We start from the raw sequence: 72,089 nt of genomic DNA, 5'->3' as shown, positions 1-72,089 counted from the left end.
CAAGTCTCACACATATGATGACACATGGTACCGAAATGAATGTCACACCTTTAATATATAATGGAGTTTCGTACAAAATATTTAAATAATTACATCATACCAAGAAAACGATCCAGCAACCAAAGTTGACTGGGAGACGACGACTTAGACCTCTCACGAACTCATCACGACATCCTTCATGCTCCTCATCTTGTATTACCTCTCATTGACCTGGGGGATGTGAGTACAACATGGGTGAGCTCACATACGTTCATCGCTCAACAAGTTGTGGGGAATAATGTGCATGGCCTCACTTATAGTGGGTCTCATGTGAAGTGTAAGGCTTACCAAGGAGGATGGTTAAAGCAGAGCATTGCTTTTAAAGTTGGTCAAAATTTTATTAGCAGTTACTAAGTGAAAGGGAAATGTCCCCTTGGGCCATTTCTAAAGTATTTTGGTGATTAAGTGCCCAACACAAATGCTTTAAGTGTTAATTTGTGCCAAAGACTCAAGAAGTGCAAATCAAGGTACAAGGTATGTTTCTAGACTTAGTACATTGATTTGAAGACTAATGTATTGTGTCTAAGTGCTAGAAACATGAGAAAATGTTTTGGAAAAGAGTTGGCTGTGTACAGCCAAATGCAGCTCGGTCTGGGTGCACCGGACTGTCTGGTGGTGCACCGGACAGTGTCCGGTGTGCCAGGACCAGTCTTGGTGAACAGTCCGCTCTCGGGACTTGACGGCGGCGTATGACTATAAATCACCAGACTATCCGGTGAGTCGTCCGCGGCGAAGTCGTCACTCTCGGGAAACGTTCAATGGCGTACGGCTAAAAATCACCGGACTGTCCGGTGAGCCAACGGTCGACTGCGCCAACGGTCGGCCGCGCAATCCGCGCGCGACGCGTGGGCGCGCCAACGGTCGGCAGGGGGCACCAGACTGTCTGGTGTGCACCGGACAGTATCCGGTGTGCCAACTACCGCAATTCTGCAATGGTCGGCTGTGCCATTTTAGGAAGGAGATCTGCACCGGACCATGAACAATGGATGTTCGATGGTGCACCGGACTGTCCGGTGCGCCACCCGACAGAAGGCAAGATTTGCCTTCCAAGAATGCCTCCAACGGCTCCTAGCTGCCTTGGGGCTATAAAAGGGACCCCTAGGCGCATGGAGGAGATACCCAAGCATACTTTGAGCATTCTAAATCTTTCACACTTCGTCTCTGCACACTTGATTGACGTTCTTAGTGATTTGAGCTCCATTCTAGTGGTGAACTTGTTGCGATTCATTCGAGCTCAAGTCTTGGCTGTGTGTGTGTATTGCTGCGGATTTGTGTGTGTTGCTTCCCTCCCTTACTCTAGTGCTTTCACTTTGATCTTTGTTGTAAGGGCGAGAGACTCCAAGTTGTCGAGATTCCTCGCAAACGACAAAGAGTATAAGAAACAAAACAACCGTGGTATTCAAGTTGATCATTGGATCACTTGAGAGGGGTTGAGTGCGACCCTTGTCCATTGGGACGCCACAACGTGGAGTAGGCAAGTGTTATACTTGGCCGAACCACGGGATAACTCGTGTGTCTCTTGTGATTGCTTCTCTGTGTGATTATTGTGATTCGCAAGAGCTTGCTCTATAGCCACTTGGTTTATCATTCTAACACTTAACCAAGCTTTGTGGCTATAAGTTTTAAGTTTTTACAGGATCACCTATTCACCCCCCCTCTAGGTACTCTCAATTGGTATCGGAGCCGTTCTCTTCATGAAAGGGACTAATCGCCCGAAGGGATGGATCCTAAGGGAAAGGGGATGGTGGTCAACGACAAGGAGAAGGAGTCCTTCCTCAATGAGCCAAGGGACATCAAGCCCACTGACTCTGGCTCAAGTCATAAGAAGAAGGACGGGAAGAAGAAGAGGCGCATCAAGAAGATAGTCTACTACGACAGCGACGAGTCTTCTTCTTCCCAAAGAGACGACGACGAGAAAAAGAAATCGGTTAACTCAAACTTTTATTTTGATTATTCTCGTATTCCGTTTAACTCTAATGCTCATTTACTTTCAATTGCACTTGGGAAACCTCCGCACTTTGATGGAGAAGACTACTCATTTTGGAGTCACAAAATGCGTAGTCAGCTATTCTCTCTCCATCCAAGTATTTGGGAGATCGTTGAAAACGGAATGCTTTTTGATAGTACTGACAACCCCGTTTTCATAAATGAGCAAATCCATAAAAATACACAAGCTACCACTGTTTTGCTAGCATCCTTGTGCAGGGACGAGTACCACAAGGTGAGCGACCTGGATAACGCCAAGCAAATTTGGGACACCCTCAAGATTTCTCATGAGGGGAATGACGTCACCATGATCACCAAGATGGAGTTGGTGGAAGGCGAACTGGGAAGGTTCGCAATGATCAGGGGGGAGGAGCCAACCCAAACGTACAATAGGCTCAAGACCCTGGTCAACAAGATCAGGAGCTATAGAAGCATGAGATGGACAGACCACGATGTCGTCCGACTTATGCTCAGGTCCTTCACTGTACTTGATCCTCATCTTGTGAACTCTATCCGTGAAAATCCTAGGTACACCAAGATGACGCCCGAGGAAATACTCGAAAAGTTTGTAAGCGGGCGTATGATGGTCAAGGAAGAAAGATACGTTGATGAGGCATTGAATGGCCCAATGCCCATCTATGAGCCTCAAACGGTTGCTCTCGAAGCAACAAGTAGCAGGGAGGCGCTACCTAGCAAGGTGGCGCAAGTTGAGGCGACCGGGCTAAACGAGGATGAAATGGCCCTCATTATAAAGCGCTTCAAGACCACATTGAAGGGACGCAAGGAGTACTCAAACAAGAACAAGGCAAAGGGAAAGCGCTCCTGCTTCAAGTGCGGTAAGACATGTCATTTTATTGCTCAATGTCCCGATAATGAAAATGACCAGGGAGAAGAAAGACATGGGAAGAGGGAGAAAAAGAAGGCCTACAAGAAGGCAAAGGGCGAGGCGCACCTTGGCAAAGAATGGGACTCAGATTGTTCTTCGTCCAACTTCGACGACGAAGGACTCGCCGCCTCGGCCTTCAACAAATCGTCGCTCTTCCCCAACGAGCACCATACTTGCCTAATGGCAAAGGAGAAGAAGGTAAACGCTCGAGAAACTCCTAAGTACTCTACTTCTAGTGATGATGACTCTAGTGATGATGAAGTAGATTACACTAGCTTGTTCAAAGGATTAGATAGAGCTAAAGTAGAAAAGATTAATGAGTTGATTGATGCATTGAATGAAAAAGATAGACTGCTAGAGAGGCAAGAGGAAATTTTGTATGAAGAACATGACAAATTTGTTAGTGTTCAAAAGTCGCTTGCCTTAGAGATTAAAAGGAATGAATTACTTTCTTCTGAGTTATCAAATTGCAATGAATCTATCTCTAGCTTGAAGACTTAGAATAATGATTTAAATGCTAAGCTAGAAGTAGTTAATAAATCTAGTCCTTGTGTAGAGCACGTTGTGATTTGTAATAGGTGTAAGGATTTCAATATTGATGCATGTGTTGAGCACCTTACTTCTATTGCAAAATTAAATGATGAAGTGGCAAGTCTTAATGATCAACTTAAGACTTGCAAAGATGACTTTGACAAATTAAAATTTGCTAGGGATGCCTACATCATTGGTAGACATCCCTCAATTAAGGATGGGCTTGGCTTTCGAAGGGAAGCCAAGAACTTAACAAGTCAAAGGACTCCCATTCTCAATAAGGAGAAAGGGAAGGCTCCTATGGCTAGTAATAGTCAAAAGAATCATGCATTTATTTATGATAGAAAATTTTCTAGGAATGCTCATTATAATAGGAGTTATAATGCTTATGATTCACATGCCATGATTGCTTCAAGTTCTTCCTTTGTGCATGGTAGAAATATGCCTAGGAAAAATGTTGTTCATCATGTGCCTAGGAAAATGCATAATGAATCTGCTACTGTTTTTCATGCCTGCAACACTGACTTTGTACTTTCATGTAAAAATAAGAAAGTGGTTGCTAGGAAATTAGGGGCCAAATGCAAGTGAGACAAGACTTGCATTTGGGTCCCTAAGGCTATTGTTACTAACCTTGTAGGACCCAACAAGAGTTGGGTACCTAAAACCCAAGCCTAATTTGCCTTGCAGGTTTATGCATCTGGGGGCTCAAGCTGGATTATCGACAGCGGATGCACAAACCACATGACGAGGGAGAAGAAGATGTTCACCTCCTACGTCAAGACCAAAGATTCCCAAGATTCGATCATCTTTGGAGACGGGAATCAAGGCAAGGTTAAAGGACTAGGAAAGATAGCTATTTCATCCGAGCATTCCATATCTAATGTGTTCTTAGTTGAATCGCTCGGGTATAACTTGTTGTCCGTTAGTCAACTATGTAATATGGGTTACAATTGCCTATTTACCAATGTAGATGTGTCTGTCTTTAGAAGGAGTGATGGTTCATTAGCTTTTAAGGGTGTACTAGACGACAAACTCTATTTAGTTGATTTTTCGAAGGAGGAGGCCGTTCTAGATGCATGCTTAATCGCTAAGACTAGCATGGGCTGGCTGTGGCATCACCGTCTAGCACATGTTGGGATGAAGAACCTTCATAAACTTCTAAAGGGAGAACATGTGTTAGGTCTAACCAATGTAACTTTCGAAAAAGATAGACCTTGTGCAGCTTGTCAAGCAGGTAAACAGGTGGGAAGTACTCATCATAGCAAAAATGTGATGACCACATCAAGACCTCTGGAGCTACTTCACATGGACCTCTTCGGACCCGTCGCCTACCTCAGCATCGGGGGAAGTAAGTATGGTCTTGTTATTGTTGTTGATTTTTCCCGCTTCACTTGGGTATTCTTTTTGCAGGATAAAATAGAAACCCAAGGGACCCTAAAGCGCTTCTTAAGGAGAGCTCAAAATGAATTTGAGCTCAAGGTGAAAAAGATAAGGAGCGACAACGGGTCCTAGTTCAAGAATCTTCAAGTAGAGGAGTACCTTAAGGAGGAAGGAATCAAGCACGAGTTCTCCGCTCCCTACACACCATAGCAAAATGGTGTGGTAGAGAGGAAGATCAGGACGCTTATAGACATGGCAAGGACGATGCTAGGAGAATTCAAGACACCCGAGCGGTTTCGGTCGAAAGCTGTGAACACAGCCTGCCACGCCATAAACCGGGTCTACCTTCATCGCCTCCTCAAGAAGACATCGTATGAACTTCGAACCGGTAACAAACCCAATGTTTCATATTTTCGTGTATTTGGGAGTAAATGTTATATTCTAGTGAAGAAAGGTAGGAATTCCAAATTTGCTCCCAAAGCTGTAGAAGGGTTTTTGTTAGGTTATGACTCAAATACAAAGGCGTATAGAGTCTTCAACAAATCATCGGGTTTGGTTGAAGTCTCTAGCGACGTTGTATTTGATGAGACTAATGGCTCTCCAAGAGAGCAAGTTGATCTTGATGATGTAGATAAAGATGATGTTTTAACGGCCGCAATACGCACCATGGCGATTGGAGATGTGCGACCACAGGAACAAAAAGAGCAAGATCAACCTTCTTCCTCAACAATGGTGCACCCCCAACTCAAAATGATGAACATATTCATCAAGAAGAGGCGTGTGATCAAGGGGGAGACAAGATGGTCATGTTATGGAGGAAGAAGCACCACAGGCCTCTCCAACTCAAGTCCGAGCGACGATTCAAAGGAATCATCCCATCGACCAGATTTTGGGTGATATAAGCAAGGGAGTAACTACTCGCTCTAGATTAGCTAATTTTTGTGAGCATTACTCGTTTATCTCTTCTATTGAGCCTTTTAGGGTAGAAGAGGCCTTGCTAGATCCGGACTAGGTGTTGGCCATGCAGGAAGAGCTCAATAACTTCAAGCGAAATGAAGTTTGGACCCTGGTGCCACGTCCAAAGCAAAACATTGTGGGAACCAAGTGGGTGTTCCGCAACAAGCAAGACGAGCACGAAGTGGTGACAAGGAACAAGGCTTGACTTGTGGCAAAAGGTTATGCCCAAGTTGCAGGTTTGGATTTTGAGGAGACTTTTGCTCCTGTGGCTAGGCTAGAGTCTATTCGCATTCTGTTAGCCTATGCCGCTCACCATTCTTTCAGGTTGTTTCAAATGGACGTGAAGAGTGCTTTCCTCAATGGGCCAATCAAGGAGGAGGTGTATGTGGAACAACCCCCTGACTTTGAGGATGACAGGTACCCCGACCACGTGTGTAAGCTCTCTAAGGCGCTCTATAGACTTAAGCAATCCCCAAGAGCATGGTATGAATGCCTTAGAGATTTTCTAATTGCTAATGCTTTCAAGGTTGGGAAAGTCGATCCAACTTTGTTCACTAAGATTTGTGATGGTGACTTATTTGTGTGCCAAATTTATGTCGATGACATAATATTTGGTTCTACTAACCAAAAGTCTTGTGAAGAGTTTAGCAGGGTGATGACTCAGAAATTTGAGACGTCTATGATGGGCAAGTTAAACTACTTCCTTGGGTTCCAATTGAAGCAACTCAAGGACGGCATCTTCATCTCTCAAACGAAGTACACACAAGACTTGCTCAAGCGGTTCGGGATGAAGGACACCAAGCCCGCAAAGACTCCAATGGGAACCGACAGACATGTCGACCTCAACAAAGGAGGTAAGTCCGTTGATCAAAAGGCATACCGGTCTATGATAGGTTCCTTGCTTTACTTATGTGCTAGTAGACCGGATATCATGCTTAGCGTATGCATGTGTGCTAGATTTCAATCCGATCCAAGGGAGTGCCACCTAGTGGCCGTTAAGCAAATTTTTTGATATTTAGTTGCTACGCCTTGCTTCAGGATCTGGTATCCAAAGGGGTCTACCTTTGACTTGATTCGATATTCAGACTCCGATTATGCTGGATGCAAGGTTGATAGGAAGAGTACATCAGGGACGTGCCAATTCCTAGGAAGGTCCCTGGTGTCTTGGAGTTCAAAGAAACAAACTTCCGTTGCCCTATCCACCGCTGAGGCCGAGTATGTTGCCGCAGAACAGTGTTGCGCGCAACTACTTTGGATGAGGCAAACCCTCCGGGACTTTGGCTACAATCTGAGCAAAGTCCCACTCCTATGTGATAATGAGAGTGCAATCCGCATGGCAGATAATCCTGTTGAACACAGCCGCAGTAAGCACATAGACATCCGGCATCACTTATTGAGAGACCACCAGCAAAAGGGAGATATCGAAGTGTTTTATGTTAGCACCGAGAACCAGCTAGCCGATATCTTTACCAAGCCTTTAGATGAGTCGACCTTTTGCAGGTTGCGTAGTGAGCTAAATGTCTTAGATTCGCGTAACTTGGATTGATCTATAGCATACATGTGTTTTATGCTTTTGATCATGTAATTTATGCATTTCAATCTATTTTGTTCATTTGTGGTGCTCAAGTTGTACACATGATCCCTTGACCTCACAAGTCCATTTGCAAGTGATGCACTTATTTAGGGGGAGGCATGCTACAACTTGACACTTTGAGACTAACCTTGTGCTTGAGTTTACTTGTTTGAGTCTCAAAAGTGGATTGAAAGGGAAAGGTGGACTTGGACCATGAAAGACTTCCACTGCACTCCGATGAGAGGGTAATTAACCCCATGTTCATCTCTATGCTCTTATTGCCTTTTTGCTCTTAATTGACAATTTTGGTGAGGCAATGAGGTTAAAGGGCCAAAAATGATCCCGTTTTGGTCTTGATGCCAAAGGGGGAGAAATTAAGGCCAAAGCAAGCAAATGGATCAGCTACCACTTGAGAATATTGAAAATAGTAGAGTTAGAACTTTTGATTTGTCAAAATACTCTTATTGTCTCTTATTGTCAAATTTTGATCTCTTGTGGGGAGAATGTTTGATTATGGGAAAAAGGGGGAGTTTTTGGATCTTTGATCAATTTATCTTGGAATACCTCTCTTTATGCCTCAACAAGTGTGTTTGACTTAGAGATAGGAAATTGAATTTGATTTGCAAAAACAAACCAAGTGGTGGCAAAGAATGATCCAAACATGCCAAATTTGAATCAAAAACAATTCTTGTTCTCATTTGCATTGATGTTGCACTTCTAGTTGTTGCTTTTTGATGTGTTGGCATAAATCACCAAAAAGGGGGAGATTGAAAGGGAAATGTCCCCTTGGGCCATTTCTAAAGTATTTTGGTGATTAAGTGCCCAACACAAATGCTTTAAGTGTTAATTTGTGCCAAAGACTCAAGAAGTGCAAATCAAGGTACAAGGTATGTTTCTAGACTTAGTACATTGATTTGGAGACTAATGTATTGTGTCTAAGTGCTAGAAACAGTAGAAAATGTTTTGGAAAAGAGTTGGCTGTGTACAGCCAAATGCAGCTCGGTCTAGGTGCACCGGACAGTGTCTGGTGCGCAAGGACCAGTCTCGGTGAACAGTCCGCTCTCGGGACTTGACGGCGGCATACGGCTATAAATCACCGGACTGTCCGGTGGTGCACCGGACTGTCCGGTGAGTCATCCGCGGCAAAGTGGTCGCTCTCGGGAAACGTTCAACGGCGTACGGCTAAAAATCACCGGACTGTCCGGTGGTGCACCGGACTGTCCAGTGAGCCAACGGTCGACTGGGCCAACGGTCGGCCACGCAATCCGCGCGCGATGCGTGGGCGCACCAACGGTCGGCAGGGGGCACCGGACTGTCCGGTGTGCACCGAACAGTGTCTGGTGTGCCAACTGCCGCAATTATGCAATGGTCGGCTGTGCCATTTTAGGAAGGAGATCCGCACCGGACCATGAACAGTGGATGTCTGGTGGTGCACCAGACTGTCCGGTGCGCCACCCGACAGAAGGCAAGAATTGCCTTCCAAGAATGCCTCCAACGGCTCCTAGCTGCCTTGGGGCTATAAAAGGGACCCCTAGGCACATGGAGGATATACCCAAGCATACTTTGAGCATTCTAAATCTTTCACACTTCATCTCTGCACACGTGATTGACTTTCTTAGTGATTTGAGCTCCGTTCTAGTAGTGAACTTGTTGCGATTCATTTGAGCTTAAGTCTTGGCTGTGTGTCTGCGTATTGCTGCGGATTTGTGTGTGTTGCTTCCCTCCCTTACTCTAGTGCTTTCACTTTGATCTTTGTTGTAAGGGCGAGAGACTCCAAGTTGTCGAGATTCCTCACAAACGGGAAAGAGTATAAGAAAGAAAACAACCGTGGTATTCAAGTTGATCACTGGATCACTTGAGAGGGGTTGATTGCGACCCTCGTCCATTGGGACGCCACAACGTGGAGTAGGCAAGTGTTATACTTGGCCGAACCACGGGATAACTCATGTGTCTCTTGTGATTGCTTCTCTGTGTGATTATTGTGATTCGCAAGAGCTCGCTCTATAGCCACTTGGTTTATCATTCCAACACTTAACCAAGCTTTGTGGCTATAAGTTTTAAGTTTTTACAGGATCACCTATTCACCCCCCTCTAGGTACTCTCAATAAGTATAAGTAGATAACAACTAAGAGCACCTAGGGGGGGTGAATAGGTGATCTTGTAAAAATCAACTTGAAATGCCACAGACTTGGTTTATGAAATGTTAATGACATCAAACCAAGGTGTTATGACAAGAGAGAAAGGTGACTTCTTCACTTAATTGCTCTTCACAAAGTGAGTATTAAACTTAGAGCAATTATCAAGTGAGTAGAAGATCGCACAAGAATAGCAACAAGTGACACATCGATTTTTATCCCATGGTTCGGCTAAGTAGAACACTTGCCTACTTCCACGTTGTGGCGTCCCAATGGACGAGGGTTGCACTCAACCCCTTTCAAGCGATCCAATGATCCACTTGAATACCACGACTTTCTTCCTTAGAAGACGTTTTTCCTTTGCGAGGAATCTCCACAAGTTGGAGTCTCTCACCCTTACAATATTGATCTCAATGAAAACCACAAGAGTAAGGGAGGGAAAGAAACACACGCAAAAGTTAGAGTCGCAGTAAAATCACGCACACAAGTCAAGACACGAGCACACAAAACACAGCGCAACAAGTTCACAACTCGACAAGTGCTCAAATCTCAATCGCAATGATCCGGATGCGTGCTTGCGGAGTCTAGGCATCTTAGGATGTTCAACGGAGGCTTGGTGTAGTTCTCCATGTGCCTAGGGGTCGCTTTTATAGCCCAAAGGCAGGTAGGAGTCGTTGGATCTCCATTTGGTAGGCAATTCTTGCCTTCTGTCGGTTGGCGCACCGGACAGTCCGGTGCACCACCGGACATGAATAGTGCCTGATTTCCTCCCTTCTCTGGCGAAGCCGACCGTTGAGCCCTCGGTCCCCTTGGCACACCGGACACAGTCCGGTGCACACTGGACAGTCCTATGTGGCCTAGTGACCGTTGGCTCTCGCCACACATCGCCCGCTGACTGCGCTGCCGACCGTTGGCGTGGGCGCTGTTGGCTCACCGGACAGTCCGGTGAATTTTAGCCACGACGTCCTTGGCGATTTCCCGAGAGCAGCGAGTTCGATGCTGAACCAACCTGTGCACCGGACGTGGGCGCTGTTAACTCACATATGATTTGGCATATTTGGATCACTTTCGCCACCACTTGGTTTGTTTTCACAAAACAAGTTCTTTTTCCTATCTCTATATCAAAACACTTGTTTTGGCAAATCAAGAGATCTTTCAAGAGTAAATTTGATCAATTGCCATAAACTCCCTCTTTTTCCCATAACGAAACTTCTCCCCCATAAGAGAACAATTTTGCAATAAGAGGGTTTTGATCAAACACAAAGATTCTAACTCTACAATTTTTTGAAATTCACAAGTGGTTGGCTGATCCATTTGCTTTGGCCTTAATTTCTCCCCCTTTGGCATTAAGCACCAAAACAGGAGACCTTTTTGGCCTTTTAACCGCATTGCCTCACCAAAATGTCAAATAGGACCAAAGGCAATGAGGACACAAGTACAAACTTGGGACAAGATACATTTATACCAGAATGCAGTGGAAGTCCTTTCTTTGTCCAAGTTCACTTTTCCCTTTCAATATACCTTTGAGACTATTTCAAGAGTACTCAACAAACAAGTTAGTCTCAAGGGGGTCAAGTTGTAGCACATCCTCCCCCTAAACACGTGCATCATTTGCATATGGACTTGTGAGTTCTGGGGATTACTAGTACAACTTGAGCACCAAAAATAAGCAATTAAAGACAATAATGCTTAAAGTAACATGATCAAAGGCATAGAACACATGTATGCTATAGATCAATCCAAGTTACGTGAATCTAAGACATTTAGCTCACTACGCAACCTGCAAAACCTTTTCTCATCTAAAGGCTTGGTGAAGATATCAACGAGCTGGTTCTCGGTGCTAATATGATAAATATCGATATCTCCCCTTTGCTGGTGGTCTCTCAAAAAGTGATGCCAGATGTCTATGTGCTTAGTGCGGCTGTGTTCAACAGGATTATCCGCCAAGCGGATTGCACTCTCATTATCACATAGGAGTGGGACTTTGCTCAGAATGTAGCCAAAGTCTCGGAGGTTTTGCCTCATCCAAAGTAGTTGCGTGCAACACTGTCCTGCGGCAACATACTCGGCCTCAGCGGTGGATAGGGCAACAGAGGTTTGTTTCTTAGAGCTCCAGGACACCAGGGACCTTCCCAGAAGCTGACAAGTCCTTGATGTACTCTTCTTATCGACCTTGCACCTGGCATAGTCGGAATCTGAGCATCTGATTAAGTCAAAGGTAGACCCCTTTGGATACCAGGTCCCGAAGCAAGGTGTTGAAACCAAATATCTAAGAATTCGCTTAACGACCACAAGGTGACACTCCTTGGGGTTGGATTGAAATCTAGCACACATGCATACACTTAGCATAATATCCGGTCTACTAGCGCAAAGATAAATTAAAGATCCTATCATAGACCGGTATGCCTTTTGATCAATGGACTTACCTCCTTTGTTGAGGTCTAGATGTCCGTCTGTTCCCATTGGTGTCTTTGCGAGCTTTGCGTCCTTCATCCCAAACTTCTTGAGTAAATCTTGAGTATACTTCATTTGAGATATGAAGGTTCCTTCCTTGAGTTGCTTCACTTGAAATCCAAGGAAGTAGTTCAACTCGCCCATCATTGACATCTTGAACTTTTGCATCATCACCCTGCTAAACTCCTCACAAGACTTTTGATTAGTAGAACCAAATATAATGTCATCGACATATATTTGGCATACAAAAATATCACCATTGCAAGTCTTAGTAAAGAGAGTAGGATCAGCTTTCCCAACCTTGAAAGCATTAGTAATAAGGAAATCTCTAAGGCATTCATACCATGCTCTTGGGGCTTGCTTAAGTTCATAGAGCGCCTTAGAGAGCTTGTAGACGTGGTCGGGATACCTGTCATCCTCAAAGCCAGGGGGTTGTTCCACATACACTTCCTCCTTGATTGGTCCATTTGGGAAGGCGCTCTTCATGTCCATTTGGAACAACTTAAACGAATGGTGAGCAGCATAGGCCAATAATATTCGAATTGATTCTAGCCTAGATACCGGAGCAAAAGTCTCCTCAAAATCCAAACCTGCGACTTGGGCATAACCTTTTGCCACAAGTCGAGCCTTGTTTCTTATCACCACAACGTGTTCATCTTGCTTGTTGCGGAACACCCACTTGGTTCCCACAACATTTTGCTTCGGACGTGGCACCAGGCTCCAAACTTTATTTCTCTTCACGTTGTTGAGCTCTTCCTGCATGGCCAACACCCAGTTCGGATCTTGCAAGGCTTCTTCTACCCTGAAAGGCTCAATAGAAGAAACAAACGAGTAATGCTCACAGAAATTAGCTAGACGTGAGCGAGTGGTTACTCCCTTGCTGATATCACCCAGAATTTGATCCACTGGATGATTTCTTTGGATTGTTGACCGAACTTGAGTTGGAGGAAATTATGAAGCTTCTTCCTCTTTATCTTGTTCTTCATGTGCGCCCCCTTGATCCATCCCTTCATCTTGAGGTACCTGTTCTTGAGTTGGGGGATGCACCAATGTAGAGGAAGAAGGTTGATCTTGTTCTTGTTGTTCCTGTGGTCGCACATCACCTATTGCCATTGTTCGCATTGCGGCCGTCAGAACCTCATCCTCATCTACATCATCAATATCAATTTGCTCTCTAGGAGAGCCATTAGTTTCATCAAATACAACGTTGCTAGAGACTTCAACTAATCCCGATGACTTGTTGAAGACCCTATACACCTTTGTATTTGAGTCACAACCTAGTAAAACCCTTCTACAGCTTTGGGAGCAAACTTTGAATGCCTACCTTTCTTCACCAAGATGTAGCATTTGCTCCCAAATACACGAAAATAGGAAACATTAGGTTTGTTACCGGTTAGGAGTTTGTACGATGTCTTCTTGAGGAGACGATGCGGATAGAGCCGGTTTATGGCATGGCAAGTTGTATTCACAGCTTCCGACCAAAACCGCTTAGGCATCTTGTATTCTCCAAGCATAGTCCTCGCCATATCAATCAGCGTCTTGTTCTTCCTTTCTACCACACCATTTTGTTGTGGTGTGTAGGGAGCGAAGAACTCGTGCTTGATGCCTTCCTCCTCAAGATATTCTTTGACTTGAAGGTTCTTGAACTCAGATCCATTATCGCTCCTTATCTTTTTCACCTTTAGCTCAAATTCATTTTGAGCTCTCCTTAGGAAGCGCTTTAGAGTTTCTTGAGTTTCAGATTTATCCTACAGAAAGAGCACCCAAGTGAAGCGGGAAAATCATCTACAAGAACAAGACCATACTTACTTCCCCCGATGCTGAGATAAGCAACGAGCCTGAAGAGATCCATATGTAAGAGTTCCAGTGGTCTTGATGTTGTCATCACGTTCTTGCTTTGATGAGTACTTCCCACCCGCTTCCCTGCTTGGCATGCTGCACAAGGTCTGTCTTTCGCAACACAGACATCGGTTAGTCCTAAGACATGTTCTCCCTTTAGAAGCTTATGAAGGTTCTTCATTCCAACATGTGCTAAACGACGTTGCCAAAGCTAGCCCATATTAGTCTTAGCAATTAAGCATGCATCTAGATCGACATTCTCTTTTGAGAAATCAACTAAGTAGAGCTTGCCGTCTAATACACCCTTAAAGGCTAATGAACCATCACTTCTTCTAAAGATAGATACATCAATATTCATGAATAAGCAATTATAACCCATATGACATAATTGGCTTACAGACAACAAATTGTACCTGAGCGATTATACTAAAAACACATTTGAAATTGAATGCTCGGTTGTGATGGCTATTTTGCCTAAGCCCTTAACCTTGCCTTGGTTCCCATCTCCAAAGATGATAGTGTCTTGGGAATCCCTTTTCTTGACGTAGGAGGTAAACATTTTCTTCTCCCCCGTCATGTGGTTTGTGCATCCGCTATCAATAATCCAGCTTGAGCCCTCGAATGCATAAACCTGCAAGGTAATTAAGCTTGGGTTTTAGGTACCCATCTCATGTTGGGTCCTACAAGGTTAGTCACAACAAACTTTGGAACCCAGGTGCAAGTTTTGTCTCTCTTGCATTTGGGTCCCAAACTTCTAGCATGTAAGAACAAATGAGGCATCACATGTTTGATAAAGCATAGTTGGTCCAGTTGATGCTCTCCTAGGCGCATGAGAAACATCATGATGGCGCCTAGGTCTATTTCTACCATGAGCGTATGAAGAGCTAGATGCAAACATGGCATGAGAACTAAATGCAGCATCTTGACATACATGAGAGACAACCTGATTATAACACCTATCATGATGAGCAATATTAGTAACTTTCTTATCATAAAGATAGGCATGGTTCTTTTGAAAGCTACTAGTCATAGGAGCCTTCCCTTTCCCTTTGTTGAGACTGGAAGTCCTTTGGCTTGTTAAGTTCTTGGTCTCCTTTTGGAAACCAAGTCCATCCTTAATAGAGGGATGTCTACCAATGGTGTAGGCATCCCTAGCAAATTTTAATTTCCCATAATTATCCTTGCAAGTCTTAAGTTGAGCATTAAGACTTGCGACATCATTCTTTAAATTGAGAATGGTAGAGACATGTTCATTGCAGGCATCAATATTAAAATCTTTACACCTATTGCAGATTACAACATGCTCTACAGATGAACTAGCAATATTTACTTCTTCTAACTTAGCATTTAAATCAACATTTAAATTCTTAAGCTTAGAGATAGAGTCATTACAAGCAGATAACTCATAATTCAATAGTTCATTTTTCTTAATTTCTAGAGCAAGAGATTTTTGAACATTAATAAATTTATCATGTTCCTCATAAAGAACATCTTCTTGCTTTTCTAGAAGCCTATATTTTTCATTGAGAGCATCAATCAGTTCATTTATTTTATCTATTTTAGATCTATCTAAACCTTTAACTAGATCACTGTAATCTACTTCATCGTCAGAAGATTTCTCATCACTAGAAGAAGTATACTTAGGTGTGTCTCGTGTACGCACCTTTTTTCTCCTTAGCCATGATGTGGCAGAACCTCCCAAGTTATTGGGCCCACATGCACCTATCCTTGTCTCAAAGACCTCAGACGACTATGCATGTGCACCAGATAACTTAACAGGATCTGTCCGAGTGTCCCAAGGACCCCGGATAAACCCCTTATAACCAGGATCACAAGATTAAGTAACACAAATCACACACCAACAATTTGCAGCGGAAATCTTATTACCAAATTTTACAAGTTACATCAGGTTTACATTGAACATGATCAGAGTGATTACAAAAGTGATTCAAAGAAATAACTTTGAACTGTTACAAATTATTTATAATTTTGAAATATATGCTAGCTTAAGTGACCATCCTCAATAAGAAGATAAAGATGGGGTATACTTATATAAGAAGGCCATGATGGTTCCCCGTGTGCGCCCATGATGTCGGTTGCTCTCAAACCCCCTACAGAAGCAAGCAAACGTCAGCAGGATCCATGCTGCACCGCCAGCCATGCTTCTACAGGGCTCAAGGCACTTCCCCGACAGCCACGTTAGCGCACATACAGGGCTCAAGGCGCTTCTCCGCCAGCCACGATAACACATAGCTACACCCCATTGTACAGCTGGGCATCTCCTTGTATCTATAAAAGGGGATGTCCAGGGCCTTCCTAAGAGGGGATCACGTTCACACAGAGGACGTCGACAACACGGAGGCAGAGAGACATACACACGCACAGACGAGATACAAGCACTCTCTCTCTCTCTCGCGACGCTTGTAACCCCTACTACGAGCACCCTGGTGCAAGATAATATAAGCCTCATTCCCTCTCTTGTGTTCCATCTTGCATCAAACCATCTGGGCAGGGGCACGCAACAACAAATTCACTGGTTGGTTGATGGTCCTCGCGGGTCCAAAACACCGACAGTTGGCACGCCAGGTAGGGGCTCGCTACGTGTTAACGAATATTTTCTCGTTGAGTTCCAGATGGGTAGCCTTCAGCAGCCTCTTCAGCCGGGGACGGTGCTCCACTTCGGGAGTCTCGAGTTCATGTCCCGCGATGGCATCTACGACATGGTACTCCTCCCCTCGCAGCACGACAACAACGACGGTCGTCGGCTCGCCCGGCAGCAGCGAACTCGACGACGACATCCCCCCGTGGTGGAAGAGGAACACCCGGGTTTGACCCGCCACCCTCCTCGCCGGAGGAGGAGGAGACGGGGCAACCATGGCCATGCAGGAGGCGGCACCTCGTCGGCTGTCAGACCAGAACGAGTCGACGACGCCGGCACCCCTGCGGGGGACATGTCGGGTGTTGTCCTCGCGCCTGAGACAACGACGGGCGTCGCTTCCCCGCAACGTGCCAACCCCAAGCGGACTGATGACGCCAGCACCCTCGCGAAGGACTTGCTGGGCGTTAGCCTTGTACCTGAGATAATGGTGCATTCCGTCCCCAACGCGACTTCGCCACCGTCCATCAACCAAGAGGTACTGTCCATTTTCCACCCTGTCCCTTTTAGATTCAGCTTTGATCCACCAAGCGATCCCGCTTCGATAGACGCTTTCGTAAGGGCGTATCCTGACCTTCTGGGGTACCATATGTGGTCTACTTGGGACCGACTGACGGTCGTCTCAACCTACGGACCCGTGGGTTCCGAGGAAGACGACAACCCCAACTTCGGTTGGGATTTCTCCGGACTCCGTGATCCCAGTGCCATGCGAGACTTCATGTCCGCATGTGACTACTGCCTCTCCGGTTGCTCTGACGATGGCCACAGCCTCAGCGACGAGGGTTGCGACCCAAGTCGCGAGTGTTTCCACATCGATTAGGGGGATCACGGCGAGGACAACCACCTCGGCATGCCGGAAGATGACAACGCCCCTGTGCCTGCGTCTCGCGTGGAGATCCCGCGGGAGCTAGCTGTGGTCCCAGTCCCTGTGGGGGGTCAGGACACATAGCTCGAGCAACTCCGTGAGATACAGGCCAAGCTCGACGAAGAAGTCGGGCAGCTTGTGCAGCTCCGACAAAACATCGAGCAGGAGTGGGCAGGCCGAGCACTCGCCGGAGGAGCGCGTCATTGGGCCCGGGACGTCCAGCGTCGTATCGTTGGCAATGCCAGGGCAGGGCTGCCCCCGGCCTTCAGCGGGGCCGGCCAGAACATAGCTACGGCAGCGATGCTACTCCGAACAATGCCGGAGCCATCCACCACCGAGGGGCGGCGTATCCAGGGCGAACTCAAGGATCTCCTGGAAGATGCCACAGTCCGACGAGCCGAGAGCTCTGCCTCTCAAAGGCAAGGGTGCCCCTCGGAGCATCGCTCAACGCCCCTCGACGCATACGGGAGGCCTCGGTCCGCACCGAGCGCACGCAGGACGGAACGCCTACTGCCCTGAACCGCCTCGACAGCGAGCAGCACCGCCGCGACCGTTGAGCCCGCCTCGAGGAAAGGGTGCGCCAGGGCTACCACCCCAGGCGTGGAGGATGCTACAACAGTGAGGAGGACCGGAGCCCCTCGCCCAAACCGCCAGGTCCGCGAGTCTTCAGCCAGGCTATACGACGGGCGCCGTTCCCGGCACGGTTCCGAGCCTCGACTACCATCACCAAGTACTCAGGGGAGACCAGGCCGAAGTTATGGCTTGCGGATTACCGGCTGGCATGCCAGTTGGGAGGGACAGATGACGACAACCTCATCATCCGCAACCTCCCCCTTTTCCTCTCTGACGCTGCCCGGGCCTGGCTGGAGCATCTGCCTCCTGCGCAGATCTCCGGCTGGGACGACCTGGTCAAAGCTTTCGCTGGAAACTTCCAAGGTATGTACGTGCGCCCTGGGAACTCATGGGACCTCCAAAGCTGCCGCCAGCAGCCAAGGGAATCCCTGCGAAAGTACATCCGGTGGTTTTCCAAGCACCGTACCGAGTTACCCAACATCACCGACTCAGACGTCATTGGGGCATTCCTCGCTGGCACCACGTGCCGGTACCTGGTGAGCAAACTGGGGCGCAAGACTCCCACCAAGGCGAGCGAATTGATGGACATCGCCACCAAGTTCGCCTCTGGTCAGGAGGCGGTCGAAGCCATCTTTCGGAAGGACAAGCAGCCTCAGGGAAGGCAGAGGGAAGACGCCCCCGAGGTGTCCTTCCAGCGTGGCTCGAAAAAGAAGGCTAAGAAGAAGGCGCAAGCAAAGCGCGACGCCATTGACGCGGATCTCGTTGCTGCTGCCGAGCACAGGAATCCTCGGAAGCCTCCCGGAGGAGCCAACATGTTCGACAAGATGCTCAAGGAGTCGTGCCCCTATCACAGGGGTCTAGTCAAGCACACCCTTGAGGAGTGCAACATGCTCCGGCGTTACTTCAACAAGGCTGGACCCTCGGCAGAAGGTGGCAAGGACCAAGGCAACAACAGGAAGGGGGGCGACAAGGAAGAGGAGTTCCCGGAGGTCCGCGACTGCTTCATGATCTATGGTGGGCATGTGGCGAACGCCTCGGCTCGGCACCGCAAGCAGGAGTGCCGGGAGGTCTGCTCGGTGAAGGTAGCGGCACTGGTCTACCTAGACAGGTCCGACAAGCCCATCACCTTCGACCAAGGCGACCACCCCGACTGCGTACTGAGCCCAGGAAGGTACCCTCTCGTCGTCGACCCCGTCATCGGCAACACCAGGCTCACCAAGGTTCTCATGGACGGAGGCAGCAGCCTCAACATCATCTATGCTGAGACCCTAGGGCTCTTAGGGATAGATCTGTCCATGATCCGGGCCGGTGCAGCACCCTTTCACGGGATCGTCCCCGGTAAGCGTGTCCTGCCCCTTGGGCAACTTGATTTGCCCGTCTGCTTTGGAACTCCCTCCAACTTCCGAAAGGAAACCCTCACGTTCGAGGTGGTCGGGTTCCGAGGAACCTATCACGAGGTGCTGGGAAGGCCGTGCCACGCCAAGTTCATGGTCGTCCCCAACTACACGTACCTCAAGCTCAAGATGCCGCTTCATCTCACGCCTTGGCGAGAAAGGATTGCCCTTGTACTGCCTTTTAAGGAAGGCCGAGCGCTTCACTTGGACCCCCGAGGCCGAAGAAGCCCTCAGAAACTTAAAGGCACTCCTTACTAATGCGCCCATCTTGGTGCCCCCCGCTGCGGGAGAAGCCCTCTTGATTTACGTAGCCGCAACCACTCAGGTGGTCAGCGCCGCGATCGTAGTCGAGAGACGAGAAGAAGGGCATTCACTGCTCATCCAAAGGCCGGTCTACTTCATCAGCGAGGTGCTATCCCACAAATCCAGAAGCTACTATACGCAGTAATTCTGACACGGCGAAAGTTGCGACACTACTTCGAGTCTCATCCAGTAACTGTGGTGTCATCCTTCCCCCTGGGAGAGATCATCCAGTGACGAGAGGCCTTGGGTAGGATAGCGAAATGGGCAGTGGAACTCATGGGCGAGACAATTTCATTTGCCCCTCGGAAGGCCATAAAATCTCAAGTCTTGGCAGACTTTCTGGCTGAATGGGCCGACACCCAATTGTCGACGACTCCAATCCAGGCCGAACTTTGGACCATGTACTTCAATGGGTCACTGGTGAAAACCGGAGCAGGTGTTGGCTTGCTCTTCATCTCACCCCTCGGGAAACATGTGCGCTACGTGCTACGCCTCCATTTTCCGGCGTCAAACAATGTGGCCGAGTTCGAGGCTTTGGTTAATGGGTTGTGCATCGCCATTGAGCTAGGGGTTCGGTGCCTCGACGCTCGGGGCGACTCGCAGCTTGTTATTGACCAAGTCATGAAGAACTCCCACTGCCACGATCAAAAAATGGAGGCCCATTGCGACGAAGTTCAGCGCTTGGAAGATAAGTTCCACGGGCTGGAACTCAACCATGTTGCTCGACGGTACAACGAGACTGCGGATGAGCTGGCGAAAATAGCCTCGGGGCGGACGACAGTTCCTCCGGACATCTTCTCCAGGGACATATATCAACCATCCGTCAAACTCGATGACGCGCCCGAACCCGAGGAGACCTCGGCTCAGCCCGAGGTACCCTCGGCCACAGAGGGAGAGGCCTTGCGCATCGAGGGAGAGCGAAATAGGGTCGCGCCAAACCAAAACTAGCAGACCCCGTACCTGGAATATCTCCTCTAAGGAGAGCTGCCCCTCGACAAGGCCGAAGCTCGGCGATTGGCTCGGCGCGCCAAGTCGTTCGTTTTACTAGGTGATGAAAAAGAGTTATACCACCGCAGCCCCTCGGGCATCCTCCAACGATGCATATTCGTTGCCCAAGGACAAGAGCTGTTACAAGAAATACACTCGGGGGCTTGCGGTCACCATGCATCACCTCGGACCCTCGTGGGAAACGCTTTCCGACAAGGTTTCTACTGGCCGACCGCGGTGGCCGACGCCACTAGGATTGTATGCTCCTGCCGAGGGTGTCAATTCTACGCGAGACAGACGCACCTGCCCGCTCAGACCCTGCAAACAATACCCATCACTTGGTCGTTTGCTGTATGGGGTCTGGACCTCGTCGGTCCCTTGTAGAAGGCACCCGAGGGCTTCAAGCACCTGCTGGTCGCCATCGACAAATTCTCCAAGTGGATCGAAGTCCGACCCTTAACCAGCATCGGGTCTGAGCAGGCGGTGGCGTTCTTCACAAATATCATCCATCGCTTTGGGGTCCCAAACTCCATCATCACCGACAATGGCACGCAGTTCACTTGGAAAAAGTTCCTGGATTTCTGCGAAGACCACCACATCCATGTGGACTGGGCCGCCGTTACTCACCCAATGACAAATGGGCAGGTGGAGCGCGCCAACGGTATGATTTTGCAGGGACTAAAGCCGAGGATCTACAACGACCTCAACAAGTTCGGCAAGCGGTGGATAAAAGAACTACCCTCGGTGGTTTGGAGTCTGAGGACGACATCGAGCCGAGCCACGAGTTTCTCGCTGTTTTTCCTAGTCTATGGGGCCGAGGCCATCTTACCCACAGACTTGGAATACGGTTCCCCGAGGACAAAGGCGTACGATGACCAAAGCAACCAGACCAGCCGAGAAGATTCATTGGACCAGCTGGAAGAGGCTCGGGACGTGGCCTTACTACACTCGGCGCGGTATCAGCAGTCTCTGCGACGCTACCACGCCCGAAGGGTTCGGCCCCGAGGCTTCCAAGTGGGAGACTTGGTACTTCGGTTGCGACAAGACGCCCGAGGGCGCCACAAGCTTACTCCTCCCTGGGAAGGGCCATTCATCATCGCCAAGATTTTGAAGCCCGGGACATACAAGCTGGCCAACGATCAAGGCGAGGTCTACAGTAACGCTTGGAACATCCAACAGCTACGTCGCTTCTACCCTTAAAATGTTTCAAGTCGTTTATGTATCTCGCTTTCTTTACATGCATAAATAAAGTCTAACATCAAGGAAGGATCAGCCTTGCCTCGGCAAAGCCCGACCCTTCCTCGGGGGCTAGAAGGGGGAAACCCCCTCTGCGTCAAAATTTTCCTCGGAAAAGTCTTTTACCAGAACAATTTTCGCGCTTTTCGACTGCGTCGATAACAGAATCCTAAAGACGAGCGAGAGAGACCTTGAACGGCAAGGTTGACCGATCCAAGGGACTCCTACGCCTCCGGGATATGGATACCTCACTCATCACCTTCCGCAAAAAGTAACTCACGCTCGGATAAACGATTCTGCTACCGAACAAGTCCTAACGCTCGAAAACTTTTATGCCAAAACGACTTTCGTGCTTTTCGACTGCGTCGATAACGGAATCCTAAAAACGACGAGAGAACACGTAAGCGGCAAGGCCGACCGAGCCGAGGGACTCCTACGCCTCCGGGATATGGATACCTCACTCATCACCTTCCGTGAAAAGTGACTCACGCTCGGACAAGGGATTCTGCTACCGAACAAGTCTTAACGCTCGAAACGAGAGGAAAGAAAACACAGCTTTATAATCCGACATTGAAATGTTTTGGCCTCAGCGGTCGCAAAGAACATACGCATACTTAGAAAATGTTCCCGCAGGCTCAGACATCGGCAGGGGGAGGAGCAGCACGCCCGGCGTCGTTTCCACCCTCGGCAGAACCTGGCCCGGCCTCAGACCGCGACACGGGCGGAAGGATCTCCACCTCAAAGGAGGAGGCCAGCGCCGCACTCGGGCCCTCGACAGCCACGTCAAGCCTTTGGACCTCGGCTAAGGCAACCTCCTCTTCGTCGGGTAAGTAGTACCCCTCGTTGACCCGCTCCAGATCCACGTCGTAGTGGGAAGCGAGCACGGCGAAGGCCCGCCTAACGCCATGGTGCAGTGCCCCGCGGAGTCTGCTGCGCACATGGCTGCCCAAGGCCCGCAGATGACTCTGGGGGGAGCTACCCGAGGGGACGCTATCAAGGCCGAAAACCTAGCAAAGGGCCGAGATAGCCTCGGAAATGGCCACAAGCTCAGCCTCCTTCTGCTCAGCCACCTCGGCAAGCGCCTTGCAGTTCTTGACAGCCTCATTAAGAGCCATCTCAAACTCTGCAGACAGTCGAACAAAACTCTTCAGACACAAGAAGAAGAATGGAGACAAAAACAAAGTCACAAAGCGGGCAAAACATACCTTCGGCCCGGGCACGCTGCTGTGAGGCCTCGGCTTCGGCGGACTGGGCAGACCCGACGGCCACGACCAGGCTCTCCGCAAGGGTCCCGGCCCGAGCGGATGCCTCGGCTAGTCGCTTTGTAGCCTCATCCACCTGACCCCTAAGGGCCTCAGCCTGGCTCACGGCCTCGGTAGCTTGGCTCCAAGATTGGTCCCACTCGCCGATAGCCTGGCCAAGCTCCAGCTGCCGCTGCCGCATCTCCTCGGCCCGGGAAGCCACCTGCTCCCGGGCCGACAAAGCCTCCATTCGTGCCGACACCGCCTCTATCCGCGCCGCCGCTGCCTCTGACTTCAGCCCGTCGCAGAGCAACCGAAGGTCCGCCACCTCGGCGCTCCGTTGGGCAAGGCGCTCATTGGCCTCGACAAGCGCGGCCCGCTGGGATCGCAGTGACTCCCAAACGTCGCTTTTGCGGTAGATGAATAGCGACTTGGCGGTGCTCGTGTCTGCGAGCTCCTGAGGAAGGAAAACAAGATGTCACAAAGAATGCCATGGTAACACAAGGTACCTGGAAAACCCTGGGAACGTCCTTGGAAAGGATTTCCATGGTTGACCGAAGCGACCTCATCGCCGCCTCGGTATACTCATAGAAACTGTCCTGGGACTTCTCCTCCAACTCATCGTTGAGGAAGAGGAGGGGCTCCGAGGTGCCACGGCCCTAGAACCGGAGCGGCTGCCCACACCACTCATTGGGATTGAGCTGTGCAGGAGTAAGGCCGCTGCTCCCTAGGACAGGCCACAATTCTGCACGCCCCTCCACCGAGGCGTCGGGTCCCCCTGCAGTCGATGCATCGGGCACCACCGCCGTCGACGTACTGGGCCTCTCCTCGGCTAAGGTGGCGAGCCTCCGATCACCAACCTCGGCAACGATGGCCGCCCCCTCCTCATGGCCGAGAGCGGAGAGGTCGGGGATGACCACGGGCGGCGGCGCCTCAACCATCCCGACGTCGGCGGCGACGGGTGGCTCCGCGGGCGAATCAGCGACGGCCCCGACAGGAGTCGATGCCGGCGCTGACGACAAGTCAGGCGGGCTTGGGGCCGCGGCCGCGTCTGTAGCCTCCCCCGGCATGATGGCCGCTCCAACGGGGAGGGGGGGTCAGCCTGGGAGGCTTGCCCCATGGCAACTCGCACCGCCTGGGCCCCCCGCTGGAGGGACCTTGTGCGGAGGCCAACCAACCGACATGGCGCGCCGCAACACCGGTCACCGAGGCCGGCTTCGTCTTAAGGGCCTTCGTGGGGGCCAGACCAGCCAAGCCCTGCCTTCGCTTGCTGAAAGAGAGAGACGGCAAATTGAAGACACACAATGAAAGAACCAAAACAAAGGTATACTCAGATACTTACCCGCTCCGGGGCAAGGCCAATCGTGCCTGTGGGGAGGCCCCTCGGGCCCCTATCCCCGCAGGCGCCGCCAAGGGTTGCCCCGCCGCCGGCTTCAGCACCGTTTCCGCCTCGGACGCCCGAGGCACCGAGGGAGCGTCCTGCCCAGGCGTCGTCACGACGGCCAAGGGACCTGCCTCCGGTGCAGCCAGCGCGGGCACCTGCTCTTGGGGGGCAGGCGGATCGGCCTGACCCCCTGGAGTCACAACAATTGTCTCGGCCAAGGGGTCAAGTACCCCCTCAGCCTGCCTCCGCTCCTCGGATTGGGACCTTGGTGTCCCGGCCCTAGGCACTGATGGTGCCAGCCCACTTGGAGGCTGGCTCTGCGACCCCTGGCCCAGCCTCGGGTCCGGGCTGAGGCCAAGTCGGGCCGCCATGTCGTCGTCTTCATCATCATCATCATCGTCGTCATCATCTTCGTCAGGCGTCTCCGGCGACGACTCCCTCGGGAGCCCATCCCTCGCCTGCCTCCGACGACGCTTCTCCAAGGCTTCCCGAGCTAGCATCCTCTCGCGAGCTCGGGCCTTTTCTGCGTCCTTCTTCTCCTTCTCCTTCTCCGCGACAAGCCTCCACGCGGCTCGAGCCACCGCGTCCTCTGGGACCGGTGGCCGGACGGGTTTATAAATCCTCAACCCCTGGGAACGAACAAACATCCCAACAGTAAGAATCAAAGGCGTAGAGAACTCGGCGCAAAATAGGTGGAGGATCGAACACTTACCAGGGACACATACCCATGATTGGGACGCATCGCGGGCTGGCTAAGGGCGCCAGCATCCGGCCTCCCTACCGTACTTGCTACCTGCTTGAGGAGGTTGTCGTGGAAGAGGGAGGTCGAGGACATCCGCGAGCCCTCTAAATCGACCCCCGGCTTCATCTCCGTGAGCCGTAACCGCCGCTCTGCCAAAGGGAGCACCCTCCGACGATGGATAGCGGCGACGACCCCCGCACTGGTAAGGCCCGCATCTCGTAACTTCTGCAAGGCCTGCAGAATAGGCTGGAGCTTCTCCTGGTTCTCGCGCGTGGCCCCCCAGCGCCAGTTCATGCCGGCGGCAGTCACCACTGGTTGAGAAAACGGCGGAAGCATCCCGCCGTCGTTCCAGAGATAAAACCACCCGTTCTGCCACCCCTTGTTCGAAGACACAAGGGAGGCAGGGATGTACTGCTGCGTGCGCCCCGATCTCAGCTGGAGGGTGCAGCCACCGACCCGCACCGCCATACGGACCTTCTTCGCCTCCGTCGTCACGGCGAAGAACTCCGCGGAGAAGAGATGGGTCCACATGTCCCAGTGAGGGTCAATCCCCAAAAAACCATCGCAAACCACCACGAAGATGGCCGCTTGTGCAATAGAGTTGGGGTTGAAGTTATGCAGCTCCACCCCGTAGTGGTGCAGGAGCGCCCACATGAAGCGGCTCGCTGGCACTCCAAACCCCCACTCATGGAAGGGGATGAAACTGACCACATACCTCAGCGGCGGAGTCAGGTCGGCCTCGCTCGCGGGGGCCATCCACTTCGGCTGTGGCCCATCGGAGAGAGGACGAAGCAAACTATCGGCAAAAAGAGCCTCCAGATCCTCCATAGCAACAGTGGAAAAAGGCCACGGGCCGCGCGGCGGAACGACGATCATCTTGTCAGCCATTGCCAAACGAAGGTGGTGGAAGCGGAGGGGATGAGGTGCGCGGTTTTCTCTTCTCTGGCTATTCCCTTAGGTTGCGGAAACCAAAGCAGAAGGCAAGCGCAAATGGCAGGGTAAAGAACCACCGCCAGCCCCTCTTCCGAGTATATAAAGGCCTGGGCGAGATCCGCCCGAAACTTCGCACGAACCCGTCACGAAATTCAAACTCGAGGGTGAAACGGTCTTTCTGTTCCTCGAACGGCTCACGCACGCTCAACAGATGCCCCGCGAATCGCCCGCCTCGTCGCATTAACTCCTTGGCAGGGCAAGCGACACCTCCGGCAGGAGAAGCGGGCGCCGTTTCACCTCCGTCATGATGGCCGCGTCAAAAAAGGTGCGTCACATTATTTAAATTCATATCCTTTTCCTTTTCCTCTCTCTCTCTTGCCACAGGGACCGGGAAAGGGGATATTCCGAAAAGGATCCTTCCCAACGAAGGAAACGGGCCCCGAGCCCTCCTACTGACCAGGGGTTCGAAGGTTGCGCCCTACGGGGTTCAACAACTGCCCCAGAGCACTCGGGCTCCATGCCCTTTACTGATCAGTGGTTCGAAGGCTGGCCCCTCGAAAGGGTTCGATAGCCGCCCCAGAGCACACAGAGTCAGGGATGACCCTGGGTATGTCCGTTACATGGACGAGGCTCGGGCTACGCTCCTGAGGTACCCTAGGACATTTTTTAGACCAGCGGGAATGATTTTGTAACGGAATCCCACCGAAGGGAGGCATCGAGCCCTCGGACCCTATCGAATGGGTCCAGGTCCGGCAAATCACCTGCAGGTACATTTGGAGCGCGCCTCTGGGCCACTAGCCGGCCCTTATCGAATGGGGCTCGGGCATCCACTCGGATCACCCGTTAGCAACTCACTGGAAACACCGTGTTCGGTGCCCCCCGAGGGTAACACGACGCTTTCCCCCCTTCCTCCTTGCGGAGAGGCAACGAAGGGGCGTACAATAAAAGTCGAGACAATCCTTGATCGTCCTCTCGCTCCATGCAGAGGCTCGGGGGCTGCTCTCGCACCAGGCTACGGCCGAACCGTTGACCACGTCAACAAACCAGTGTGAAAACTCGGAGCCTGACCGTGTACCCGGGCTACGGCCAGGCCGCATGAGGGAACAACAAGGCCGACCGAGGCATCGCAAAAAGAATTAAGACCTCACTGGAGTCAAACCACTCCTCCGAGGCCTCGGGGGCTACACCTGACGTGTGCGCTCGTGCGCACCCATCGGAACCAAACACGACCGAGAAGGGCCGGTCCCCTTGCAAAAATCTGGCAGAACCTCCAAGCGAGTGCCCACACTCCCTTTGAGGCTCGGGGGCTACTGTCGGGTACCGTAATTAGGGGTACCCCCAATGCTCCTAAACATGGTTGGAAAACATCTTCAGAACAAACCATAAACAGCTGATAAAGCGCGGTTCAAGTCAGGGCCTCGTCTACCAAGGGACGCAACCTCATCCGAGCCCAACCTTGGTCTCGGGCGGGAACAGTAGCCCCGGGCGGATTCACGCCTCGCCCGAGGGCCTCCTCAGGCAGTGAGCGCACCCTCGGCTCGCCTGAAGCCCAGCTTGGGCGAACTTTGTCGTGCAGCAACCTCGGCCGGATTGCCCTACCAACCGACCGTATCACATGCGCATTTAATGCGGAGATCGCCTAACACCTTATCCTGACACGCGTGCCTCAGTCAGCAAGGTCGAAGTGACCACAGTCACTTCGCCCCTTTACTGACCGTTCTGACAGGGAAACAACACTGTTTGCCCCGCTCCGGCTACTATGCCAACCACCAGGGCAAGACTAGCAACAGTAAGTCGCGACCTCTCCCGAGTTCAGCCTCGGGCGCAACAGGGAGCTCCGCCTCGCCTGACCTCAGGCCTCGGCCTCAGCCTCGGCCTCGGGAGAAGGTCTCCGCCTCGCCCGACCCCAGGCCTCGGCCTCGGGAGGAGTCACAACCTCGCCCGACCTCAGCCTCGGCCTTAGGAGAAGTCTCCGCCTCGCCCGACCTGGGTCTCGGACCGACTACGCTACAGGGGATACATCATTACCCTACTCCTAGCTAGCTGCCTCAGGCTATGAAGGAACAAGACTGATGTCCCATCTAAGGTTACTCCGGTAACAAGTAATGATGGTTCTCCGTGTGCGCCCATGACATCGGTTGCTCTCAAACCCCCTACGGAAGCAAGCAAACGTCAGCAGGATCCATGCCACACCACCAGCCATGCTTCTACAGGGCTCAAGACACTTCCCCGACAGCCACGTTAGCGCACATACAGGGCTCAAGGCGCTTCTCCACCAGCCACGATAGCACATAGCTACACCCTATTGTACAACTGGGCATCTCCTTGTATCTATAAAAGGGGATGTCCAGGGCCTTCCTAAGAGGGGCTCGCGTTCACACAGAGGACGTGGACAACGCGGAGGTAGAGAGACATACGCACGCACAGACGAGATACGAGCACTCTCTCTCTCCCTCTCGTGACGCTTGTAACCCCTACTACGAGCACCCCGGTGCAAGATAATATAAGCCTCATTCCCTCTCTTGTGTTCCATCTTGCATCAACCCATCTGAGCAGGGGCACACAACAACAAATTCACTGGTTGGTTGAGGGTCCTCGCGGGTCCAAAACACCGACAATTAATACCCAGCTGGGGATCTCCAATCACACGACATATGTAGCACTTAGCATATGTCAACTCGCCACCGGGGTTCTTAAGACCAGATCAGGTTCACGCCAACCGAGAGCACATATACACCACCGTCTAGCCCCTTGCCAAGAAGGGTACACGCTACTCTCGCCATCTCTCCACTTCCATTGCGTGTTGTCTTATTCTGGTATTAGTCTGCCCGAGGCAAAGCTTACCCATGATGAGGCATGTGACCAGTTAAAGGGTCCTCAGTCAGCAGGCCTACATTCAGTATAATCCTTAATCAACCTGGGTAGAACATCACCTGTTCCTAGCCCAAGTTCCGATTTAAGTACTTCCATCCTTAGGATTGTTTGTGTTCCTGAGGATGAAAAGAGCATTATAGGGAACTTTGCAGTAAGATCCCACCATGCTCCCAATGAAAATATTCTTGCAGGTAGAAGCCATCCTTCCTCAGGATAACCCTTGAGCTAGGCATTAACGCAAAGGATAAACTCTATCCGCAAGATTTACCTCTAAGCAGGGCTAAGCAATTTTTCAAATAATACTTGATACTTCACCAGAAGTATCTATAAAGGGAATGGATTTCAAGGTAGCCAATGCATCAAAGGGTTTCCAAGCAACTCCTATAAACCTAATGTACATTTCACTAGACTTAAAGTGTGTAAAAATCATTTAAAAACACAAGGAAGGGGTTGCATGCTCCGGGGCTTGCCTGGAAGAACACTAGGTTAGTGTTTGTTAGACGGCGACCACTTGGCGATCATCCTTTTGTTCTGATACTTGCTTCGTCTGACCATCTTCAGTTTCGTCCGTCAGCATCATCTTGTGGAGAAACTCAGGCGCAGCGACATCTTGTGGTCGACTCCGCTTTGGTTCTCCGCATCACGTAGTCAATAAACATACCTAAATGAAATGCATTATGCACATGAATGCATATAGACAGGAATATTTCAAACCTAAATAGTGCTACACGATAGCGAATTAAACACCTAGCGGCGAGGCGTTGTACAACTTCATACGATATACGACTAAGCGCAATAGTTACTCTTCACTAGATTAACCGAATCTAACGCAAACATCACGAAACAGCAAACTATGCACTCCAAGCATAACACTCATGTTCCTCCTCTCTAATTGGATCTAATTCCGAAATCAAGCAAGAATAAATTATTTATTCTGCACTATCATCCTTAGTAAAATATTTCATCGGAAGTCTAATAAAACTTAGACTCGTCATTATTGAATACTGTTGGAGACTTGTTCTCAAATGCTTCGGAATTAAGAACAAGGCAACACAAAATGTTAAATGTTAATATCCTTCGTCCTTCTAAACATTATTTCCTCAAGGATATAATGATTTTCGGACGAAGGTTATGAAGGACATACCTTCGTAACCATGAAATATAATAATGAAGATGGAATCATATGAAGCATATAAGTTAATATAAACGATTATATGCTATTGACAATTCGTTTCTATTTTATTATGATGACGGAATAGAAATAATATCAAATTACAAATGTACCTTCGGCTCGTTAGAAGGTAAGAATACAAGTGTGACGCAAAAGTCAATGCCAAATCAGCGTGAACAGTACGGGAATACTGTTCACCTATTTATAGGCACGGGTCGCAGCCCATGCAAGATTACATTAATGTCCTTTACATTTATCAATAACTCTATAGTAATTCTTCGAGGTTTAATCTGGCTTTTCATCTTTAAGTCGGTTTCCCTTTTCGCCGTTATGCCGAAACTCTTCTGCGCATAGCTTCGTGATCGTCTTATCCTTCGTCGTGATTGCCGGCTCAGTTGAGCTTCGTCTTAGCCATGCCTTTGCATACTCGCAACTTGACTTCGAAGGTACCTGTTCACATATTTCTTTTGGAGAACATAGTCAATTATGTTTTTGAGGATCTTCGGAGGCCGAAGGCCCCCAACAGTAGCCCCTCGCAATATTAATTTGCTGTAAAGATAAATTTATATTGCGAAATGGACGAAGGCTATGAGCCGAAGGTCCGAAAAAACACCTTCCTTTTGCTAGAATAGCAACAGTCATTGACAAGCGGGACCCTCCAGTTTCCGACATAATGGGTGTATAAATAGGGGCTCGCCACAATTTATTTGGCATGCTCTCTTGCCATCTGTTTTGCCTGCTCAAATAGCTTTCTGCCCACAAATATTTGGTTGCCTCCCTAGTGTTAAGCTTCGGAAACGAGAAGCAGGAATTCCGAAGGGATGTCTGAGGAGAAGAAGGTTGTTGCCGAAATGAAGCTGAGTCTTTCTGAAGAGATGCATCTGGGTTTTCTTGAATCAATAGCGAAAACAAACACGGAGAAGATTACAAGGGAGATTTTAGAAGGTTTATCTGAAGATACTGGTGATAGTGACAGCTATGACGCAGATAGTGGGGTGAAGATTCCGAAGACCGGCCATGGCGACCAAGCCATTCAGTCTTCGGGAATTCAACTATCGGGCAAAATCACCTTGAAAACCTGAGGGGGAGATATTTTCGGGATATGTCTATTGTAAGAGCAGACGCCGGAGAGAAGATTGTGCCAACTCCCGGAGATGATGAAGTTGTTATTTTCCGAAGCTTTCTGAAAGATGGGCTACGATTCCCTCTAAGCAAATTCGTGGTAAAAGTTCTGAAAATGTATCAGGTTTACCTTCATCAACTTACCCCTGAAGCAATAATAAGAATGAGAATCTTCGTCTGGGCTGTGAGGAGTCAAGGCCTAGAGCCAAGTGCAAAAAGCTTTTGCAATATTCATGAATTGTTATACGAAACAAAACCCTGGGGTAAAGAGCAATATCATAACAACTTTGGTTGCTACAGCTTCGGCGCTCGCTCTGGGTCAAGCTGCCATGTGCCCACGTTTCGTAAGAGATGGCCCGGGGAATGGATGAAAGAATGGTTCTATGTTAAAAATGATTTGAAGGCTCGAGAGGATATTAAGGATGTCATCATGTGCCCCATCTGGCAGCGCTTCGGACTCCGAAAACCGAAGATAGAAATGGATGAAGCAGCCGAAGAATGCCAGCGGGCCTTCGGCGTAGTCTGCTCTTTTATTGGAACCAGAGATTTAATACAAGAACACATTGCTTTCAGAGTATGGCCTCTTGCGGATAACTGGGAAATGCCAAAAGAAACTATTACAGACACTGGCGAAGGTGGGCTAGTCAGGCTGAAGTATACATTCAAGTATGGGGACAAGTTCGTTGAGCCAGATGATGATTGGTTAAAGAGCATTGAGACTGTAAGCGATGAATTTCTTGGGATATACTCGAAGGCTAAAGATACTGCATTGTCAGCAGCCTTCGGAGGCCGAAGAAAGAAAAGACTGAACCGAGTATTTGATGCAATTGGGTTCATGTACCCCGACTACCATTATCCAGTGCGGGGGCAGAAAAGGAAAGGTACATCTTCTGCAAAAGAAACCGCTTCAGCTGCACCTAGCGAGCCAGCACCGAAGAGAAAAAGAGTGAAAGTTCTCACACACCGGCCACGCTACATTGAACTGGCCACAGTGCCTGAATTCGGCAGCGCAACATCTACGGCTCCCGAAGCTAAGGGATCAACTCCACTGCCAGGATCCACAGAGTTGGCCGAAGCGCCAACAACAAAATAATTGGAAGAACCACAGATTCTGTTACCAAAAACCAAAAATTTGGCCGAAGCACCATCAACAGAAAAGATGGAAGAAACAAAAGCATCAACTGAGGGAGCAAAAATATCAGAAATTTTAAGTCCTTCAGTAGAGATTGAAGCATCAAAAATTAAGAAGGGGCCGACAGTGACCCCAAAAAGGAAAAGAATGGTTAATGTGTTAGATGTTTTGGAAACAATTAAACTTCCAAGCACAACTCCAAAGAAAACTGCTGAAACTTCTGAGGCACTTGCTGAAGTGTCTGTTGCTGAAGCTCCAAAGCAACAGACTAGAGTGGAAACCGGGCCTCTAGAACCAACCAAGGTAATACCTTCGGAAGTAGAAGAAGAGAAAACTGCAAAGGCGACCGAAGAAATGAAAATGTCAGAACCAGCTTTGGTTGAAGAAATTGATACCGCCGTCCCCGAAGCATCTCAAAATATATGACTATATCGTGCGACATGCTTCGGGGAAAAAATTATCAAAAGAAGAGATTTATGAAGCTAACCATTATGCCAAAGAATTGAAATATCCGAAGGGGGCACTAGTATTCAATGGAACGGACGAAGGGGATTTCCTATACTGCCTCCCAGACAACAAAGAATTATCCGTCTGTCGGGAGATGGCTAGGAGTATGGGGTTCCCGAAGCTCGAAGCTGGCTTATGTGCTATGACGAAAGAAGATCTCGCAGATAGTCTTGCGTATAATAGCCTGAAGGTATGGGAATTAGACGTTTGAAAATTTTATAATTCGTAACTCATTCTTTTATTCTTATATGGACTCTTTTTCGTATAGGGTTTAATTCTAAGCAACGCATTAAGAGCACAAAAGAGTGCCGAAGACGAGAGCTATGAAATTGCGTTCAACAATTTACGATCAGAAGTTATTAAACTGAGAAACGAAGCTCTTGAAAAAGATAAAATTCTGCTTACATTGGTAGATAAGATAAAAAAGGACGAAGCTATTTCAAAGGTTCAGGCCGAAGCTTACAGGCGCGAAATTAAAGATCTTCAGAAGCAACTAGCTAGAGCTAAAGAAGAGCGTATGCTTGAAGAGACAAAACGAGAGCTTAGTGACCAATTGGCCAATCATTTGGAGATAAGTGCTAAGGAGCTTCGTGCATCCCAGAGAAAATGCTATGTTAAATCCATAGAGTGCGTTAAGAAAATAAAATCTAGCTTCGCCAGCGTTGGGGCATTTTCTAGTGAAGAGAATTTTTCAAGAGGCGATCCTGAAGGTCCCATGGAATGGATCAGCCACGAAGCAGAGGCCTTCGAGGAAATTCTGAACAGCCGCGGCGACATCTGCGCTTTTTCGGGTGCCAGAGGGATCGCTACTATTTTGGAGAGAATGGGTTGTGAGCATATAAAATCTTTAGCTCAGTCCGAAGCTGCCTTGTCCTCCGAAGACATCAAAGACCCCTCGGCCGAAGCAAGCATGGTTGGCGGTAAATTCTTCACCGACGTCTGGGATAACGGCGACCGAGAACTGGCGCAAGAAATTATCCAAAGGAGTGAAAAAGGCATCCACAATGCTAGAAAAGTAGCAGAAGCTGCCGAAAAAAGTACAGAGCCCGAAGGGCACTTAGGTATTAATTAGTGGTTTTTATCATGCTGTAATTTCTATTTCCAAACTCCGCTCTCGGTTTGTAATAGTAATATAGCCGTATCTTTTCTTCCCTCAGAAGCTGCTGAAGCATCCCCGGGCCCCCACTCGAAGGGGGACGATGAAATTAGACAAATGGCCGAAGCCATTATGGACAAGGTTGTCAATCAACTATTGAACGAAGCTGCAGAAATAGTGCTTAAAGAGGATTGAATGCCATTGTAGAAACATTTGAAATGTAAAAATGTGTAATATATTGTAACTTTAAATGTAATATACAATCTATTTATAGTTTTATTCTTTACGATGCATGAAACTTTGCATACATACCATTTTTTGAGCCTTCGGCGAAAAAAACACCTTCCCTTCTTTTCATGCTTCGTGAAGAAAATCTTTTTCTATATCATAAGAATTTACTTGCTTCCCTGATGAAAAATGTTCAAGCTTCGTGAAATGTTCTTCGAAGCTGTAAAGAAGTTTTGTGTTGCTTTTCCGATGAGGCTACACTTCATCTCGATTTGCCTTGTGCCTTAGCACGATTTTTTCTTTCCCAAGATATGTTCCGAAGGTCAATACTGTATCCCCTTCTTGCTCCAGATGCATTATGCTGTATGATGCTTATGTTATGCAAAAATGATGTGATGATGTTATGTTATGCAAAAATGATGTTTGTGCCGCAGATACATATCCCTGTAATAAAGCACACACTTTTTATATCAGCGCTGACTTTTCGCTGTAAGCCTCCCTTAGGAGCTTCTTCGCCTTTTACTTTCAGCGGAATCAGCGTTTATTTTTCGCTGTAAGCCTCCCTTAGGAGCTTCTTCGCCTTTTACTTTCAGCGGAATCAGCGTTTATTTTTTGCTGTAAGCCTCCCTTAGGAGCTTCTTCGCCTTTTACTTTCAGCGGAATCAGCGTTTATTTTTCGCTGTATGTTTAGAAAACTTACACTGCGCTCCCTTAGGAACGACTTTTTACTACTTCGAACAATTTGTACTGTGTCCATTAGATCGAATTTTTGATGATACAAAAGTCCTTCAAATCAGTATAAGTTCGTATGCTTCGGCAACTCGAGCCTATGGAAAAAACATATTTTTATTATGATAGAAGATAGAAGTATTACAAGAAATTGAAACTCAATTAAAGACATTTGAACTCTTCATGATTGTTCCTTATTAACAAAAAAGTAATAGCGAATGTAGGAAATGCAAAAGAACTGCTGTTGATGTAGGATATTCGTCAGTAGATGTGCTTCGACTCTGGCACAGTGCTATTGACTGTGCGAGCTTCGGATTCCTCTCTGAAATCCCGCTGAAGGTTAGTGCGCTGACTCCCTTTTGGCTGCTGACCTCTTTGGATTGGCGGTGGCGGTGGAGGTTGCTGCCAGGATGCTTGGGGTTGACTCGCCGAAGCAACAGAAGCTGCAGGGTGGTTGCCTACATATTCTGAAATATAAGGTGAGTGATACGAAGCAGTATGCATGACCTGCTTCGGCTGACTCTGTTGCGCTGCTGCTTCCGCTATTTCCTTCTGCTTCTGGATAGTAACATGGCACATTCTGGTAGTATGGCCCTTGTCTTCACCACAGAATAGGCAATATATTTTTCTTGGCTGGTCTCCAAACCTTCCCCCGAAGCCCCTGGCGCCTCTGCCCCTTGGCGCTGGCGGCCGAAAAGAACTCTGCTGTTGGGCCGAAGCTTGTGTAGAGTGTTGTGGCCTTTGCTGTTGGCTTCCTCGATCATCAGTTTGAACAGAGTTATGGATTGACCTAACATGCCTCGGGTGAAATCTTCCTCCGAAGCTCCTGGTCATTTCAGAAAACCTGAATGCTTCCTCCCTTCTTTGGCGGAAGTCATTGTCAGCTCGAATGTATTCGTCCATCTTCTGGAGCAGCTTCTCCAACGTTTGTGGTGGCTTTCTGGCAAAGTACTGCGCTGATGGCCCCGGCCGAAGCCCCTTAATCATGGCCTCAATGACAATTTCATTGGGCACTGTTGGCGCTTGTGCCCTCAGGCGTAGAAACCTCCGGACATACGCCTGAAGGTACTCTTCATGGTCCTGGGTACACTGAAAGAGAGCCTGAGCGGTGACTGGCTTCGTCTGAAACCCTTGAAAGCTAGTTATCAGCATATCCTTCAATTTCTGCCAAGAAGTGATTGTCCCTGGCCGAAGGGAAGAGTACCAAGTCTGAGCAACGCTCCTGACGGCCATGACAAAAGATTTTGCCATGACTGCCGTATTGCCACCATACAAAGATATTGTTGCTTCATAACTCATTAGGAATTGCTTCGGGTCTGTGTGACCGTCATACATGGGGAGCTGGGGTGGCTTGTAAGACTTTGGCCATGGTGTAGCCTGCAATTCTGTTGAAAGAGGAGAAGCATCATCAAAAGCAAAGTTTCCATGGTGGAAATCTTCATACCAATCATCCTCATTGTGAAAGCCTTCCTGATGAAGCTCTCTGCGTGGAGGCCTTCGGCTTTGATCATCTTGAACAAGATGACGAACCTCTTCAGAAGCTTCGTCTATCTGTCTCTGAAGATCAGCTAGACGAGCCATCTTCTCTTTCTTGCGTTGCACCTGTTGTTGAAGGATCTCCAGGTTTTGGATTTCCTGATCCAGATCATCCTCCGGAGGTGTTGGACTGACGGCCTTCCTCTTCTGGCTTCGGGCCTCTCTGAGAGAAAGGACATCCTGATTGGGATCCAGCGGCTGTAAAGTACCAGCCCCTGTCGCTGAAGCTTTTTTCGGCGGCATGACGAAGGTGATACTTGCCGAAGATGTTCAAAACTCAAGAAATGGAAGTGAGTTCACCGGAGGTGGGCGCCAATGTTGGAGACTTGTTCTCAAATGCTTCGGAATTAAGAACAAGGCAACACAAAATGTTAAATGTTAATATCTTTCGTCCTTCTAAACATTATTTCCTCAAGGATATAATGATTTTCGGACGAAGGTTATGAAGGACATACCTTCGTAACCATGAAATATAATAATGAAGATGGAATCATATGAAGCATATAAGTTAATATAAACGATTATATGCTATTGACAATTCGTTTCTATTTTATTATGATGACGGAATAGAAATAATATCAAATTACAAATGTACCTTCGGCTCGTTAGAAGGTAAGGATACAAGTGTGACGCAAAAGTCAATGCCAAATCAGCGTGAACAGTACGGGAATACTGTTCACCTATTTATAGGCACGGGTCGCAGCCCATGCAAGATTACATTAATGCCCTTTACATTTATCAATAACTCTATAGTAATTCTTCGAGGTTTAATCTGGCTTTTCATCTTTAAGTCGGTTTCCCTTTTCGCCGTTATGCCGAAACTCTTCTGCTCATAGCTTCGTGATCGTCTTATCCTTCGTCGTGATTGCCGGCTCAGTTGAGCTTCGTCTTAGCCATGCCTTTGCATACTCGCAACTTGACTTCGAAGGTACCTGTTCACATATTTGTTTTGGAGAACATAGTCAATTACGTTTTTGAGGACCTTCGGAGGCCGAAGGCCCCCAACAAATACCAACGACTTAAAATAAGTATAGGAACAATCTAATTAATTCCTTAAACTATGCGTCTTAATTAAGTTGAATTACACACTTAACTAAATCAAACATCACAATATTTACTCTAACAGATACCACATTAACAGATAACATAGCGTTCGGTAAAACTAATTTCTCAGCAACTTAAATATCTAGAGTACTTATGTACACTGGCCAACGACAGATGACTAAGTACAACAATCATGCTTCTCAAGATTAGTCGAATCTAATACGACTACCCTAACAAAACATGTCAGCTAGCTGATTTAATCTAAACCTATTTTTAACGTCATCGATTCACTAACATCGTATACTTGTCTACCAAAATCTCCTTCGCCTAAACTGTATTTTAAACCCGAGCTTTACACGATGTGTCTACGCTACAATTGCGATCACAAGCACATCGCAAATATTAAATCAATTAAATTACCCTAGTCATTCGTATGATCGTATCCACCACCAAAGCACTCCTCGCCTAAATTACATTACCGTCTAAACTTTACCGTATACATATAAAATGTCTAATTAATAATTATTATCAGAAATTACATAAACATTAATAACCTATTTTTAAATAAAAATAGCATATAATGACTATCATTACGACCAGTAATTTAATCAAACACATCCAATCATTAAAACAAAATAATAGAAATAGTGAATCAGCTTACCTAAATCCGACTTGAAATTCGCAGAAATAACAACGATAATATGTTCAAGAAGTTTGTCGAATATTTGACGAGCGCCACGCGAGAATCACTTCTTTACCCACTCTCGAGATTTCTTGATGACACACGGAATGATGACATCCAGAGTCGAGCGCGATAGAGAGCTTCGGATCCCAACACGAGTAGCATGCAATTGAAAGATAAATCGTCGAGGTCAACGAGCATGTCGCGAACGCGACAGGTATTAACGACGAGGAGCAAGGGGTTGCTGTTGCGACGACGGAAGGTGAAGGGCACTATGGAGCAGGGAGACACGCCTGGGAGCCGAGTATTGAGAGGTCATGGCCGACGGCCAGATCTGGCTGGAGCGCAAACAGTGGATGGTGGTGCGGTGACTAGCTGGGTTGGTGATCGACGGCGCATGATGCGGACACGTCCAGGTAGCCGCGGCCGTGGTCGAGCTCACCGGTGTGCCGAGTACGGCGTCCAGGTGCCGACAACACGGGAGCAGAGGTGCAGACGGTGAGCGCCCCGTTTTGTGGAGCTGCGGAGCAGGGAAACACGGCTAGAGCTTGAGAATAGCCAGCGCAGAGATGAAGAACGAGCTGAGACAAGACGTGGCCTGAGCAAGAAGTTGACGCGCGATGAGATAAGAACCTGAGCCTGAGAGCAACGGCTTTGTGAGACTTCCCGCTATACGTATTTGAAAATATTTACCAGGAGACGTGCTCTCTATGCATGCCTATATGAGAGAGATAAGCTTTGGCATGGTCTCTATTTGAAGCAAGAGACGACGTGTTTAGGAAAGCAGCGAAAGAGTGACGCGTGTGGGGATAGAGAGGTCGGCTGGGAGCAATGTCCGGAATGGAGAGCGGCAGACTGGTGGCCGGTTGGATAGGAAGAGGCAGTGAGCGGTGGGATATTTCCAAATCCAATGACATGCACGTAGAATGAAATGCATAGGCGGCGATGGAATATTTAGAGAAGCATTTTTCTATTTTTACTTCTTTTACAAAAACGAAATGTAGATGTTTTAGATATAAAACGAGGGTCTAAAAGATATATAAAAGTGTCGAACAAAATAAGATTGACAATAATATTTGGACCGGATTTAATTTGGTGAATACTTTACAGTCAGATGGATTTTCACCCGTTATTTATATTCGAAGTTTTGGATCTGGGCGAGAAACACCTGGACCGAATTGGCTAGCAATTATTCCGGTTTCGGTTTATTTAAACAGCCTGCCCCAAGTAGCGCATTTACCGAATTTATAGAGATTGCTCCAACCGAGCGAAATACTTAAGTGACAATTTTAGTTCATCTTAATCGATTAATTTTAAATTGGCACTAGGCTCGACACTTTAGAAATAAATAAATTTTAGACTGTGCGAGCCGAATGCGGCATCGTAATCGGAATCCCCCGGAGACGACGTCAGTATTGTCACGGGAGCGAGATATAGACGGATTAAACCAAACGAGATCAGATTCGATATTTTAGTCGACGTTTGATTTAGTTGAACCTAAACGAATTGCGTCTGCTATCCGAATATTCGATCGGAGAACAATTCAATTAACAATCATGCGCCTGGTTATTTTTTTGGATTTCGAGTGTGGTCCGATTTAATTTTACATTAAAACTTTTGTCACCGAGTTTTACTTAATCTGTTTGAGAGGAAATCGGAGGACTGGACTAAATTTCCACATTCGTATTCGCTTAACTGATGAATTTTAAATAGGAGCATGACTCACAAACTTTTAGAACAACTACGTTCCAAAATTCGCGAAAACTTTAGGAGGAGTCTAAATAGACAGAAACAGATGCGATATTAAAATCGCGATAGACAAAGATGATTAGGATATGAATATTGTTATCCTCACTGACATACCATACTTAAGTCCGTAATCGCTGTTTAACGGGAGATAACACCTAGGGTGTTACACATGAGACATGTGTGTCGTTCGTTGGGGAAGAGGGAGGACTTGTTGAAGGCCGAGGCAGCTAGTCTTTCATCATCGAAGTCGGATCAAGAACAGTCGGAGTCCCATTCTTTTCCAATGTGCGCCTCGCCCTTCGCCTTCCTGTAGTTCTTCTTCCTTTCCTTCTTCCCTCTCTTTTCTTGTGCCTGGTCATTGTCATTATCGGGACATTGTGCTATGAAATGACCAGTCTTACCGCACTTGAAGCAGGAGCGCTTTCCCCTTGATTTGTTCTTGTTGGGATACTCCTTGCGTCCCTTCAAGGCGGTCTTGAAGCGCTTGATTATAAGCGCCATTTCATCCTCGTTGAGCTCGACAGCCTCCACTTGTGCTACCTTGCTAGGTAGCGCCTCATTGTTGTTGGTTGCTTTGAGAGCAACGAGCTACAGCTCATAGAGAGGAAGCGGTCCGTTTAAAGCATCGTCCACATATCTCATTTCCTTCACCATCATGTGCATGCTCACGAATTTTCTGAGAATTTCCTCGGGCGTCATCTTGGTGTACCTGGGGTTCTCACGAATAAGATTTACAAGATGAGGAGTCGAACGACGTCATGATCCGTCCATCTTGTACTCCCATAGCTTCGAATCTTGTTAACAAGGGTCTTGAGCCTGTTGTAAGTTTGAGTTGGCTCCTCTCCCCTTATCATGGCGAACCTCCCTAGTTCACCTTCCACCAGATCCATCTTGGTAATCATGGTGGCGTCATTACCTTGTGAGAGATTTTGAGGGTGTCCCATATTTGCTTGGCATTGTCTAAGCCACTTACTTTGTTATATTCATCCCTGTATAGAGATGCTAGCAAAACAGTAGTAGCTTGTGCATTTTTATGTATTTGCTCGTTGATAAATACAGGATTGTCACTGCTATCGACATGCATTCCATTTTCAATAATTACCCAAATACTAGGATGGAGGGAAAATAAGCGACTACGCATTTTATGACTCCAAAATGAATAGTCCTCTCCATCAAAGTGTGGGGGGTTTTCCAAGTGGAATAGATAGTAAATGGGCATTCGAATTATAAGGGATGCGAGAATAATCAAAATAATAGTTTTGATTAACCGTTTTCTTTTTCGATGAGGAGACTTCGTTGTCATCATCCCTTGGTGAAGAAGAGGAGGCGTCCCTGTCGTAGTAGATGATCTTCTTTATGCGCCTCTTCTTCTTTCCATCCCTCTTCTTGTGACTCGAGCCTGAGTCTGTGGGCTTGTCGTCTTTTGGTTCGTAGAGGGTCTCCTTCTCCTTGTCGTTGATCACCATACCCTTTCCTTTAGGATCCACCTCTTCGGGCGGTTAGTCCCTTAATGAAGATTACAACTTTGATACCAATTGAGAGCACCTAGAGGGGGGGTGAATAGGTGATCCTATAAAAATCAACTTGAAATGCCACAGACTTGGTTTATGAAATGTTAATGAAATCAAACCAAGGTGTTATGACCAGAGAGAAAGGTGACTTCTTCACTTAACTGCTCTTCACAAAGTGAGTATTAAACTTAGAGCAATTATCAAGTGAGTAGAAGATCGCACAAGAATAGCAACAAGTGACACAACGATTTTTATCCCGTGGTTGGGCCAAGTAGAACACTTGCCTAATTCCACGTTGTGGCATCCCAATGGACAAGGTTGCACTCAACCCCTTTTAGCGATCCAATGATCCACTTGAATACCACGACTTTCTTCCTTAGCAGATGTTTTTCCTTTGCGAGGAATCTCCACAAGTTGGAATCTCTCACCCTTACAATATTGATCTTAATGAAAACCACAAGAGTAAGGGAGGGAAAGAAACACACACAAAAGCTAGAGTCGCAGCAAAATCACGCACACAAGTCAAGACACGAGCACACAAAAACACAGTGTAACGAGTTCACAACTCGACAAGCGCTCAAATCTCAATCGCAATGATCCAGATGCGTGCTTGCGGAGTCTAGGCGTCTTAGGATGTTCAATGGAGGCTTGATGTAGTGCTCCATGTGCCTAGGGGTCCCTTTTATAGCCTCAAGGCAGGTAGGAGCCGTTGGATCTCCATTTGGTAGGCAATTCTTGCCTTCTGTCGGTTGGCGCACCAGACATTCCGGTGCACCACCGGACATGAATAGTGCCTGATTTCCTTCCTTCTCTGGCGAAGCCGACAGTTGAGCCCTCAGTCCCCTTGGCACACCAGACAGTCCAGTGTGGCCTATTGACCGTTGGCTCTGGCCACGCGTCGCCCACTGATCGCGCTGCCGACCGTTGGCGTGGGCGCTGTTGGCTCACCGGACAGTTCGGTGAATTTTAGCCATGGCTTCCTTGGCGATTTCCCGAGAGCAGCGAGTTCGATGCTGAACCAGCCTGTGCACCGGACAGTGTCCGATGCACCGTAGGCTGCTGCAAGTCTGGCTAGACTTAGCCAAACTTCTCCAATCCAATCTCATTTGACTTGACAAGGTTCCTAGAACTTAGAGGAATATATTAGTACAAAAAATAATTCACTAAGGCTAGAGTCATACCTTGATTCTCGATTTGCATCTCTATGACACTTAGTACACGTCACCTTAAAACAATAAGTGTTGGGCATCCAATCACCAAAACATTTATAGAAATTACGCAAAGGCACATTTCCCTTTCAACAACCCAAATAAATAAGACAACACAATTAATAATAACACCCACGATGCAATGCATATGACAAATTAAGTTTAATTTCATAATTTAATCATGCGAGAGACCTGAGTCACTTTTGACCGTGAGCACGGATGTCACACTCGGATTTAAGGGGCAAACCCGGACACGAAGCAAATGCGTGCTAGGATCAAGTCTCACACATATGATGACTCATGGTACAGAAATGAATTTCACATCTTTAATATATAATGGAGTTCTGTACAAAATAGTTAAATAATTACATCATACGAAGACAACGATCAAGCAACCATAGTTGACCGGGATACGACGGTCTAGACCTCTCACGAACTCATCATGACATCCTCCATGCTCCTCATCTTGTGGTACCTATCCTTGACCTGGGGGATGTGAGTACAGTAAGGGTGAGCTCACATACGTTCATCGCTCAACAAGTTGTGGGGAATAATGTGCATGAGCTCACTTATAGTGGGGCTCATGTGAAGTGTAAGGCTTATCAAAGAGGATGGTTAAAGCTGAGCATTGCTTTTAAAGCTGGTCAAAATTTTATTAGCAGTTACTAAGTATAAGTAGATACCAACCCAATTAAATAAGAGATCACAATTGATAATAACACCACAATGCAATGCAAATGACAAATTAAGTTTAGTTCCATAAGGTAATCATGCGAGAGTCCTGAGTCGCTCTTGACCATGAGCATGACTGATATACCAGTTTTATACTCTACAGAGGTTGCACATCTTTACCCACAAGTTGTGTTACCCATTTACCATGGGGTTGTACGGACGCCATACACCTCTACCAAGGATGCGAGGCAGGGTAGCATTACGAGGCCTTTCCAAAGTTCCACTAGTTTGAGAAAACCCACTACAGTTTCAGGAAGAAGGAAGCGTAGAAATCCCTCGTCCGAAATGCCATCGCAGCAGTTCGACCCAAGAACGTCCCTATACTCTACAGCGATGCCAACCCGCTTGCCCCTTTCGGGTAAGGTAATCTCTCCCTTGTTTTCCTAATAAGTTGGCCAAGGGCGTCCCATTCCACTCTTGTGGTAGCACTGTTATCTCAAATTAAGCTCCATGTTCCAATTAACACAATGATCTTGTCATGAATAATAATTAAAACAACAACATAATTGGAACATGATCATAATTCAATATATCATTAATCCCAAAACCTAAGAATATTCTACGTGTTGCTACGAGGTTGTAGGTTCGAGAATCACTAAAATCGGAGTTGCGGTTGTAAAGATATGGTCTTCGGAAGGTTTATGTGATTAAATAGGAAAAACTATATTCTATGTTGATTATAAATCATGTGAGAAAGAATAACTAATTCATCCTTAATGTTTGTTATAACTTGGTTAGAAATAGTATTTTAGTCAGATTATAGTCGTGGACCAAATTAAAATATCACATTTAACTTGGAAAAGTTAATCTAATAACTATTGGTTAAACAAATTAGTTATTCATCATTTTTTAAAAACATGGTACATGGTAAAATAATGTTACTAATGTGTAGGGATTACTATTATGAAAATAACACAACTTGAACGGGTCAAGTCGGGATAATAATGAGTAAGTTATGGATTTAATAAGATTTTGGATTTATTTCCATACTCAATTTCATATTCATTATGCTTACCAAACGTCCGTCGGGCCGCGAATACTATATACGTGAAGGTCACGGGTCTAGGTGGTAAATACAGGAACTTAGGCCCCGTTTCAATCTCACGGGATAAACTTTAGCTTCTGGCTAAACTTTAGCTATATGAATTGAAGTGCTAAAGTTTAGTTTCAATTATCACCATTAGCTCTCATGTTTAGATTACAAATGGCTAAAAGTGGCTAAAAAAAAGCTGCTAAAGTTTATCTCACGGGATTGAAACAGGGCCTTATTTTATATTCTCTTTTATAAGGCTCGGACTGCGAGTTAGTATCAAAAGAACCTAGGGGTTCATATGAAAATTTGGTGATCGGCTACTATGTAGGCCATTGGATCATCATCCAACGGTCAATACTCACCCGACCGAACCGGTATCCAGGTTCTAATCCTGGCCGCCCGATCGGAAATTAGTGGCACTAGTTATACGCGACGAAAGGATAAGTCAGCTTCTAATCTCAGCCATCGTCTGGGGATCCTACGGCGCGCGACTTTCGCCATCTACCTCACCAAATGCCAGGCCACGGCGGCGGTGCCCTGCACCAAGGCAGCGGCCACACCGGTATTCGATCGTTCACCACCACCACTCGTCAACTCCCTCTAGAAACCGTTGCTACGCGACCACTAGACCGAAACGAAACAAGGGCAGAGGGTCTCACCGGGGCTTGTAGCACAGAGGGCCTACCCCACGGTGACATTCAGATCCATGGCGGAGCGTCACCACTATAGATGGCCAGCCGGGCCGGGCTAAACGGGCCGGCCCGAAGCACGGCACGGCCCGTAGTGCCTGGGCACGGCACGGCACGGCTAGTGTCGGGCCCGTGCCGGCACGGCCCGATAGGTAGTGCTGTGCCTGGGCCGAGCATCAGGCACGCTGGGCCGGCACGGGCACGGCACGATTAGCTCCTAGGCACGGTTAGGCACGATTATACATGATTAGATCCAAGCACAAGTAGTTAGCTGTGTGTTGTACTCTTTTTTTCTTATATAGGGTTTTATCACAAGGGTGAGTTTTTATCTAAATAGGTTTTTAATGAGTCAGCCATTGCACTAAACAGTTCAATATTAGCTATTTTAGTATGTTTTAACTGTGTAATTCTGTGGTATAGTGCTAAACGGGCTATATGGGCTAAACGGGCTAAACGGGCCGGCACGGCACGGCTAAGCAGGCTTAGTGCCGTGCTTGGGCCTGGCCTTAGGCACTAGTGCCGTGCCGGCACGGCACGGCTATTAAACGGGCTAAACGGGCCGTGCCCTAACCGTGCCTGGCCGTGCCCGGGCCGGGCCGTGCCGTGCCGCCCATTTGGCCATCTCTAGTCACCACCGATGAGAAATCGTTGGGGCCCCGGTCATGAAACCTCGCAGGCGTGGCCACGATCATCATCCTGACGTCGTTGTGACGTCGTTGCGAGGGTCAAAGCGGTGCGGCGGCAACCACATATGGCATCGGCAATGGTGACTTTGGAGGCTTGGTGCCCGGGGAGTTATATAGACCATGAAGCAATGAGAGTCCGGGAGGCTAGGGACCGAACCGAGGAGGTCTACCGAATCGATTTCATCTAATTTCTGTTATGATTCGTGGCTAGGGAGGATCAATCTCAGCTGGATTTGCGGCGGACCAGTGAAGGAGCTGATGCAATGGACCCACCCGCCAGCAACCCAGGGAGGGGAGAAACAAGCACGCGGCAGTGAGTTGCGGCAGAGAGATTGGTGGTGTACGGGCCCCACCATGTCTATGACGGTTCACACGTGTGTGAGCGTGGAGCGGCCGACGGCTAGAGTCCTGATACACCCGGTTTTAGAAGGCAAACCGAATACGAACCATGTACGTGCCAGGATCAGAAACTCACGTACCATGCGATTACATAATTGGACATCATCACACATTGCTCAAAGTAAATAGCGGAAATGTACTTTATTACATCAAGATGTCCAAGACATCCACAGAGTCTATAACATAGCTATTAACATTATCAAAGTGCAGAATACGAAACGTAGCAGATAAGGCCTTCACATACAGCTGGCTGGGGGTTTGCCACTAACATAACTAAAACTCGTCGTATTCCTAGAACTCCTCAAAGTCCTCCATGTTTCCAGCATTTTCTCCTGAGCACTGAATACAATGGGGACAACCTGGGGTGGGGTGGTTTTTAAAGGAAGGGTGAGTACACATCAACGTACTCATCAAATGTCCCGTTTGGCTAAAATGGACTTAATGTATGTGGAGTTGAGGTTAAGCAGCTGCTTTTAGTTGGTCACATATTTATTACTAATAGTAGAGCCAAATTTTAGTAATAAACCCAGCTATTACCCAAATGTACTCCCTCCAAGAGGAAATACCAGAGATCATAATTATAGCCATTGTTATTCCAAAGTTGTTCTAATCAAAGAGGATCCCATGGCCGTTCTAAACCGTGAGCATGACTGATATACCAGTTTCTAACACTCTGCAGAGGTTGCACACATTACCCACAAGTCATGATTCCCATTCTGCCCGGAGATCATGACTCTCCATTGATCACTACCAAGGTGACCTAGCAGGCTCTCACTACGTAGCCTTTACAAAGATTCCCCAGAGGTCATAGTCGCCCGTTAGGTTTATCAAGTTTGATAAACACAGTACTTCTCCCCATAGGAAGGGTTACTAACAAAACCAAATCAAAGAACCTCTGCAACCAGCCTCGGCAGAGCAAGTACTATGCCCGGACCCCATTAACGACCCTACGGCAAAGCCAACTACACCTCAAGTTCCTCTAATTAATCAGCTAAGGGCGTCCCATTCCACCCTCATGGTTGCACTGTTATCCCGGGTGGTCACTCAACGAATAGGTCCTTACGGAGAGGTACTCAGGAAACAACCTGAGTCCCCTAAAGTATCACAAGATCATCATCGGGATAACATCATCGTATCATAAATATTCACATCATGTTCATTGATTAAAGTAAAGTAATAGCATGAAGCTAACCATAGTAACCCAAAAGGTAATCAAGGACAAGGTAAATACAAAGCTAGTCAATCCTTAGGTTTCAATTGAGTAATGCGGGATAGTGAATTATAAAATAAATATGACATAATGGGTCAGAGGACACTTGCCTTCACTAGGTTGTTGCTCAGGAAGATCTTCGGCAACACACTCAGGAACCATGGGCTGCTCGTTGTCTCAACAAAGCGATCATGCATTCAGTACATTTGGATAAAGACAAAAGAACAATACACCAAACAAGTGCAATTCAAGTGAACACCAGTTTGACAGAGCAGTATAAACATAAAAGGTAAACCTAGGTGCTAGGGTGAACTGGCACACTTAGAAGTTTGTGATTCCCTAAATGTTATGGATTACATAATTTAGTTCCACTAATTTTAGTGAGACACAAAATTATACCAGGGATAAATTCATACTTGACATGTTGGTTACTTGTTCTCAAATGCTATAAATTAAGAACAAGGCAACACAATTGTTAATGGTTAAAGGCTTTCATCCTTCGAAGTATTATTTCCTTTCGGATATAATGATCTTCAGACAAAGGTCATGAAGGACATACCTTCATCATCTCAGCATATAAGTACAAATATAAATAAGAATGCAAAAGAATATTAAAGAATGTAGGTAATGATTAAATCCTCGCAATTTATTTATATTTATATCCATAGATAAGAATTAACATTAAATATATTTATAATACAATGGTACCTTCATTTTGCTAGAAGGTGAGAATGCAAAGATGACGCGAGAGAGATTACAACCCAACGTGAACAGTACGATGTTACTGTTCATCTATTTATAGGCACGGGACGCAGCCCGGACAAGATTACATTCATGCCCCTGACATTTACTCTTAATCATAATGCAAGTTATCAAGGACTAAGTAGTCTTTTCCCCATTAGGTCGGTTTTGTCCTTCATCTTTGCTATCATACCAAGCCGAAGCTCCTTTAGCCATAGTTTCGGCGTCCATCCATGTCACCTTCGGGTTGTATCTTCATATCACACACGTCTTTACCATGAGAAAACCTTCATCCCAAAGCCGAAGCCTCCTGTGACAGTCTGTCATACTGAAAACATATGGTTAATCACGTTTTTGAGGACCTTCAGAAGGGGAAGGCCCCCAATAGTAGCCCATCGCAGTATTAATTTGTTTCTTTGTAACAAATAGAGACTGCGACGTGAACGAAGGCCTTTAGCCGAAGGTCTGAAAAAACACCTTCCCTTAGCTAGAATAGCGAAAGACACTTACTTGTAGGACCCACCAAATCGTGAGGCGCTAGGCATATAAATAAGGACTCACATTGAGAGCATTTGCTGCGCCATTTTAGCTGCTTACACTGCGTTCACCATTCTAAATTTTCTTGCTCTTCCGAGTTTTGATTGAATTTTAAGCTTCGGTATTTCAACAAGACTTGATGGCTGACGAGAAGAAGACTGACGACCCAGCTCTTTCTGGGTTCTACAAAGCTATGGAAGAGACCAACACAGAAAAGATTGCTCATGAGACACTTACTAGAATATCTGAAAGTTCCAGTGACAATGAAGATTTTGACATAGAGAGTGGGATTGAAGGTGCCGAAGATTGGCCCTGGCGACCGAGCCATACTATCTTCGGGAGATCAACCATCAAACAAAGTCAAATTGATGCAATGAAGGGAAGGTACTTCCGCGATATTTCTATTGTGAGGGCTGGGGGAAATAGCAATGCCCCTTTGCCCAAAGCTAACGAAGTAGTCGTTTACAGAAGCTTCATGAAAGCGGGACTTCGGTTCCCTTTAGATAAATTTTTAGTTGAAGTTCTGAAGACTTTTGAAATATTCCTTCATCAACTCACCCCGGAGGCTATCATCAGAATGGGGATTTTTATTTGGGCCATGAAGAGCCAGGGGTTAGAGCCAAATGCAAGATGTTTTTGCAATATTCACGAACTGTCGTACAAGACGAAGGACATTGGCAAAGAACAATATCACAATAATTTTGGTTGCTACAGCTTCGTGCCTCGCTCTAATGTGAGCTATCCAGTTTCAACATTTCGGAAGAGGTGGCCATGGGCCTAGATGCAAGAGTGGTTTTATGTGAAAAACGACCTGGTCAAAAGAGAAGATATTAAAGGTATCATTCAATGCCCTATATGGTCTCGCTTCGGCATCAGGAGGCCGTCTCTTGCCCTTGGGAATGACATACAAGCGTGCCAAGCTGCTTATAACACAGTTTGCACTTACTTTGGCACCAGGGACTTAGTCCAGGAGCACATTGCTTATAGAGTGTGGCCTCTCGCAAGCGATTGGGAGATGCCAAACGAAGCTGCTTCTGGGTCCAGCCAGGATGGTTTAGTTTACCTGAAGTACACCTTCAGGTATAGAAATCAATTCGATGAGCCCGAACGATGGCTGGCTAGATTGCATTGAGGCAACTAGCGACGAGTTGCTTGGTGCCTACACGAGGGTCGAGGATGATGCCATGACAGTGGCCTTCCGAGGGCGAGGCAAGAAGAGATTAAACATGGTTTTTGATGTCATTGGTTTTGTGTACCCAGACTACTGTTATCCCATGCAAAAGCAGGGAAAGAAAAGAAAGGTTGCTGCTTCGGCTATCTCTACCACGCCGAAGGTGAAAAAGGTTAAAGTTTTGACACAACGGCCAAGACACATTGAAACGACCATAGTGCCGAAGTGTACTGAAGGGCCTTCTTCTGCTTCTGAGTCAGGCTACACCGCTCTTGCTGAAGCCAAGGGAGAGTCGGCCGAAGTGCCGAAACCGAATGTAATAGCGGAGCAGTAGAAAACCGAGATGGCCGAAGTGTTGAAGCGTCCTGCCGAAGCTAGGGAAAAAACGTTCGAAGAACCAGAATTAGGGAAATAACTCCAAAAGGAGGAGAATGACCAGCGTACTAGATGCTGTTATGGAATCTTCAAAAGTACAAATTCCTGCTTCAGCGTCTGATAGAAAGGGTGAAATCCCAAAGAAATCTTGTGAAGCTGGCATAACACTAGATACTGCCGAAGTTGGTCCATCAGCTCCTATTGAGGCATATGCTTCAGGAGCTATTCCTCTGACCTTGGAAGAAGAAAGTGCGCCCAAGAAAGTTAAGTCTCCTGCTCCCAAAGTGCCTGCTGAAGAGCTAGAATTTATCGTGCGACATGCTTCGAGAAAGCATCTGTCAAAAGAGCAGATTGCCGAAGCTAAACAATACGCTTGGGATCAAAAGTACCTAGTGAGATCCTTGGTATACAACGACACTGATGAGGATGACTTTTTATATTACCTTCCGGATGATGTTGGGGACTTGTTCTCAAATGCTATGAATCAAGAACAAGGCAACACAGTGTTAAAGGTTAATACCCTTCGTCCCTCGAAGCATTATTTCCCTTAGGATATAACGATCTTTGGACGAAGGTCATGAAGGACGTACCATCATCATCATGGTAAGTGATAATGAAAGACAAAGCATATGAAACATGAGAGATAACATGAACAATCATATAGCATTACTCACATATCTTCATAATATAAATTCAAGTACTTAAATACAATATTTAATCACATTTATACCTTCGGCTTGACAGAAGGAAAAAAATCCAAACGTTGCGCACGAGCGAATACAAGATAGCGTGAACAGTACAGGGGTACTGTTCACCTATTTATAGGCACAGGACGCAGCCTGTGAGAAATTACATTCTTGTCCTTTACAAAGGTTTACAATCATAATACAAGTTATCACGGGCCAATTGGTCATTTCATCTTTAAGTCGGTGCATTTGGAAATGTACTCCGAAGCCCTTTGATTGATAGCTTCGGCTTTGTGCCAGTCTTCCGGAGGTGTTTCTTCTTAGGGACCTTCAACGACGAAGCAGGCCCCCGACAGTAGCCCCTTCACGGTGCGAGATCGTTTTTCGTAATGAGCTCGACCCGTGAAAAACTCTCTCAGGCTTCGGAATGCCGAAGGTCCGAAAAACACCTTCCCTGAGCTCGTTGCCGGGAAACGATTTAAATATTCCGAGTGAAAGATGGTCCCACCAGGCAACGTGTATGCGCGATCTGGTGATTCAGCTTCTTGGGCACTATGGTCCACCATTCAGCGAGTGCGGGTGACTGTTCAGCGGGTGCGAGCGGCTTGACGATTCACCTTCCCACCTGCAGCACTATATAAAAAGATGGGTAGTTGTGAAATTACCATAGCATTTACTGCTATTGTACTGTTGTGCTGTCGAAAAATTTGACCATCGCCGAAGCTTATTCACCGTATTCTCAGCCAAAGGATCACTTTGCTCTAGCTTCGTGAGAAGAGGGGGCTTCGTCAAAAATACTCAACTTTGTTAAAACGCAAGAAATTCAACATCAAATGGCCAAAGTGCGCTCAACAGCTAGGGTTACACACGACAGAGAGGAAACCGAAGCTACTAAAACTGCTCTGATCTCCGAAGTTATGAGGTGGTCGGGACTAGTTGTAACGGAGGGCGCTTCTGCTACTGAAGCGGAGCAGGCAGACATTGAAGAAGGTGATATTGGTGAAGAAGAGATTGATTATAACACCGCTATGCCATCGAAGCCCAGCCATTTGGATTTTGGAAAGTCAACTGTGTCTGAAGCTGATATGGCTATGATGACGAAGCTAGGCTACTTCAAAGAAGCCGACAAGGGGTTGATTCGCTTTGGTGGGGAAGAACTATCCCGAAACCCAAAAATGATGAAGTGGTGGTCTTTAAGAGTTTCTTCAAAGCAGGGCTGAGATTTCCTCTGCATGGGATGATTGGAGATGTCTTGGCAAATTTTGAGATTTACCTTCATCAGCTGACCCCTAACGCCATTATTAGGCTCGGCGTTTACATCTGGGCCCTCCGAAGTCAAGGGGTGGAGCCACTCGCCGAAGCCTTCTGCCGAGTACATGAACTTCATTATCAAACGAAGGCTAGGGAAGACGGACTTCATGAGAACTTCGGCTGCTACAACTTTGCTTATCGCAAAGACATGAAGACACCGGTGGTCAGCTATCGCACTAAATGGCCGACCGGTTGGAAATTTGAATGGTTTTATGTTAAAATTGATGAGAAAAAGGAGAAGCAAGTGCAGAGCCCGCTAGAGTTAACCTTCGGGCTAATTAGGCCACAGTGCAACATGACACCGGGGGCACCATGCCCAGAAGCTGTGTATGAGTTTAGAATTGTATCTGAACACATCGGAACTAGGGACTTAGTTCAAGAATACTTGGCCAACCGAGAATTTCCAATGCTGAGGGAATGGGGTATGCCGAAGCTTGAAGGAAAGAAAAAGAAGAATGAACTCGTTCGGCTGCCCTATCATTTCAAGTTCAAGAAACACTTCAAAGAACCCTGCCAAGAATGGTTGGATACAATTGAAGTTATGTGCAACGAGATTTTGGGCAATTACACGAGAAAAGAAGATCAGTTGATGACTGCAGCCTTCGGCACCCGACCGAAGCGAAGATTGAATCGGGTAATGGATGCCCTGAATTTTGAATATCCAGACTATGAGCGATTGAACAAGGGCGCCGAAGGGCAGAAAAGAAAAGGAATTGTTAGTGTTGTGGGCAGACAGGCTGCTAGAATGGTGAAAGAAGATGAAGAAATCCTGAAGAAAAGAAAATTGAGCCCTTAGCCGAAGGCAGTTGCACCGAAGAAAAGGAAAGTTGTGGCTCCATAGCAGAAGGCGACTGATACGGAAGAAGAAACTGCTTCGACACCTTCTGCTGCCAACGTGGAAGAAATTCTAAAGGTAATGACTGAATCCTTGCCTATCAAGCTAAGTCCACTGGGGCCACATCTGACGAAGCTTTTACAGAAGAAGAAGCCCTCAGCAACGAAGAAGTCTGCTGGGCCGAAAAAACGAAGAATTATCACTGTGACAGAGGCCATTGAAGAAACACCACCACCAGCTTCGGTGTCAAAAGCACCAGCTGTCGAGAGCGCTGCAGCTACCGAAGCTGCACCTACCGAAGCTGCAATTGCCAAAGCTGCAACGGCCAAGGATGCAAACTTAGAAAGCACACTTTCTGATATAGATAAAATTCTTCTAGATATGGCCGCAGAAGAAGCTGCTACAGTCGCCGAAGAGACCATGGCCACAGTGCCTGGGAAAGAGAAGGAAATAGCTGAAGATACTTCAGAAGAAGAAAATTTCAACTTTCAAAACTTAATTGGACAAGAATTGACAAAGGCTGAGAAAGAAGAGTTGAGAGATTATGCCATATCCTACGGGTATCAGCCAGGGGCTCTACTCTTCGGCGGTACCGACGATGAAAGCTTAGGTTGCCTCCGAGACTGGACTGGAGCGAAGGTCATCGGTACTCTGTCGAAGAGTATTGGTTTCCCGAAACTTGAGACCGATATCAGCCGCTACCGATGACAGCATATCGTTGGTAGTTTATTCTATTCTAACTTCAAGGTTAAAACTTTTCTTCGACTTTGCATGGTTTTTAACAACGAAGGTGTTTTCTAACGAAGGTTGCTTCTATACAGAGTATGTTATTGAGCAAAGCTTTGAGGATGCAACAGGACCTTGAAGACAAAAACATGAGATTATAATTGAAGGTTTAGAGAACAAAATAAAAGATCAGGCAGCTGCTCCTGAAAAGAAAGATTTCGAACTTCAGACAATGGAAGGCTTATTGTCAGAAGCTGAAGCCAAAATTGCAAAGTTTGATAAGGAGCTTCTCTCAAAATCAGAAAGCTTCAAACTAGAAAAGCAGAAATTTGATACGAAGTTTGAGGCTGAGGTCGAAAAAGTTCAAATTTGCAAAAATCATTGAAAGAGCTTCAAGATAGATGTCTAGAGTTCAGCAACAGATGCGTGCAACGGCTAAAACAGGTCTTTAACTCGGTTGGAGCCAGCTCTGAGAAATTCAGTCCTTCGGTTGAAGACCTGCCAGGGACCTTCGAACACATTGAGGGTGAAGTTGATGCTCTTGATGAAGTTATAACTGGACATGGTGATTTCTGTGCCCTGCTAGCTTCTCGGGGCACAGCTGTTGCCTCCATCGATGTATGAAATGCTTTGATGTGGTCGAAACCTGTATTTTTGAGCCGAAGGCAAAAAACACCTTCCCTTCTTTTCGTACACAACGAAGCATGAATCTGCTTCTTGAAGCTGTATGCTTAGAACCGAAGCAACTGTCTGTATCTGTATGATATGATGATGATCCTATGTATGTCTAAATGAATGTTTATGAATGCAATGTCTGATGTAATGTTTCGTGCAAATGAATGCCCAAACACACACATTCGAAGCTTCATCCACAAACTTCATTCCCTTAGGAATGACTAAAATCTCTTTGCCGTTTATTTTTCAGCTGCACCGCTTATTTTTCGGTGTAAGTTCTGCATCCCTTTAGGAACGTCTTTTGAACTTCTTCGCCTTCTATTTCGGCGGTATTTGCGTTGACTTTTCGCGCTTCGCCTTATATTTTGGCGGTATTTGGCTCTGCATTCCCTTAGGAACGACTTTTGAGAAAAAAACTTACGCTGCGCTCCCTTAGGAACGGCTTTTTGTAGCTTCGTCATGCTCTGCATCCCCTTAGGGATGACTTTCGAGCTTCTCCCTGTTTTTTTCTCTCTGCACTTGATGGTGCATGCTCAGATTTTACATTTACATATTTGGTGGATTTTGGTCTCATGGAGCTGAATGAGAAAAGAAAAAATTACAAACTATGGCCCCATTAAAAACCTTTCTCCCCCTTTGAAAAGGAAAAGGGTGCCATAGAAAAATGAAAAAGATTACATCAATCTATACATAATACCGTCGAAGCTCATCCGCGTTCCAAGATCTAGGAATGTCATTGCCATCCATATCCTTTAATCTGTAAGAACCGGACCTTGACGAAGATACTACCAGAAAAGGTCCTTCACACTTTAGCTGTAGTTTGCCTACTGTGTCCGGATTAGCCACTCTCCGAAGCACCAAATGCCCTGGCTTAATATTTTTCAGTCGAACTTTTCTGTCGCGCCATTTTATTGTTTCGGCTTGATATTTATTAATATTTTCCACAGCCTGAAGTCTGACCCCTTCTATAGTGTCTTTTGCCACATGATAATCAGCTTCGTCTTCTGCCGAAGCTGTTGTTCTTATTGACCCTGTTTTAGCTTCTTCTGGAGTTATAGCTTCGTTGCCAAATAGTAACTTGAATGGCGTGAAACCTGTTGACCTTGATATGGTGGTATTGTGGCTCCACACCACTTTAATCAACTCTTCTAGCCACTTTCCTCTAGGCTGGTTAAAAATTAACTTCATTATTCCTATCATTATAATACCATTTGCTCTTTTGACAAGTCCATTTGACTCTGGATGTCTGACTGACGCAAAATGAATCTTCGTGCCGATTTGATCATAGAATTCCTTGAAAGCTTCGGCATCAAACTGTGTTCCATTGTCCACAGTTATAGCCTTTGGTACGCCGAAACGACAAATAATGTTTTGCCAAAAGAATTTCTGGACTGTGACCGAAGTTATTGTGGCCAAAGGCTTTGCTTCAATCCACTTGGAAAAATACTCCACAACCACCACAACATATCTTAAATTGCCTTGTGCCGGTGGAAGTGGACCTAATAAATCCAGGCCCCATCTTTGCAATGGCCAAGTTGGTTGTATTAATTGGGTTAGCGATGAAGGTTGTTTATGGTCTCTTGCACATTTTTGACAATTTTCACACTTTTGAACCAGATCCGTTGTATCAGAAGCTGCCTTCGGCCAATAAAATCCTTGTCTGAAGACCTTCCCCAACAAAGGTCTAGATCCAATATGAGATCCACACAAGTCTGTGTGTATTTCCTTCATCAGCTCTATACCTTCGGTTCTGGATAGACACTTGAGAAGTGGAGAGCAGACTCCATGTTTGTATAACTCCCCTTCTATTATTACATATGGTCTTGTTCTTGCCTCCATTCTCTTATTATAAGCTTCATCATCTAAAAGGTAGTTACCTTGGAGAAAAGATATAATCTCAGTCCTCCAATCCTCACTATGAACAGGAGATATATTGAGCACTGCTCTTTCGAGAAGTTCCACCGAAGGTGCTCTTATTGTCTCAAAGAATACTTCCGAAGTTAGAGGCAGCCCCTATGCCGCTGACTTGGCTAGCTGATCAGCGTGCTCGTTTTCTCCTTGTGGAATATTCTTGACAGAAAACCCTTCGAAAGAAGCTTCAAGCCTTCGAACTATGTCGAGATATTTCTCAAGCTTCGGGTCTCTTGCCCTGCAACTCTTGTCAACATGACCAGAAATAACTTGGGAATCGGTTTTAAGGGACGCCCTTCATATCCCCATTGCTTTTAACTTCCGAAGCCCCAAAAGCAAAACTTCGTATTCAGCAATATTATTTGTGCAGCTAAAGTCAAGCTTTATTGCATAGCATGTTCTGACTTTGGAAGGTGCAACTAAGACAGCAACCGCACCTGCCTCGAAGGTTCCCCAAGAACTGTCGCAGAATACCGTCCAAGCTTCGGCATCTTTATTTGCTTCTTCTTCCTGAGCCCCTGACGTCTAGTCAGCGATGAAGTCTGCTAGCGCCTGGGTCTGAATCGAGGATCTATGCACATAATCAATGATGAATTCGTTGAGTTCCGCAGCCCACTTTCCAATCCTTCCAGTAGCTTCTCTGTTCCTCATGATGTCCTTCAGAGGCTGTGACGAAGGAACAATTATATGGAATGCTTGAAAATAATGCTGAAGCTTCCTAGAGGCCATTAAGACATCATACAACACCTTCTCCAATTCTGTATAATTTTTCTTTGATAAGATTAGAACTTTGGAGACAAAGTATACTGGGGCTTGCTTATTGATTTGTCCTTCGAATTTTTCCTACACAAGCGCCACACTCACTGCAGAGTGCGAAGCTGCCACGTACAATAGTAATGGAGCCCCTGGCGCAAGTGGAGTTAATGTTGTTATATCAATTAAATATTGCTTCAGCTCTTCGAAGGCTTTCTGTTGAGCTGGGCCCCATTGAAAGACTTCGGTTGACTTTAGTATTTCAAAGAATGGCAAGTTTCTTTATGTTGATCTAGATATAAATCTATTCAATGAAGCCAATCTTCCTGCCAACCGCTGGGCCCCCTTCTTTGTGCTTGGCGGTTCCATTCGAAGGATGGCTTCGATCTTGCTTGAATTAGCTTCAATCCCCTTCGTCGAAACCAGACAACCAAGGAACTTACCCTTCTTGCAGATCAGTGATGTGATTTTCTTGCTTCGTGCTTTTTACTATGATATCATCAACATATGTTAGCACATTTCTACCTATCTGGGAATGAAGGACCTTGGCCGTCATCCTGCTGAAACTGCCTCCAGCATTTTTGAGCCCCTCAGGCATCCAAAGATAGCAATAGGTTCCACTTGGAGTTATGAAGCTAGTCTTCGGCTCATCCTCCTTCTTCATCCATATTTGATGATATCCTGAGTAGCAATCCAGAAGACTCATAAGTTCTGAAGAAGCTGCTGCATCCACAAGAGAGTCTATCCTTGGTAATGGAAATTCGTCCTTCGGACAGGCCTTGTTAAGATCCATGAAATCAATACACATTCTCCATTTGCCATTGGCCTTCTTCACCATAACAGTATTGGCTAGCCACTCTGGATATTTGACTTCTCTGATGACACCAGCACTGAGAAGTCTTTTTACTTCATTTCGAGCACCTTCGGCTTTATCATCAGATATTTTCTGGAGCCTTTGCTTTCTGGGCCTGAAGGATGGATCGACATTGAGTGAATGTTCAATGACGTCCCTGTTGACACCACAGAGGTCATTGGCCGACCATGCAAAAACATCTTTGTTGTTGAATAAAAACCTTATCAAAGTTTTCTCTTGTTCTTCAGATAATTGAGACCCGAGCAGTACCTTCTGCTCTGCTATGTCTTCACATAGAAGCATGGGCTTTGGCTGATCAGCCGAAGCAGCCTTCTCTCTTTTGTACTTGTACTGCTCACAAGCTTCAGCTCCATCTATATTGTGGATGGCTTTTGAGTCCGTCCAATTTCCTTCAGCCTTTCTAGCAGCTTCCTGACTTCCATGAATTGCAATAGGCCCTTGTTCCGAAGGTATCTTCATGCATAGATATGCTAGATGAAGAATTGCTTCGAAAGCATTAAGTGTCCCACGACCAATGATTGCATTGTAGGGGTATTCCATGTCAACAATATCAAACACAACCTGTTCAGTCCTTGTGTTGTGGTCAAATCCGAAGGTCACTGGCATTGTGATTTTGCCCAGTGCTACGATCTGCCTTTCTCCGAAGCCACAAAGAGGGTGTGTAGCATCATGAATCTTGTCCTCTGGCTCTTGCATCTGTCTGAAGGCCTTAGAAAATATGATATCCGTTGCACTGCCTGTATCAACCAGAACATTGTGGACCAGAAATCCCTTGATGACACAAGATATAACCATAACATCATTGTGAGGGTAATCCTTGAGCTGAAGGTCCTCCTGGGAGAAGGTGATTGGGATGTGGGATCACTTTGACTTGATGAAGGGTCCCTGCACCCCAACATACTGCACCCTTCTCTGAGCCTCCTTCTTCTGCTTCTTGTTGGCCGGTTCTGAACATGAACCGCCTGTTATTGGGAGCACCATCTTCGTAGCCGAAGCTGCTTCAGCTTCATTGTTGAACAAAGCCATCAACTCGACAGTGGAAGTGAGTTCACCGGAGGTGGGCGCCAATGTTGGGGACTTGTTCTCAAATGCTATGAATCAAGAACAAGGCAACACAGTGTTAAAGGTTAATACCCTTCGTCCCTCGAAGCATTATTTCCCTTAGGATATAACGATCTTCGGATGAAGGTCATGAAGGACGTACCTTCATCATCATGGTAAGTGATAATGGAAGACAAAGCATATGAAACATGAGAGATAACATGAACAATCATATAGCATTACTCACATATCTTCATTATATAAATTCAAGTACTTAAATACAATATTTAATCACATTTATACCTTCGGCTTGACAGAAGGCAAAAAATCCAAACGTTGCGCACGAGCAAATACAAGATAGCGTGAACAGTACAGGGGTACTGTTAACCTATTTATAGGCACAGGACGCAGCCTGTGAGAAATTACATTCATGTCCTTTACAAAGGTTTACAATCATAATACAAGTTATCACGGGCCGATTGGTCATTTCATCTTTAAGTCGGTGCATTTGGAAATGTACTCCGAAGCCCTTTGATTGATAGCTTCGGCTTTGTGCTAGTCTTCCGAAGGTGTTTCTTCTTAGGGACCTTCGGTGACGAAGCAGGCCCCCAACAGATGATAAGGAGATATCTGTCTACCGGGAGATGGAAGACAATATAGGATATCTGAAGCTTGAGCTCGGCCTGTCTCTAATGTCGATGGATGAACTTGCAGACATCCTTGCCTGTAACACTCTGAAAGTGAGAATGTTTTAGCTTATAAACAAATTATTTTTTTATCTTTTCTTATTATTGTGTGCTGATCCTTCATTTTTTGTAGGGCTTAATCCTAAGTAAGGCTTTAAGGGCACAAAAGAACACAGAAGATGAAAGCTACCAAATAGCCCTTGGGAACCTTCGGTCAGAAGTTATTACGCTAAGGAATGAAGCCCTTGAAAAAGATAGAATACTGCTTTCCTTAGTGGATAGGGTGAAGAGTAGCGAAGTGAAACTTAATGCACAATCCAAAGCTCACAAAGCCAAAGTCGAAGACCTAAAGAAAAAGCTTGCCGAAATGAATGAAGATTTTGAAGTTGCAAAGGCAAAGCAAGAAATAAGTAAATGGACAAGTTCAAAGTTGCAAAAGAATGTGGAGGAGCTTCGTGAATCCAAGGAGAGATGCTATGAAAAATCCTTGGATTGCGCAAAGAATCTGAAAGACAGTTTTGCAAAGGTGGGTGCATACTCATCGGAGCAAAAATTTATTCAAGGCGATCCCGAAGGAGTCATTCAATGGATCCGCGAAGAGGTTGAAGCTTTTGAAGAGATACTTAGCGACCATGGGTGTTGGGGACTTGTTCTCAAATGCTTTGAATTAAGAACAAGGCAACACAAAATATTAATGGTTAAAGACCTTCGTCCTTTGAAACATTATCTCCCTTAGGATATAATGATCTTCAGACAAAGTTATTAAGGATATACCTTCATCATCTCAGTATATCATAATGAAAATAGGAGCATATGAAACACGAGAAGCATTATGAATAATCATATAACATCATTAATATATTGTCATGAATGAATATAAACAATATTGAATTACATTTATACCTTTGGCTTGACAGAAGGCAAAGATCCAAGTGTGACGTGCAAGTGAATACAAGTCAGCGTGAACAGTACGGGGTTACTGTTCATCTATTTATAGGCATGGGACGCAGCCCGATCGAAATTACATTCATGCCCTCAACAAATAACTATAAACATGACACAAACTATCATGGACTGATCGGTCTTTTCCTCTTTAGGTCGGTTCCGTTTTCTGCTGCTGAGCCGAAGCTTCCCTGCGCGTAGCTTCAGAACTGGTTCAACCTTTGTCCCGACCACGCTTTTCATATTGTGTATAGCTTCACTCCGAGTCTGAAGGTTCCTGTACATATATTATACTTGGGAAACATTGTTAATCGTGTTTTTGAGGACCTTCGAAAGACGAAGGCCCCCAACAGTAGCCCCTCGCAATATTAATTTGTTATAACAACGAATTCAGACTGCGACGTGAACGAAGGCCTTAAGCCAAAGATCCGAAAAACACCTTCCCTTTGCTAGAATAGCAACAGTCAATGACAGACGGGGCCCGCCAAGTTGCAAAACGTCAGGCATATAAATAGAAACCCACACCGGCAACATTTGATACGCCATTTCTGCCATTTGTGTTATTTTCTCAACTTTTAGCTCTTGTTCACTAGCTCTCGCCTAATTTTCAAGCTTTTTGAGCTTCGGTTTAAAGATGTGTTTTCGCCATGTCTGAGGAGAAGAAGATGAATGAGCAGACGAAGATAACTGAGGACACGAAGTTGTTTGAAGAGAAAAAAGTTGTGGATCCTTTCATCGCTGGTTTTTTCGAATCCATGGCAAAAACGAACACATAAAAAATTACAAGAGAAATACTGGCGGATCTATTTGAAGACTCCAACGATAGTGATGAGTATGATGCAGAAAGTGGAGACGAAGATTCTGAAGATCGGTCGTGGTGACCAAGCCATACCATCTTCGGAAAATCGACTATCAAACAAAATCACGTTGATGCTATGAGTGGAAGATACTTCCGCGGCATGACTATTGTGAGGGTTGGAGGAGACAGTGTTGCTCCTACTCCTGAAGTAAATGAGGTGGTTATTTACCGAAGCTTTTTGAAAGCAGGGCTTCTGTGACACCCGGTTTGCAAAGAAGAGAAGTTGGAGGGTATTCTTTTTATTTTTTTCTCTCTTTCGGTGGTTGCATTTTGGGAATTTGGAATTTGAGGAAAAACATTCACCAGTAGGGCAGTAGAATTTCTTTGGTTAGGCGCTTGCATCGGGGTCGGGAGCCGTCGCGTGGGCGTGTTGGGCCGCAAATCTTGTTTCGGCCCACTAACCCCCATAACCCTAGCCGCCCTCCCCCTAACCCCCCCTTCTTTGTGCAGCCACCCCCCCATTCCCCTACCCTCTTGGCCGCCCCCTCCCATCTCCTCCTTTCTCAAGCACTTGCAGCCACACATCAAACCCTAGCCGCACCCCCATCTCCTCCTCCCATGGTGCCATTCGTTGCCGCTCGGATCTCCGTCGCGTGGTGCAAATCTTCAACGGTTTTCGGTGGAGGGAGGAAGAAAAGGGGGAGAACCCAAGGTGATTTTTGTGTTTATCTCTTGTTCATTTTATGCGGTAATCCAATTGTTTAGATGTTGCGTGTGCGATTTGGTAGAAGGGCTGTCCAGAATTTTAAGGGGGTGGACGAACAGCAGCAGAATTAGTGATTTCTGGGCATTTTTCGTGGAGAATTAAGGGGAATCAGTTTGGGAATCATGTAGAACTTTGGCATACCTTTCCAACGAGTATTTATGCGCTCAATTTGTAGTTACAAATTAAAAGTTATCACCGTTTGAAACCGGGTATGTGGCTGTCCAAAAAAACAGATTTTCAGGGGAATGAACAGCAGCAGTATTAGCAGTTTCTGGGGATTTTTCGGGAGTAATTAGTGTTAATCAGTATGAGAATCATGTAGGGCTTAATGTTATCTTTCCAACAAGTACTTATGCGCTCGATTCGGAGTTATAATTTAGGAGATATCGTTGTTTGAATCCGGTTATGTTGCTGTCCAAAAAAACAGATTTTTCAGGTGGGTGAACAGCAGTGGTACTAGCAGTTTCTGGGAATTTTTCGTGGGTAATTAGTGTTAACCAGTATGATAATCATGTAGAATTTGTCTTATCTTTCCAATGAGTACTTATGCGCTTGATTTGGAATTATATTTTAAAAGATATCGCTGTTTGAATCCGGGTATGTCGCTGTCCAAAAGACAAAGAAAAACAGATTACAGGGTTCATCTTGTGGACTGTTTTGGGCTAATTAGATATTGGAATTTAAATATAAATTGTATACAAAACTTGTGGGGAATTTTATGTAGATGCCTCCGGAGTTTTTGTCTGTTACCACTGCTGTCATAATTTTAAAGTTATGAAATTATTAAGCAGCGCCGCTGCAGTTTGGTGGGTGTAGGGAGAGATGTAACCCGCGGCGGGGTTTGAGTTTGTGCGTAGGTGCGGCGTCGCTTATGAGCCTGATTATGTGAAATTGGTGTACTAAGTTGGGCGTCAAAAACAGGTGGTGGACTTCCGGATCGTACTTAGGGATTTGCCCGAACTTCCGGTAAAGGCAAGTAAATACAATGGTAGTTGCTACCATTTGGTTTGCATCATATTCCCTGTCATTGAGTATGCATAAGTTTTAATTATGTTAATCATTGAATTCTATGATGAAGTTTATTTGTTTGGAAGTATTAATTCTCAATTGTCTAATATTGTGGATGATCATAATTTGGTAATGATATATGTGGTTGATTCCCATCTTGGATGAAGTTGAAGTATCTTTTTGAATCATGTTATATGAAGTGTTGTAGGCATGACATGCACATCGCATCATCCATCTTGCATTTTGATGTTATGTCGTGATCTTATGGTCCGACCGTACCAGTACATTTTTAGCATCGTACGTTGCCCGAGGAGGGGTACGATGCGGCTTCATATCCTTAGAGGTATGAAGGCAGAAGTCATCCTTGCATTTGCAGACATTTGCACTCATGAGGAATATATGAAGTGTGACATTACTATGTTACTATTGTGGTTTCTACCTGCGAGGTGTGGTAACTAGGTGTGTTGTACGTTGTATACGTGCTGCACCTTCGTAATAAGAAGGTTGTGGAATCAATTGGTAGTAAAACAATGTTCTTATGTGGTTAAACTGTTTGATATTATTTTACTTGCTGAGATGTGTCATCTCACTCTTGCATTACTCAATGCAGGTACTTGATACATGTTGGGAATGAGGGGAGTAGCAGCACGTCCACTTTCACTCTCACAATAACGCTGCCCAGGAGCAGCCATGATTTAATTAGAAACTTATTGTCAAAGGAAGTTTGTTTTTTTATATGGTCGTGCGCACAGGTTAATTCCGTTCAGGTCGTATGTTTATCTTTCCTTGCTAGCCGATTAATAATACTTAGTATGTTTTAGTCATGATATATGTTTATACTCTGTTGCCCCCTCTTTTATGCAATCTTGCAAAGGGGATGCTGCCGAAACTTTATATATGGACGTCGGAAGTGTAGTTCAGTAGCATTCCGGGTTGTTTGTGGAACCCGAAGTGTTACAGTTGGTATCAGAGGATAGGCTTTAGATTCTATGCAATTTGAAGATAAATTTGACACACTTGCACATATAGGAAGGGTATGGGTTCATATATCTTTCATATTAGTATTTTATTGTATAGATGACTAGAATTTCCTTACTCCAAATGCCTTTATGGTTTGATGGGGTATGTCGTTAACGACGTAATGCTTGATATGAAATGTTACTTCTATTTAATATTGGTTTCTTGATGTGGTCGTTATTGAAATTATTATGCAAGTGAAGCTACTAATGTACTTGTTTTATATACATATCGTCATGATGTTTTTTTTGGGATGCAATGTTTACTAATCTCTGAGCTATTACCATCATATATTTCTATATGCTTGACTGTGGATGTTTTTTTCCCAAAAGGATTCTTGGGTTCTAGTACTTGTAGGACCGATTGTTTATTGAGCTTGTGTATAGAGGATCTAATTTGACTTGGTGTAGTGTGAAAACACTATACAATGTAGTTTTATAGTGTTGTTGAGTTTGATTGACTGTTGGGTTCCAACCCAACTTATCAATGTAATATTTCCATGGGTGCAGTGCTTTACACCTCACCTTTTTTTGGCTAGTGTGGCTACTTGCCAACTTGATCTTAGAGTACAATAGGTTTGTCTCCATAGAGCAAAGACAATGTTGTACTGTCTATGAAATCTTGAGACTGGAAGAACTCAAGTGAATTTGCAAGATGACGTGGATAGATAAGTTCAACCATGTTTACATGATAGGTTTTCTTATTGTGTGCAACCTTATCTTTAATAATAAATAGTGTGATTTCAAGTGGATTTTATGTCTATATTATAGTTGAAGAGGCATGCATGTTTTCCTTCTATGGTTTGTTTCTATAGCCAAAAAGGTTATGCATAATTTTTATTTGTTGGAGGCTAGTCATGTGGACGATATGGACAACCCGTTTTATATAGTTTTTAATCTCCGATGATACATGGTAGTTTTTTTATATATGATCAGTTCTCTATGCATGCTTATGGAATTATTATTTGGACCGCTTTATCTTAAACAAAGTCAATGTTTAACTGCAAGTTGCTTATGTTTGTTAGTCATCTATCTCTATAATGATGTGGTTGTTGCATTAGATGGAGATTTTTTTATATGAATGATGGTTTGATAGATCATGTATGTCTACTACTTTGAATTCATCCTATGACATCACTAGGTACAAATTGTTCAAGTGCAATAATAGGAGGTATTGTTGTATGTGAGGTTAATCAAAGTAGTTTGGTTAGGTGGATTGTCTTATTGAAGTCCAATTACTCCTGTTGAGCATAGTATCGTGTTATTACTTTAGTGTTGAAAGTAATATTTATGAAGCTTTTGCATGAGTCTGTGTCAAGAAGTACATTAGTTTTTCTTGTTGTTATCCCTCCATTGCTTTATGAGTATTGCAAATTTTATCTCTTTTGAGAGGAGAAAAAGATGTTATATGACATGAGCACCATTTGCTTCACGTCAACATAATAGTTTTGGAGATTTCTAGTAGTTGGATTCTAGTGTAATAACAACCATGTTTTTTAGTGCTGGAGACGGGTATGTCAGGTGTTTCATACATTGTCGATACATGGATGTTTGACCTTAGTGGCATTAACAAACAAGGTTGTTGAATTCATTGATTGTTGTGCTTAGTGTTCTAACCTATTTGGTAGAGTGTTATTTAAAGACTTTGTGGAGTTGCATCCCAGTTTGGTAGTGGAAAATCCTAGTGTTGATTGCACCTGCCAATGACTTGGGTTTCATTTTATATTGTTTTTTATTGTTGATAATGTGTTGTTTGGTTTCGGGAGGCATTTTAAATTAGTTGGAGGCTGAATCAGGCTTCACTTATCTAGAATGTTTTGTAGTATGTTTCTTCATCTTTCCATAGGATGCTTAATCACCATGTTTGGTCTAAACATTTGAGAGATATGGGTTCCTTAAAACATCTTTGTTGGTGTCTCTTGCAGAGTGAGTCTTTAATTTTGTACGGAAGAGTAGACATTGAAGACGGTATAATTTGGTCTTTGTGGATTATGAAAGTTTTAGTAATTTCATGATCTTTTCAAAGAGTATGGGTTTCTAATTCTCATTGCATATAATTGGAGTTAGGTTGCTCTGAAGTTGTTGCACTGTTGTGTCTGAACTTTAGGCGTCGTTATAATCACCAATAAATCGATCGCGTTTTGATAGTTGCAGAGCACAAATTTGCGAATTCTCTTTAAGCAAAACTTGTAGGTCTTTTCAGTACCTTTTTAATGGGTATTTACTTGTAACTGTCTGTTAAATAGATTTGGAGAGGTGGTTGCCCGGATATAAGTCGAATCTCTAATGTGCAGTATCTCAGGCTGAGTTTAGCTGTAGGTCATATAGAGTTGAGGGCTATAAGAATAAATTTGGGTGCAACTTTATTGCAAAAGTCGTGGACAATTTTCAAAACTTTTCCAACGTGTGTTCATTGTAGTTTAAGTTGAGTATAGCAGGAGTTATAGGTTTTTGAATTTTAGTTGTCCATTGTTTCAATCTTATCAGTTTTGCAACAAAAGAGTTGCATTGTTTTATCGGTTTGAAAACCAATTCCGAGACACTCATTATAATAAAAGTTTTAGGGAATGTTATAATCTTTTCAATGAGTTTATATTTGCAAAATTTTGTTAGCTGCAGGGAGTTATGATATCATGTATAGAATGTGCTTAGATGAATATGTGGGCAGACATAACATGCTTAAATTGATTCTTGTTTGCATGATGTGAGATTAGGCTTAAATGATTTAAAAAGTTGTCATATTGCTTCTATACTTATATTTATCCTAGGTGTCTCGTAATGAAGAACCTAAAGTTATTAGTCTTTCAATGAACGCTTAATCTTAGAAGAGTAATGAACCTGATAAAATCTATTGCTTGCTATTGGGACTGCATGACCAGTTTTAGTTATGCAGCTAGTTCAATGAAGTAAACCATCTTTTCTGTAGAGATGTTATATATAAAAGTTGTAGCCAACTTCTTTATCTTACTTGTGTAAAAATTTCATGACCATAGGTCTAGTAGTTTGGGAGTTATGATTTTCTCAAGTCCAGTCTTGAAATCTGTGCAGATTCTGTACAGATTTCGAAGCTGACCTTGTTTGCCCAATTTAAACTTCGAATAACTTATTATAAATTATAAAGAAGTTGTAGTACTTTTCTTAATCGTTTCAACAAATTTTGGATTAATTTTTTTGAAGATCTATAAGTTAAGTTACAGCTGTTTTAAGTGTGATCTCTGAATCTGTCCAAATTTGGACAACAAAGCCTTTCTCGTGTCTTTTGACCTTAATATGCATTGAATTAATTTGATATGTTTATTAATGAATTATAGACAATTCTACTAGATTTCTAAAAAGTCTGGGAGCACCTAAATTGGATGATTGAGACTCCAATTATGGATTTTTGAATTGAGTAGTTGAATTATGTCCAAGTCTGGACAGAATTTACGTTTAGCATTGTTTGACCTTTCTAAGTGTCAAACCTTGTTGTGATGATAATACCAAGGGTATAGTGGACTTTATAAGCTTTCCATAAAGTCCTAGTTTACTAATTTTCGATGCATGTTTTGTGAGTTAGGAGCAAAATAATTAACCGTTGTGCTGCTATCTAGAAATATGCAAGCATTAAGTTGCTCTCTTGAAGTTGCTCTTGTTTGGCTAAGTTTGGTTTAGGCTATAAGAACATTATATGCCTTGCATTCATATATACATTCCTTGAAGTACTTGCATATGTCAATGATTGATTTGGTGTCAGGAAAGCTTGGTCCAAGGTATATAGGACCGTCTACTATCTTGGCCGAGTTGGCAGCTGGGCTTAGCGCATGTAATTGTCGGAATCTATGATCAGAGTACACCAAGCATTCCATGTCTTTATGTTGAGGAAGTATTTGCGGAATCCAAACCATCAAATCGAGCTAGAGCCGATTCCTGTGTAGCAAGGGCAGGCTCTAGAGTGTCGTCTGCTGCGTATCTTAGAATCCTAGGAGCTTGAGGAGCTGATGCGGCAGAAGTACTCGAACTTTTCTTTACGTGTGAGTTTTGTTGATTCATTAATCTTTCTTTTGTTGTTCCGATAGAAGCGTCAGAATTCGAGGTCGAATTCTTTTTAAGGGGGGTAGAGTGTGACACCCGGTTTGCAAAGAAGAGAAGTTGGAGGGTATTCTTTTTGTTTTTTTCTCTCTTTTGGTGGTTGCGTTTTGGGAATTTGGAAATTGAGGAAAAACATTCACCAGTAGGGCAGTAGAATTTCTTTGGTTAGGCGCTTGCATCGGGGTCGGGAGCCGTCGCGTGGGCGTGTTGGGCCGCAAATCTTGTTTCGGCCCACTAACCCCCATAACCCTAGCCGCCCTGCCCCTAACCCCCCTTCTTTGTGCAGCCGCCCCCCATTCCCCTACCCTCTTGGCCGCTCCCTCCCATCTCCTCCTTTCTCAAGCACTTGCAGCCACACATCAAACCCTAGCCGCCCCCCATCTCCTCCTCCCATGGTGCCATTCGTTGCCGCTCGGATCTCCGTCGTGTGGTGCAAATCTTCAACGGTTTTCGGTGGAGGGAGGAAGAAAAGGGGGAGAACCCAAGGTGATTTTTGTGTTTATCTCTTGTTCATTTTATGCGGTAATCCAATTGTTTAGATGTTGCGTGTGCGATTTGGTAGAAGGGCTGTCCAGAATTTTAAGGGGGTGGACGAACAGCAGCAGAATTAGTGATTTCTGGGCATTTTTCGTGAAGAATTAAGGGGAATCAGTTTGGGAATCATGTAGAACTTTGGCATACCTTTCCAACGAGTATTTATGCGCTCAATTTGGAGTTATAAATTAAAAGTTATCACCGTTTGAAACCGGGTATGTGGTTGTCAAAAAAACAGATTTTCAGGAGAATAAACAGCAGCAGTATTAGCAGTTTCTGGGGATTTTTCGGGAGTAATTAGTGTTAATCAGTATGAGAATCATGTAGGGCTTTATGTTATCTTTCCAACAAGTACTTATGCGCTCGATTCGGAGTTATAATTTAGGAGATATCATTGTTTGAATCCGGTTATGTTGCTGTCCAAAAAAACAGATTTTTCAGGTGGGTGAACAACAGTGGTATTAGCAGTTTCTGGGAATTTTTCGTGGGTAATTAGTGTTAACCAGTATGATAATCATGTAGGATTTGTCTTATCTTTCCAATGAGTACTTATGCGCTTGATTTGGAATTATATTTTAAAAGATATCGCTGTTTGAATCCGGGTATGTCGCTGTCCAAAAGACAAAGAAAAACAGATTACAGGGTTCATCTTGTGGACTGTTTTGGGCTAATTAGATATTGGAATTTAATTATAAATTGTATACAAAACTTGTGGGGAATTTTATGTAGATGCCTCTGGAGTTTTTGTTTCTTACCACTGCTGTCATAATTTTAAAGTTATGAAATTATTAAGCAGCGCCGCTGCAGTTTGGTGGGTGTAGGGAGAGATGTAACCCGCGGCGGGGTTTGAGTTTGTGTGTAGGTGCGACGTCGCTTATGAGCCTGATTATTTGAAATTGGTGTACTAAGTTGGGTGTCAAAAAAAGGTGGTGGACTTCCGGATCGTACTTAGGGATTTGCCCGAACTTCCGGTAAAGGCAAGTAAATACAGTGGTGGTTGCTACCGTTTGGTTTGCATTCTATTCCCTGTCATTGAGTATGCATAAGTTTTAATTATGTTAATCATTGAATTCTATGATGAAGTTTATTTGTTTGGAAGTATTAATTCTCAATTGTCTAATATTGTGGATGATCATAATTTGGTAATGATATATGTGGTTGATTCCCATCTTGGATGAAGTTGAAGTATCTTTTTGAATCATGTTATATGAAGTGTTGTAGGCATGACATGCACATCACATCATCCATCTTGCATTTTGAAGTTATGTCGTGATCTTATGGTCCGACCGTACTGGTACATTTTTAGCATCGTACGTTGCCCGAGGAGGGGTACGATGCGGCTTCATATCCTTAGAGGTATGAAGGCAAAAGTCATCCTTGCATTTGCAGACATTTGCACTCATGAGGAATATATGAAGTGTGACATTACTATGTTACTATTGTGGTTTCTACCTGCGAGGTGTGGTAACTAGGTGTGTTGTACGTTGTATACGTGCTGCACCTTCGTAATAAGAAGGTTGTGGAATCAAGTGGTGGTAAAACAATGTTCTTATGTGGTTAAACTGTTTGATATTATTTTACTTGCTGAGATGTGTCATCTCACTCTTGCATTACTCAATGCAGGTACTTGATACATGTTGGGAATGAGGGGAGTAGCAGCACGTCCACTTTCACTCTCACAATAACGCTGCCCAGGAGCAGCCATGATTTAATTAGAAACTTATTGTCAAAGGAAGTTTGTTTTTTTATATGGTCGTGCGCACTGGTTAATTCAGTTCAGGTCGTATGTTTATCTTTCCTTGCTAGCCGATTAATAATACTTAGTATGTTTTAGTCATGATATATGGTTATACTCTGTTGCCCCCTCTTTTATGCAATCTTGCAAAGGGGATGCTGCCGAAATTTTATATATGGACGTCGGAATTGTAGTTCAGTAGCATTCCGGGTTGTTTGTGGAACCCGGAGTGTTACAACTTCGGTTCCCGTTGAGCAGATTCTTGGTTGAGGTACTGAAGATGTTTCAGATCTTTCTTCATCAACTTACCCCTGAAGCTATAATCAGGATGGGTTTGTTTATTTGGGCTGCGAGAAGCCAAGGATTGGAACCAAGCGCAAGGTGTTTTTGCAACATGCATGAACTTTTGTACGAGACGAATGCTACCGGCAAGGAACAATATCACAACAATTTCAGTTGTTATGGGTTCATTGCTCGATCCAATTCAAGCAATCCAGTTCCTACATTCCGGAAAAGATGGCCTGGGGCCTGGATGGAAGAATGGTTTTATGTCAAGAATGATCTGATTGAAAGAGAGGACATTAAGGAAATCATCCAACGCCCCATCTGGTCTCGGTTTGGGCTTCGGAGGCCGAAGGTGACAATCGATCAGAATGACGAAGCATGCCAAAAGGCTTTTAGCAACGTCTGTGCGTTTATTGGCACAAGGGATATAGTTCAAGAGCACATAGCGTATAGAATATGGCCACTTGTAGAAAACTGGGATATGCCGAGGGATACTATTGCCGAGTCAATTGAAGGTGGGTTGGTCCGACTGAAGTATACCTTCAGATTTAGAGACCAATTTGATGAGCCAAATGATGATTGGCTAAAAAGTATTGAGGCTATCAACGACGAGCTACTTGGAGCATATAGTAAGGCTGAAGATGATGTCTTGTCCACAGCCTTCGGGGGCCGAGGGAAGAAAAGATTAAACAGAGTATTTGATGCCATTGGCTTTGTATACCCTGATTATCACTACCCGCTGCAAAGGCAAGGAAAGAAAAGAAAAACTATTGCTTCGGCCATTACTGTTGTGCCGAAGGGCAAGAAGATGAAGGTCCTGACCCACCGGCCACGATACATTGAACCGACCGTGGTGCCTGAATTTGGCAAGGGAACTTCTACTGCCGAAGTAAAACAAACTGCTCCGAATGTGCAGAGCGCCGAAGAGGCCATTGTAGTGCCAAAGGTGCCTACAGTCGGGCCAGCCGAAGCTAAGGATAATAAGGCAGAAGAGCCACAGGTGGAAAAATAGTGAAAATGCTAGAAATTTTAAGTCCTCCAGCAGAGGCAAAATTGCCAGAAGTGCAGAAAGCTCCTGCTGCAACTCCCAAGAGGAGAAGGATGGCCAATGTGCTAGACGCTGTCTTGGATACCACAAAGGCCTTGAGCCCTAGTCCTATTAAGAAAATTGCTGAAGCTGCT

This window comes from Zea mays, chromosome 1, assembly GCF_902167145.1.
Source record: "Zea mays cultivar B73 chromosome 1, Zm-B73-REFERENCE-NAM-5.0, whole genome shotgun sequence".
NCBI classification, from domain to species: Eukaryota; Viridiplantae; Streptophyta; class Magnoliopsida; order Poales; family Poaceae; genus Zea; species Zea mays.
This window is presented reverse-complemented; position numbering follows the sequence as displayed.